At 47.9% G+C, this 69920-nt stretch overlaps 3 protein-coding genes across 5 annotated transcripts; 1 reads left to right on the forward strand and 2 right to left on the reverse strand.

Annotated features, from left to right (window-relative positions):
- Window positions 1-4285: 4285 nt before the first annotated feature.
- Window positions 4286-11782, reverse strand: NPB (neuropeptide B). Its single transcript, XM_040331773.1, has 2 exons — window positions 11388-11782; window positions 4286-4589 (listed from the first exon to the last, which is right to left on the reverse strand). The coding sequence occupies exons 1-2, from the start codon at window positions 11670-11672 to the stop codon at window positions 4461-4463; spliced, it is 414 nt and encodes a 137-aa protein (XP_040187707.1). The 5' UTR covers window positions 11673-11782; the 3' UTR covers window positions 4286-4460.
- An 18773-nt stretch (window positions 11783-30555) lies between these two features.
- On the reverse strand, window positions 30556-40014 carry ANAPC11 (anaphase promoting complex subunit 11). 3 transcript variants are annotated; one of them, XM_040330807.1, is made up of 3 exons: window positions 39876-40014; window positions 39666-39802; window positions 30556-30783 (listed from the first exon to the last, which is right to left on the reverse strand). In XM_040330807.1, exons 2-3 carry the CDS (start codon window positions 39772-39774, stop codon window positions 30638-30640), a joined length of 255 nt encoding a protein of 84 aa, XP_040186741.1. In that variant the 5' UTR covers window positions 39775-39802; window positions 39876-40014; the 3' UTR covers window positions 30556-30637. The 3 variants fall into 3 exon arrangements, with proteins under 3 accessions (XP_040186741.1, XP_040186742.1, XP_040186740.1); XM_040330808.1 differs by having other exon boundaries at window positions 39666-39781; window positions 39876-40012; XM_040330806.1 differs by having other exon boundaries at window positions 39666-39784; window positions 39876-40010.
- A 10629-nt stretch (window positions 40015-50643) lies between these two features.
- Window positions 50644-60041, forward strand: ALYREF (Aly/REF export factor). The gene is made up of 5 exons (XM_040330809.1): window positions 50644-51028; window positions 56487-56639; window positions 57889-58100; window positions 58191-58377; window positions 59595-60041. Exons 1-5 carry the CDS (start codon window positions 50756-50758, stop codon window positions 59607-59609), a joined length of 840 nt encoding a protein of 279 aa, XP_040186743.1. The 5' UTR covers window positions 50644-50755; the 3' UTR covers window positions 59610-60041.
- Window positions 60042-69920: the final 9879 nt, after the last annotated feature.

Below are 69920 nucleotides of genomic sequence, written 5' to 3' on the forward strand. Positions count from 1 at the left end.
ATGGGAAAATAGAGAACCTGGCTCTCTATTTTCTCGTCGGGATTCCCGGCAGTTGTTTCCTGCCGAGAAAACCAGTCGTCTGTATGCTTACCTGCCTTGTAACGTAAACCGCGCATGCTTGATGAGACTTCGACGCATGCGCGGTAGCATACAAGGTTAGTGTGGGGTGTGTAGCAAGATGCCAGTGACGGCATCGAATGTGACAAGCGCCGGCTCGTCGTAGTTGATGATGTCACCGCGTTCTCGCTATTCAAAAGAACGGAGGTTCTTTTGAATGGCCGTCTGTATACATGGCTTTGCAAGGCAAGCTTGCCAGGAATGCCGTCAGGAAAACCGATGTTTTTTTCCTGACGGGATTCCCGGCCGTGTGTACAGGGCCTGGGACATATTTACCACTTTTATTATTCCCTAAACTTTTTTGAGTTCATTTCCACTCAGAGGTTTCCTTATGTAGTTCAGAGAGCAGCATCTTATGTCTATTTTATTAAAGGAACCTATTGGCTGAAAAATTGCTAGGCACCCCTTATACCTGAAGGGAGCGCTGTTGGATAGCTGCACCTAAATACCGTATTTATCGCGGAATAACGCGCTCCCGCGTATACCGCGCACCCCTAAAGTGGCCCCCAATCCTGTGGAAAAAACGTTTTTTTGTACTTACAGTTTTGGTGTCTTGCGCGGCGTCCATCGGCGGCCTCGTCGGGTCCGGCGTCCTTCTGCGGCTTCGGGTGTCCTCTTCTGCGGCTTCGGGTGTCCTCTTCTGCGGCTTCGGGTGTCCTCTTCTGCGGCTTCGGGTGTCCTCTTCTGCGGCTTCGGGTGTCCTCTTCTGCGGCTTCGGGTGTCCTCTTCGGCGGGTCGGGTGTCCTCTTTGTCGGGTGTCCGTCTTCGGCGGGTCGGGTGTACGTCTTCGGCGGGTCGGGTGTCCGTCTTCGGCGGGTCGGGTGTCCGTCTTCGGCGGGTCGGGTGTCCGTCTTCGGCGGGTCGGGTGTCCTCTTTGGCGGGTCGGGTGTCCTCTTCGGCGGGTCCAGCGTCCTTCTGCGGCTTCCTTGCGTCCTCCCCGCTCGTTTCCCGCCACGAGTATGTATACTGCGCCAGCATATACCGAGCGCAGTACACTCGTGAATCTTCGGGCAGGCTCTGCAACTGTCGCGCTGACGTCCTGTACGCTCAGGACGTCAGTGCGAGAGGCGCCGAGACTGCCCGAAGATTCACGAGTGTACTGCGCTCGGTATATGCCGGCGCAGTATTTAAACTCGTGGCGGGAAAGCGGGTATCGGCGTATATCGCGCACCCACGATTTTGCCCTGATTTTCAGGGAAAAACAGTGCGCGGTATATGCTGATAAATACGGTATACTCTGATTAGGTGTCCGTTATCAGAAGATTTTTTTTGCCTTCTGCCGCGTACTCACGGTCGGAATTTCCAACAAGAAAAGTTCGATGTGTGTAGGCTCCATCTGACTTTTTCTGTCGGAATTTCCAACAGCAAAAATTTGAGTGCTGGTTCTCAAATTTTCCGACGGGAAAGTTCTTGTCGGAAATTCCGGAATCATTGAACTTAATTTTTCTCGACTCATTGTGGTGTTCTACGTCTCCGCGTTCTTGACGGTCGGAATTTTGTGTGACCGTGTGTATGCAACACAAGTTTGAGCCAACATTCCGTCCGCAAAAAAAATCCACGTTTTTCTTGTTGGAATTTCCGATCGTGTGTATGCGGCATTCCTCTGGATCAACTGTATCGGGTTCTGTATATTGGAGTTTATCTATTATCAATGTATTCATCTATTTCTATTGGTTCAACTAGATCTACTTGTGTCTTTTTTCGACCTAAATATTTAACTGTCTTAAAGGGCCATTACTCTCAAAACACGTCCCATCCCTACTGCCATGACCACAATGCAGTGGCGTCACTAGGGTTGGTGTCACCCGGTGCGGTAAAACATGGTGTCACCCCCCCTCTGTCTAAGCTGCCCAGCACCAAGCAGGCAGCGCACGGGCTTGGGGCGCACCCGAAACCAGCCCCTGTAAATGATAGTATAGGGCAGTATAGTGGCAGGTTAGGGTAGTATAGAGTGGTATAGTGGCAGGTTGGTGTAGTGGGGTGGTATAGGACAGGTTAAGGTGGTATAGGCATGTTGGGGTGATATAGGGTAGTTTGGGGTGGTATAGGGCAAGTTAGGGTTGCATAGGGCAGGTTGGGGTGGTATCGTGCAAGTTAGGGTGGCATAAGGCAAGTTGGGGTGGCATGGGAAAGTTTTGGGTGGTACAGGGCAAGTTGGGGTGGCATTGGGCAGGTTGGGGTGGTACAGGGCAAGTTATGGTGGCATAGGGCAGATTGGGGTGGTACAGGGCAAGTTAGGGTGGCACAGGGCAAGTTGGGGTGGCATGGGAAAGTTTGGGGTGGTACAGGGCAGGCTGTGGTGGCACAGGGCAGGCTGGGTGGTACAGGGCAGGCTGGGGTAGTACAGGGCTGTTTGGGGGGTACAGGGCAGGCTGGGTGATACAGGGCAGGCTGGGGTGGTACAGGGCAGGCTGGGGTGGCACAGAGCAGGCTGGGGTGGTACAGGGCAGGCTGGGGTGGCACAGAGCAGGCTGGGGTGGTACAGGGCATGCTGGGGTGGCACAGAGCAGGCTGGGGTGGTACAGGGCAGGCTGGGGTGGCACAGAGCAGGCTGGGGTGGCACAGGGCAGGCTGGGATTGCACAGGGCAGGCTGGGCATGTCAGCTAAAAAAAAACAAAAAACAAAAAAAACGGGATGGTGTCACCCCTCTAGCGGGTGTCACCCGGTGCGGACCGCAGCCCCCTAGCAACGCCTCTGCCACAATGCAGTCTTTGGCGCACCTCTAACATTGGTGCCTTTACTTTTTGATGGCTCCATGTGTAAAAGGAGCAGTGTTAAGAGGCTCGTTACTCCTGTCCGTACAGTAAATCCCCATTCACACCTCCGCGACAAAACGCCCGACGCTCGTGCCGCTGGAGGGGAGAATTCCCATTGCTGTCTATGAGATGGTTCACATCTCATAGACGCCGTACGCCTGCCGCCTGAAAAAAAGTCCCGGACCCTTTTTTTCAGGCGGCATTGGCGTTCGGCCATACAAAGCAATGGGAAGGATTTGTAAAAAAGAAAAAAAAAAAAAGTTACACACTCGCGGCAAAATAATATAGGTGTGAATGCAGTGTAAGGGGGAAACCCTGCAGACTGTGATGTAAGGGGGAACTCTGTGGACTCTTGTGTAAAGAATGGAAGAGGCCCCCTTAATTCAGAGTTTCTGTCAGGGAAGGCAGGTTCTCAATTTAAGCGCCCGACGCATCAGCGCACTAGCGCTTCTAGGCGCACGCCTGCCACTAATGCTGTTCCTTTTTACATCAGGGTCCACATATTTCCCCCTTACATCAAGGTCCACATAGATCCCCCTTATATCATGGTCCACAGGGTCCCACCTTACATCAGAGTTCCCCCTTACATCAGGGTCCACAGAGTTCCCCCTTACATCAGGGTCCACTGATTCCCCCTTACATTAGGGTCCACAGGGTCCCCTCTCACATCCAAGCTCCCCCTTACATCAGAGTCCACAGAGATCCCCCTTACATCAGGATCCACCCTTACATCAGGGTCCACAGGATCCCCCCCTTACATCAGAGTCCCCTCTTACATCAGAGTCCCCCCTTACATCAGGGTCCACAGGGTCCCCCTTACATCAGGGTCCACAGGATCCCCCCTTACATCAGAGTCCCCCTTACATCAAGGTCCACGAGATTCCCCTTATATCAGGGTCCACAGGGTCCCCCCTTACATCAGGGTCCCCCCTTACATCAGAGTTCCCCCTTACATCAGGGTCCACAGAGTTCCCCCTTACATTCGGGTCCACAGAGTTCCCCCTTACATTAGGGTCCACTGATTCCCCTTTACATCAGGGTCCACAGTGTCCCCCCTTACATCCGAGTTCCCCCTTACATCAGAGTCCACAGAGTTCCCCCTTACATCAGGGTCCACAGGGTCCCCCTCTTGCACTGCAAAAGGAAAAATATTTGTGTCCCCCCTTTGTTGTATCTTAAGCACGTTGCTAATCACACCAGTTACCTGTTTGTAGTGTAAATATTGATATCACACCGACAATTCTCATTTTGGCCAATTTGTGAACTGTCAGTAAATTTTCTGTGTAGCGTCAGTAAATTTGATTTCAGGCGGTTGGCAGCCCTGATTGTATGGGGTGTGGCCAGTTTCAGTTTTAGTACCCCCCTCCCCTCCCCCCTCCTCCTGCACATTGAAGCACACAAACACAGAAAAGCAAGTCAATCGGTTGTTTAGTTTTATTAAACGAACAAATATGAGTTCTAAAGCAGCAGATACAGGATGGAGTACAAATCTACACACGTGTCTGGAGGAAACGTTGGTGGATCTGTGTTTTTTGGGGTGACGTGGGGGGAGGGGAGGGGGGGGGCAGTGTCTCTGGGTCGGGGGGTTACGGGGTGAGACAGTCCGTGCTGTCCAGTGATAGGTAGATCTGAGCTTTGCACTGGAAGGTGCTGGATGTGTCCGGGATGAGCTCACAGCTGTGCAGGTTCGGAGAGACGTCTTTCACACACAGCGCCTGCAGGGGGAGACAAAGAGACGATGAGAAGTCATACAAAGATGGATGGAAACATCAGCCCCACCCCAGCCCCTCCCCTTCCTTTATCCTTTGGGGGACCCCCCTTACATCAGGGTCTGCAGAGTTCCCCCCTTACATCAGGGTCCGCAGAGTTCTCCCCCTTACATCAGGGTCCGCAGAGTTCTCCCCCTTACATCAGGGTCCGCAGAGTTCTCCCCCTTACATCAGGGTCTGCAGAGTTCTCCCCCTTACATCAGGGTCCACAGAGTTCCCCCCCCCCCTTACATCAGGGTCTGCAGAGTTCCCTCCTTACATCAGGGTCCGCAGAGATCCCCCCTTACATCAGGGTCCACAGAGTTCCCCCCCCTTACATCAGGGTCCGCAGAGTTCTCCCCCTTACATCAGGGTCCGCAGAGTTCCCCCCCCCCTTACATCAGGGTCTGCAGAGTTCCCTCCTTACATCAGGGTCCGCAGAGATCCCCCCTTACATCAGGGTCCACAGAGTTCCCCCCCTTACATCAGGGTCCGCAGAGTTCTCCCCCTTACATCAGGGTCCGCAGAGTTCCCCCCCTTACATCAGGGTCCGCAGAGTTCCCCCCTTACATCAGGGTCCGCAGAGTTCTTCCCCTTACATCAGGGTCCACAGAGATCCCCCCCCTTACATCAGGGTCCGCAGAGTTCCCCCCCTTACATCAGGGTCCGCAGAGTTCCCCCCCCCTTACATCAGGGTCTGCAGAGTTCCCTCCTTACATCAGGGTCCGCAGAGATCCCCCCTTACATCAGGGTCCACAGAGTTCCCCCCCTTACATCAGGGTCCGCAGAGTTCTCCCCCTTACATCAGGGTCCGCAGAGTTCCCCCCCTTACATCAGGGTCCGCAGAGTTCCCCCCTTACATCAGGGTCCGCAGAGTTCTCCCCCTTACATCAGGGTCCACAGAGATCCCCCCCCTTACATCAGGGTCCGCAGAGTTCCCCCCCTTACATCAGGGTCCGCAGAGTTCTCCCCCTTACATCAGGGTCCGCAGAGTTCCCCCCCTTACATCAGGGTCCGCAGAGATCCCCCTTACATCAGGGTCCGCAGAGTTCCCCCCCTTACATCAGGGTCCACAGAGTTCCCCCCCCAAAGCACTTATCAGCCATCTGTCATCACATATCAAAGTTCCCATCAGAGTCTCCATCAAAGTCCTCCTCATATCAGAGTCCCCCATTACATCAGAATCCCTATCAAAGTTTCCATTTCATCAGCATTTATAAAAGAGTCCCCTTAAATTAGAATCCACATCAAAGTCCCTATCAGAGCCCCCCTTATATCAAAGTTCCCCTTACATTGGAGTTCCTTTTACATCAGAGTCCCCCTCACACATCAGAGTCCCCATCAAAGTCTTCCTTAGATCAGAATCCCCATCAAAGTCTTCCTTAGATCAGAGTCCCCATCAGAGTCCTCCTTAGATCAGAGTCCTTATGAAAGTCTTTCTTAGATCAGAATCCCCATCAAAGTCTCCCTTACTTCATCAGAGTCCCCTAATATCACAGTAGCCATCAAAGCCCCCTTACATGAGAGTTCCCCTTACATGAGAGTCCCCATCCGAGCCCCCCTATATATCAGAGTCCCCATGAAAAAGCCTCTCCTAAATTGGAGTCCCTATCAGAGCCCCCCTTATATCGCAGTTCCCCTTACATTGAAGTTCCTTTTACATAAAAGTCCCCTTTACACATCAGAGTCCCCAGCAAAGTTCCACTTACACACGAGTCCCTATCAGTGTCCCCCTTATATCAGGTTCCCCATTAGTATCCCCCTTACATCAGGGTCCTCTTATATTAGATTCCCCCTTAATTGGAGTCCCCCTTACCCAAGAGTCCCCTTTAGAGTCCCTCCTGACTTAAGAGTCCTTCCTCACATCAGGGTCCCTAACAAATTCCCCTCTTACATCGAACGACCAGATGAAATCTCGCAGCAGACCAGATCTGGCCCACGGGCCGTAGTCTGGACACCCCCTGCTCTCCTCTATGGAGGAGGTCACACACGTAGTGATTTGCGATCGATCTGGACTGTGGGGGTGATCACAACAAAATGTAAACGTTGAATGACGTAAAACAATCTAAAATATGATCTATTAGAAAGAAACTATTGAAAACGATCATTTATTCGATCTGTAATACGATCAAATGCCTGACACAAACGTGGATTATTATTTTTTTTTTTAAATCGATCAGAAACAAAAGCGATCAAATTCCGCCTCTGGCCGATCGACCGCCAATGTAAAAACCATTCTAAAGCGCACTAAACTCTACAAATGATTTACGATCCTTGTCTAATGTAATCGTTTTATGGCGGCTGTACACTCATTCGTTAAATGATCGATTTGTTTTCCAATCAATCTCCTCCGATAATCGATCTGTGACCGACAACTGATTCGATCGATATGTCACACATAGAGGGGGGGGGAGTAGTTTTTATAACTTATGTTCCTGCAAGTTATCGATCTCTGTTTCTACCATGCAATATCACAATCAAAATACGATCGTATTTAGGAACAAAAGTATTTCAGTGCAAGAAAGGATCGATCACCGGAAAGGAAAGCCTCGATCGCACAGGTACGTGAAAGTACAGCGGCAGGTCAGCAAGCGGCGTTTCCCTTTCCGATCGATTTTGACTCAATTTCAATCAAATACGAACAAAAAAAGGATCGATCATTTTCTGCCCTGGACGATGGACGCAAGTCCATCGCCCCGGGGGCAGAAAATGATCGATCCTTTAATTGTTCATAAATATGATCGTGTTTTTCGATTGTTTTCACCATTGTAATCTCATAATCTGATCAATCGGAAAACACAATTATATTCATGAACAAAGTGTCTCGGCGCTGCCAATCGATTGGATCGGTGGTTTAAATACGATCACCACTATTAATATTATTACTATTATGCAGGATTTAATAGTTGTGATCGTATTTAAACCACCGATCGAACCGATTGGCAGCGCTGAGATACTTTGTTCATAAATATGATCGTGTTTTTTTTTTCGATTGTTTTCACCATTGTAATTTCATAATCTGATCAATCAAAAAACACGATCATATTTGTGAACAAAGTATGTGAGTCGATCGGCCACGGTGGAATATTATCAATCATTACGCATCGATTGGCAGCGCTGAGATACTTTGTTCATGAATATGATTGTGTTTTTTTTCTGATTGATCAGAGGTACGATCGATAATATTATTACTATTATGCAGGATTTTATCGATCGCACCTCTGTTTTCACCATTGTAATCTCATAATCCGATCAATCAAAAAAAAAGAAAAAATCATATTTATGAACAAAGTATCTCGGCGCTGCCAATCGATCTGATCGGTGGTTTAAATACGATCACAACTATTAATATTATTACTATAAAATTATGCAGGATTGAATAGTTGTGATCGTATTTAAACCACCAATCAAATCGATTGGCAGCGCTGAGATACTTTGTTCATAAATGTGATTGTTTTTTTATTTATTTTTTGATTGATCAGATAATATTATTACTATTATGCAGGATTTATCGATCGCACCTCTGTTTTCACCATTGTAATCTCATAATCTGATCAATCAAAAAAAAAAAAAACAATCATATTTATGAACAAAGTATGAATAATAGTAATAATATTAACAGTTGTGATCGTATTTATACCACCAATCCAATCGATTAGAAGAAACAAAGCTGGCGCAGCTTTATTTCTTCTAATTTTTGTCTGTGTATCGCACGCTTGCTGCAGCCTTTTGTTTTTGGTTTTATTTTGTATTATTGTGGATTAGCGCAGTTTTTTTTGCTTTCAATCCAATTAATTGGCAGCGCTGCCAATCGATGCATAACGATTGATAATATTCCACTGTGTCTGATCGATTTAGATACTTTGTTCATAAATATGATCGTGTTTTTCGATTGTTTTTCCCATTGTAATCTCATAATCCGATCAATCGAAACACACAATCATATTTATGAAGAAAGTATCTCGGCGCTTCCAATCGATTCGATCGGTGGTTTAAATACGATCACAACTATGAAATCCTGCATAATATTAATAGTTGTGATCGTATTTAAACCACCGATCGAATCGATTGGAAGCTCCGAGATACTTTGTTCATAAATATAATTGTGTTTTTTTTTTGATTGATCAGATTATTAGATTACAATGGTAAAAACAGAGGTACGATCGATAAAATCCTGCATAATAGTAATAATATTATCGATCGTACCTCGGATCAATCAGAAAAAAATAAAAAATTATATTCATGAACAAAGTATCTCGGCGCTTCCAATCGATTGGATCGGTGGTTTAAATACGATGACAGCTATTAATATTATTACTATTATTCAGGATTTAATAGTTGTGATCGTATTTAAACCACCGATCGAATCGATTGGCAGCACTGAGATACTTTGTTCATAAATATGATCGTGTTTTTTCCCCGATTGATTGGATTATGAAATTACAATGGTGAAAACAATCGAAAAAAACGATCACATTTATGAACAAAGTATCTCAGCGCTTCCAATCGATTGGATCGGTGGTTTAAATACGATCACAGCTATTATCGATCGCACCTCTGTGTTCACCATTGTAATCTCATAATCTGATCAATCGGAAAAAAACACAATCATATTCATGAACAAAGTATCTCAGCGCTGCCAATCGATGCGTAACGATTGATAATATTCTAACGTGGCCGATCGACTCCATAAATCCTGAATAATAGTAATAATATTAATACTTGTGATCGTATTTAAACCACCGATCGAATCGATTGGCAGCGCCGAGACACTTTGTTCATAAATATGATTGTGTTTTTCGATTGTTTTCACCATTGTAATCTCATAATCCGATCAATCGAAAAAAAAAAAAAAAAAAACACAATCATATTTATGAACAAAGTATCTCAGCGCTTCCAATCGATTCGATCGGTGGTTTAAATACGATCACAGCTATTGAATCCTGAATAATAGTATTAATATTAATAGCTGTGATCGTATTTAAACCACCGATCCAATCGATTGGCAGCGCTGAGATACTTTGTTCATAAATATGATTGTGTTTTTATTTTTTATTTTTTTCGATTGATCGGATTATGAGATTACAATGGTGAAAACAATCGAAAAACACGATCACATTTATGAACAAAGTATCTCAGCGCTGCCAATCCATTCGATCGGTGGTTTAAATACGATCACAACTATTAATATTATTACTATTATTCAGGCGTTAATCGATCGTACCTTATTGTAATCTCATAATCTGATCAATCGGAAAAAAAATATACAATCATATTTATGAACAAAGTATGAATAATAGTAATAATATTAATAGTTGTGATCGTATTTAAACCACCAATCAAATCGATTGGAAGCGCTGAGATACTTTCTTCATAAATATGATTGTGTTTTTTTTCCGATTGATCAGATGATTAGATTACAATGGTGAAAACAGAGGTACGATCGATAAAATCCTGCGTAATAGTAATAACATTAATACTTGTGATCGTATTTAAACCACCGATCGTATTGATTGGCAGCGCTGAGATACTTTGTTTATAAATGTGATCGTGTTTTTCGATTGTTTTCACCATTGTAATCTCATAATCCGATCAATCGGAAAAAAAAACGATCATATTTATGAACAAAGTATCTCAGCGCTTCCAATCGATTTGATCGGTGGTTTAAATACGATCACAACTATTAATATTATTACTATTATTCAGGATTTTATCGATCGCACCTCTGTGTTCACCATTGTAATCTCATATAATCTGATCAATCAAAAAACACAATCATATTTATGAACAAAGTATCTGAGTCCATTGGCCAGGGTGGAATATTATCAATCATTACGCATCGATTGGAAGCGCTGAGATACTTTGTTCATAAATATGATTGTGTTTTTTTCCGATTGATCGGATTATGAGATTACAATGGTGAACACAGAGGTGCGATCGATAAAATCCTGCGTAATAGTAATAATATTAATAGTTGTGATCGTATTTTAACAACCAATCAAATCGATTGGCAGCGCCGAGATACTTTGTTCATGAATATAATTGTGTTTTTTTTCTGATTGATCAGAGGTACGATCGATAATATTATTACTATTATGCAGGATTTATCGATCGCACCTCTGTTTTCATCATCTCATAATCTGATCAATCAAAAAAAAAACACAATCATATTTATGAACAAAGTATCTCAGCGCTGCCAATCGATGCGTAACGATTGATAATATTCCACCGTGGCCGATCGACTCAGATACTATGATATGATACTTTGTTCATAAATGTGATCGTGTTTTTCGATTGTTTTCCTCATTGTAATCTCATAATCCGATCAATCGGGAAAAAAAACACAATCACACAAAAAAAACACGATCATATTTATAAACAAAGTATCTCAGCGCTGCCAATCGATTTGATCGGTGGTTTAAATACGATCACAACTATTAATATTATTACTATTATTTAGGATTTTATCAATCGCACCTCTTGTTTTCACCATTGTAATCTCATAATCTGATCAGGGGTGCGATCGATAAATCCTGCATAATAGTAATAGTCGTGATCGTATTTAAACCACCAATCGAAATCCACTTGTGTGGCATATCGATCAAACAGGTTGTCGATAATAAATCGATTATTCCTATTGGAAGAGATCGATCGGTAAAAAGGAAAACAAATACATCAAAGCATGTATGAGCAGAGCAGTAAAAACCTGACGGGGGCTCTAACCCTCCCACACATAACAGAACACACACACACGTGGATACTCACCATGTTCTTGAGCACGGCTCCCTGCCGCTGGCTCCCGAAGGCGCTCAGGAAACTGTCGTCCGCGGCGGCGTCGGCGCCCTCCACGGCGTTCTCGGGCTCGGAGCGGCGTATGTCGGGCGACCGCCGGATGCCGGACAGCAGCCCGGACGCCCTGCCCACGGAGTAGTAGCTGGGGCCGGTGGACTGCTTGTACCAGGCGGCGGTGCGCTGGCAGGAGAGCAGCAGAGCCAGGGCGCTGCACAGCAGGGTGAGTCGTAGGGAGGGACGGGGGCTCACACACGCCATGGCGATGTACAGTGCTAATGAGATCTGGAGGAGAGAACTGGCAGGCTGGCTTATAAAGAGAAGAGAGAGAGGAGGGGGAGGATCAGGAGGGGAAGACGGAGAGGGGCTGTAGGTGGGTGGTGATGGTGGGGGGGGGGGAATCATAGTGGGGGGGGGAGGTGATGATGGTCGGGGGGGGGGGGTGATGATGGTGGGGGGGGGGGGGGGGTGTTATGATGTTATATCTCCTATTAAACCGGTGACAGCTCCGGAATCACTAGCTCAGCGCCGAGCCCCCCGGAGCGAAGTCTATGGAGAGATCCAAGCGAGTGACAGAGGAATTGTCTGCTTAGCCAGAGATAAAGAATTCTGATTACACGGTGACAACTCACCCCACCCCCCCGCACGGGGCTCCGGGGCCACCGACCGCCCGACACCAATCTGAGACTTTGATTTCTGAATCTGTGAAATGTTCTAAAAACTGGAGGGGAGAAAATAAAATAAAATAAATCAGAGTCGCCTTAAAGGGGGAGTCCACCCGCAGCTGAAGTTTATTCTGCTTATATTTTGCCTTCCCTGGTTCCTCTCCCCCAATTGTTAAATAAAAAGATTACCTTGGTACTTACCTTATTTTAAAGCCAGAGGTGCCATCGCCGGGTCTCTGTGATTCTCTATGCAGTGCAGGCAGATCGTGGCTGGTGGGAGGTGAGGTCTTGTGGCTGGTGGGAGGGGCCAGATCGTGGCTGGTGGGAGGGGTCAGATCATGGCTGGTGGGAGGTGCTGTCTCGTGGCTGGTGGAAGGTGCTGTCTCATGACTGGTAGGAGGGGCCAGAACATGGCTGGTGGGAGGTGCTGTCTCATGACTGGTAGGAGGGACCAGATCATGGCTGGTTGGAGGTGCTGTCTCATGGCTGGTGGGAGGGGCCAGAACATGGCTGGTGGGAGAGGCCAGATCATGGCTGGTGGGAGGGGCCAGATTGTGGGAAGTGCGTTCTCATGGCTGGTGGGAGGGGCCAGATCATGGCTGGTGGGAGGTGCTGTCTCATGGCTGGTGGGAGGGGCCAGATCGTGGCTGGTGGGAGGTGCTGTCTCATGGCTGGTGGGAGGGGCCAGATCGTGGCTGGTGGGAGGTGCTGTCTCATGGCTGGTGGGAGGGGCCAGATCATGGCTGGTGGGAGGGGCCAGATCATGGCTGGTGGGAGGGGTCAGATCATGGCTGGTGGGAGGTGCTGTCTCGTGGCTGGTGGAAGGTGCTGTCTCATGACTGGTAGGAGGGGCCAGAACATGGCTGGTGGGAGGTGCTGTCTCATGGCTGGTGGGAGGGACCAGATTGTGGCTGGTGGGAGGGACCAGATCATGGCTGGTTGGAGGTGCTGTCTCATGGCTGGTGGGAGGGGCCAGAACATGGTTGGTGGGAGGGACCAGATCGTGGCTGGTGGGGGGGGCCAGATCGTGGCTGGTGGGAGGGGCCAGAACATGGTTGGTTGGAGGTGCTGTCTCATGACTGGTGGGAGGGGCCAGAACATGGCTAGTGGGAGGTGCTGTCTCATGGCTGGTGGGAGGGGTCAGATCATGGCTGGTGGGAGGGGCCAGATCATGGCTGGTGGGAGGTGCTGTCTCATGGCTGGTGGGAGGGGTCAGATCATGGCTGGTGTGAGGGGCCAGATCATGGCTGGTGGGAGGTGCTGTCTCGTGGCTGGTGGAAGGTGCTGTCTCATGACTGGTGGGAGGGGCCAGAACATGGCTGGTGGGAGGTGCTGTCTCGTGGCTGGTGGAAGGTGCTGTCTCATGACTGGTGGGAGGGGCCAGAACATGGCTGGTGGGAGGTGCTGTCTCATGGCTAGTGGGAGGGGCCAGATCATGGCTGGTGGGAGAGGCCAGATCATGGCTGGTGGGAGGGGCCAGATCGTGGATGGTGGGAAGTGCGTTCTCATGGCTGGTGGGAGGGGCCAGATCATGGCTGGTGGGAGGTGCTGTCTCATGGCTGGTGGGAGGGGCCAGATCGTGGCTGGTGGGAGGTGCTGTCTCATGGCTGGTGGGAGGGGCCAGATCATGGCTGGTGGGAGGGGCCAGATCATGGCTGGTGGGAGGGGCCAGATCGTGGATGGTGGGAGGGGCCAGATCGTGGAGTTCTAACTTCATATAATTGAGAGGTGTGGTTGTCATTAAATGTTAATTTTTTTATTCACCTTCATTCCAGATCACAGAGCTGTCCATGGTAAGAGCACATCGTCCGGAGTTCTAGACCCACTTTTACGTGACCTTTTTTTTCCTGTCTCAACGCCCTATACAAATAAGCAAAATCTAGAGCAGGTGTGCCCAACCAGTGGCCCGGGGGACTGATGTAGCCCGCGACCTCCTGCTCTGGGATGGAATAAAATAAAATAGAATACCTTATCAATGGAATACCTGAGGACAATGCACACAACTGTCTCAGGGAAATTGACTTAGCCAAAAGCCCCTTTTCACATCAGAGGTTCTCCCATCTCATCAGAGGTCCCCCCATCACATCAGAGCTCCTCCCATCACATCAGAGCTCCTCCCATCACATCAGAGGTCTCCCATCTAATCAGAGGTCTCCCCATCTAATCAGAGGTCTCCCCATCTAATCAGAGGTCCCCCATCACATCAGAGGTCCCCCCATCTAATCAGAGGTCCCCCCATCTAATCAGAGGTCCCCCCATCTAATCAGAGGTCCCCCCATCTAATCAGAGGTCCCCCCATCTAATCAGAGCTCCTCCCATCACATCAGAGCTCCTCCCATCACATCAGAGGTCTCCCCATCTAATCGGAGGTCCCCCATCACATCAGAGGTCCCCCATCACATCAGAGGTCCCCCATCACATCAGAGGTCCCCCCATCTAATCAGAGATCCCCCCATCACATCAGAGGTCCCCCATCACATCAGAGGTCCCCCCTCACATTAGAGGTCCCCCCATCACATTAGAGGTCCCCCCATCACATCAGAGGTCCCCCCATCACATCAGAGGTCCCCCCTCACATCAGAGGTCCCCCCATCTAATCAGAGCTCCTCCCATCACATCAGAGGTCTCCCCATCTAATCAGAGCTCCTCCCATCACATCAGAGCTCCTCCCATCACATCAGAGCTCCTCCCATCACATCAGAGCTCCTCCCATCACATCAGAGGTCTCCCCATCTAATCAGAGCTCCTCCCATCACATCAGAGCTCCTCCCATCACATCAGAGCTCCTCCCATCACATCAGAGGTCTCCCCATCACATCAGAGGTCCCCCCATCTAATCAGAGGTCCCCCATCACATCAGAGGTCTCACCATCTAATCAGAGGTCCCCCATCACATCAGAGGTCCCCCCATCTAATCAGAGGTCCCCCATCACATCAGAGGTCCCCCCATCTAATCAGAGCTCCTCCCATCACATCAGAGGTCCCCCCATCTAATCAGAGGTCCCCCATCACATCAGAGGTCTTCCATCTCATCAGAGGTCTTCCATCTCATCAGAGGTCTTCCATCTCATCAGAGGTCTTCCATCTCATCAGAGGTCTTCCATCTCATCAGAGGTCTTCCATCTCATCAGAGGTCTTCCATCTCATCAGAGGTCTTCCATCTCATCAGAGGTCCCCCATCACATCAGAGGTCCCCCATCACATCAGAGGTCCCCCATCACATCAGAGGTCCCCCATCACATCAGAGGTCTCCCCATCTAATCAGAGGTCCCCCCATCTAATCAGAGGTCCCCCCATCTAATCAGAGGTCCCCCATCAGAGGTCTCCCCATCTAATCAGAGGTCCCCCATCACATCAGAGGTCCCCCCATCTAATCAGAGGTCCCCCCCATCTAATCAGAGGTCTCCCCCATCACATCAGAGGTCCCCCATCACATCAGAGGTCCCCCATCACATCAGAGGTCCCCCATCACATCAGAGGTCCCCCATCACATCAGAGGTCCCCCCATCACATCAGAGCTCCTCCCGTCACATCAGAGGTCTCCCCATCTAATCAGAGGTCCTCCCATTACATCAGAGGTCTCCCCATCTAATCAGAGGTCCCCCATCACATCAGAGGTCCCCCCCATCTAATCAGAGGTCTCCCCATCTAATCAGAGGTCTCCCCATCACATCAGAGGTCCCCCATCACATCAGAGGTCCCCCCTCACATCAGAGGTCCCCCCATCACATCAGAGGTCCCCCATCACATCAGAGGTCCCCCATCTAATCAGAGGTCCCCCCATCTAATCAGAGTTCCTCCCATCACATCAGAGGTCTCCCCATCTAATCAGAGGTCCCCCATCACATCAGAGGTCCCCCATCACATCAGAGGTCCCCCCATCTAATCAGAGGTCCCCCATCACATCAGAGGTCTCCCCATCTAATCAGAGGTCCCCCATCACATCAGAGGTCCCCCATCACATCAGAGGTCCCCCATCACATCAGAGGTCCCCCATCACATCAGAGGTCCCCCCATCTAATCAGAGCTCCTCCCATCACATCAGAGGTCCCCCCATCTAATCAGAGGTCCCCCATCACATCAGAGGTCCCCCATCACATCAGAGGTCCCCCCATCTAATCAGAGGTCCCCCATCACATCAGAGGTCTCCCCATCTAATCAGAGGTCCCCCATCACATCAGAGGTCCCCCATCACATCAGAGGTCCCCCCATCTAATCAGAGCTCCTCCCATCACATCAGAGGTCCCCCCATCTAATCAGAGGTCCCCCATCACATCAGAGGTCTTCCATCTCATCAGAGGTCTTCCATCTCATCAGAGGTCCCCCATCACATCAGAGGTCTCCCCATCTAATCAGAGGTCCCCCCATCTAATCAGAGGTCCCCCCATCTAATCAGAGGTCCCCCATCACACCAGAGGTCTCCCCATCTAATCAGAGGTCCCCCATCACATCAGAGGTCCCCCCATCTAATCAGAGGTCCCCCCATCTAATCAGAGGTCCCCCCATCTAATCAGAGGTCTCCCCATCTAATCAGAGGTCCCCCCATCACATCAGAGGTCCCCCATCACATCAGAGGTCCCCCATCACATCAGAGGTCCCCCATCACATCAGAGGTCCCCCATCACATCAGAGGTCCCCCCATCACATCAGAGCTCCTCCCGTCACATCAGAGGTCTCCCCATCTAATCAGAGGTCCTCCCATTACATCAGAGGTCCCCCCCATCTAATCAGAGGTCCCCCATCACATCAGAGGTCTTCCATCACATCAGAGGTCTTCCATCTCATCAGAGGTCTTCCATCTCATCAGAGGTCTTCCATCTCATCAGAGGTCCCCCATCACATCAGAGGTCTCCCCATCTAATCAGAGGTCCCCCCATCTAATCAGAGGTCCCCCCATCTAATCAGAGGTCCCCCATCACATCAGAGGTCTCCCCATCTAATCAGAGGTCCCCCATCACATCAGAGGTCCCCCCATCTAATCAGAGGTCCCCCCCATCTAATCAGAGGTCTCCCCATCTAATCAGAGGTCCCCCATCACATCAGAGGTCCCCCATCACATCAGAGGTCCCCCATCACATCAGAGGTCCCCCCCATCACATCAGAGCTCCTCCCGTCACATCAGAGGTCTCCCCATCTAATCAGAGGTCCTCCCATTACATCAGAGGTCCCCCCCATCTAATCAGAGGTCCCCCATCACATCAGAGGTCTTCCATCTCATCAGAGGTCCCCCCCATCTAATCAGAGGTCCCCCCCATCTAATCAGAGGTCCCCCCCATCTAATCAGAGGTCCCCCCCATCTAATCAGAGGTCCCCCCCATCTAATCAGAGGTCTCCCCATCTAATCAGAGGTCCCCCCATCTAATCAGAGGTCTCCCCATCTAATCAGAGGTCTCCCCATCTAATCAGAGGTCTCCCCATCTAATCAGAGGTCTCCCCATCACATCAGAGGTCCCCCCATCACATCAGAGGTCCCCCATCACATCAGAGGTCCCCCATCACATCAGAGGTCCCCCCTCACATCAGAGGTCCCCCCATCACATCAGAGGTCCCCCATCACATCAGAGGTCCCCCCATCTAATCAGAGGTCCCCCATCTAATCAGAGGTCCCCCATCTAATCAGAGGTCCCCCCATCTAATCAGAGCTCCTCCCATCACATCAGAGGTCTCCCCATCTAATCAGAGCTCCTCCCATCACATCAGAGGTCTCCCCATCTAATCAGAGGTCCCCCATCACATCAGAGGTCCCCCCATCTAATCAGAGGTCCCCCATCACATCAGAGGTCTCCCCATCACATCAGAGGTCCCCCATCACATCAGAGGTCCCCCATCACATCAGAGGTCCCCCATCACATCAGAGGTCCCCCATCACATCAGAGGTCCCCCATCACATCAGAGGTCCCCCATCACATCAGAGGTCCCCCCATCTAATCAGAGCTCCTCCCATCACATCAGAGGTCCCCCCATCTAATCAGAGCTCCTCCCATCACATCAGAGGTCCCCCCATCTAATCAGAGGTCCCCCATCACATCAGAGGTCTTCCATCTCATCAGAGGTCTTCCATCTCATCAGAGGTCCCCCATCACATCAGAGGTCTCCCCATCTAATCAGAGGTCCCCCCATCTAATCAGAGGTCCCCCCATCTAATCAGAGGTCCCCCATCACACCAGAGGTCTCCCCATCTAATCAGAGGTCCCCCATCACATCAGAGGTCCCCCCATCTAATCAGAGGTCCCCCCATCTAATCAGAGGTCTCCCCATCTAATCAGAGGTCCCCCATCACATCAGAGGTCCCCCATCACATCAGAGGTCCCCCATCACATCAGAGGTCCCCCATCACATCAGAGGTCCCCCATCACATCAGAGGTCCCCCATCACATCAGAGGTCCCCCATCACATCAGAGGTCCCCCCATCACATCAGAGGTCCCCCCATCACATCAGAGCTCCTCCCGTCACATCAGAGGTCTCCCCATCTAATCAGAGGTCCTCCCATTACATCAGAGGTCCCCCCCATCTAATCAGAGGTCCCCCATCACATCAGAGGTCTTCCATCTCATCAGAGGTCCCCCATCACATCAGAGGTCTTCCATCTCATCAGAGGTCTTCCATCTCATCAGAGGTCCCCCATCACATCAGAGGTCCCCCCATCTAATCAGAGGTCCCCCCATCTAATCAGAGGTCCCCCCATCTAATCAGAGGTCCCCCATCACATCAGAGGTCTCCCCATCTAATCAGAGGTCCCCCCATCTAATCAGAGGTCCCCCCATCTAATCAGAGGTCTCCCCATCTAATCAGAGGTCCCCCATCACATCAGAGGTCCCCCCCATCTAATCAGAGGTCCCCCCCCATCTAATCAGAGGTCCCCCATCACATCAGAGGTCCCCCCATCACATCAGAGGTCCCCCCATCACATCAGAGGTCCCCCATCACATCAGAGGTCCCCCATCACATCAGAGGTCCCCCATCACATCAGAGGTCCCCCCATCACATCAGAGCTCCTCCCGTCACATCAGAGGTCCTCCCATTACATCAGAGGTCCCCCCATCTAATCAGAGGTCCTCCCATCACATCAGAGGTCCCCCATCACATCAGAGGTCCCCCCATCTAATCAGAGGTCCCCCCATCTAATCAGAGGTCCCCCCATCACATCAGAGGTCCCCCCATCACATCAGAGGTCCCCCCATCTAATCAGAGGTCCCCCATCACATCAGAGGTCCCCCATCACATCAGAGGTCCCCCCATCACATCAGAGGTCCCCCCATCTAATCAGAGGTCCCCCCATCTAATCAGAGGTCCCCCATCACATCAGAGGTCCCCCATCACATCAGAGGTCCCCCCATCTAGTGAGTGTAACCATTGTCACCAAAAGAGAGGGGGATGGGAAATTCAGAATATATTTGAACTCATCCGCACGCTGTTGCCATTAAAGTGTAAATAAATCCCAGATGGTTTCATTAAAGCAGGAAGGGGTTAGAACTCCCACCAGGCTTCTTCTTTTTTTTCCATCCCAAAGACACAACAAGAGGAGATCTCTCTATTGCAAGATCAAGTGTCCCCATTAGAAGATCTCCCCTCTCTTCCTGTCCCAGTGACAACAAATATATTCTGAATTTCCCATCCCCCTCTCTTTTGGTGACAATGGTTACACTCACTTTTCTCAGCTACAAGAGTCACTTTCAGGACTTCTAAATATTCATGCCCGGGGGGGGAGGGGGGTCCGGTGTTGTCAGTCACAGGGACTGTCATGCGTGGGAACATCCCACCTCTTATCATTTCCAATATCTGGTGACCAAGCTGTGACACTTCCAGTTAAGCCGACATCTAATTCATCGATCGCCTCTTATCTCAGGGAGCGCGCTGCGGTGGGCTGTCAGCATCAGGGGGGTGACTCACAAGTCTTTGTGCCACCGACATACACAGGGAGCCTAGGGCTCATCTGATACGGGGAACTACAAGGCTCAGAGTACAAGGAGCCAGGGAGCCATTGCCCGCTGGAAGGGACTCTGATTGGAGGACAGCTCAGGGGTCGCAGTGATGGGGAACCTTGGCACCTCAGATGTTTTGGAACTACATTTCCCATGATGCTTTTGCACTCTGCAGTGTAGCTGAGCATCATGGGAAATGTAGTTCCAAAACATCTGGGGTGCCAAGGTTCACCATTTCGGAGGTGTACGGCAAAATAGTGGGTTAGCTTTAAAGGGGAACTCCAGTTTCAACTATTGTAAAAAATTAAATACAAATATGGGAATGGACAGGCCCTCCGCACAACACATACCTACCTGTCCGTCACTCCTCTATGGCCACCTTTACCTGCCAGCAGCAAAAAGATCTACCTGGATCATGTGACCCACTCCCCTTTCTGCCATGGCACAGTGCTTGGTGATGGTGGGTGTCACATTGGGGTGGGAAGAGTCTTCAAACTGTGGCCCCTTGCCTTCATCTGGCTCTTAGGGGACTATTACTCTCAATGATACAATACACTATCCCCCCACTGAGAGCAAGGATGGGGGCACCATGCCTTCTACTGACACTGGGGCATAATACCTCCCACTGACACCAATAATGGGGCACTATTCCCCCACTGAGAGCAAGGATGGGGGCACCATGCCTTCTACTGACACTGGGGCATAATACCTCCCATCTGACACCAATAATAGGGCACTATTCCCCCACTGAGAGCAAGGATGGGGGCACCATGCCGTCTACTGACACTGGGGCATAATACCTCCCACTGACACCAATAATGGGGCACTATTCCTCCACTGAGAGCAAGGATGGTGGCACCATGCCTTCTACTGACACTGGGCATAATACCTCCCACTGACACCAATAATGGGGCACTATTCCCCCACTGAGAGCTAGGATGGGGGCACCATGCCTTCTACTGACACTGGGGCATAATACCTCCCACTGACACCAATAATGGGGCACTATTCCTTTCATTAACAACCAACAATGGGCAACTATTCCTCCCACTGACACCAACAATGGTGCACTCACTATTCCTCATATACATACCAATAACGGGGCACTATTCTTTCCACTGACACCCATGATGGGGCACACTATTCCCCCTACTGACACTATTGATGAGGTACTATTCCTCCAAGTAACACCAACAATGGGGCACTATCCCTCCTATTCATACCAACGATGGGGCCACTATTCCTCCCACTGACACCAACAATGGAGCGCTATTCTTCCCACTGACACCAACAATGGTCCACTATTCGTCCCGCTGACACCAACAATGGTCCACTATTCGTCCCGCTGACACCAACAATGGAGCGCTATTCCTCCCGCTGACACCAACAATGGAGCGCTATTCCTCCCACTGATACCAATGATGAGAGGCACTATTCCTGCAGCTGACACCTCTGGTGTCTCATTTGGCACCTTTGATGGGGGGCAGATACCTGTGTAATACAGGTATTTGCTCCCACTTCCGGGCATAGATCACTGTGGTGATCACGGTGACTTACGCCAAGTCCAGCGCCTACTCTGCCCTCCCCCCCTGCTGTCTTCTGGGAGACACACAGGTCCCAGAACACAGCAGGGAGCAGTGGGAACGCGCATGCCCATATATTAAAAGTCAGCAGCTGCTGACTTTTAATATTGTTTTTTTTTTTTCAGCGGAACTCTGCTTTTAAGAAATGTAGTCTCTGATTGTGTAACAGACGGGGGAGGAGGAGGAAAAGGATGCAAAGTAGCTAAAAAGGGTGAAGATCCGCTGTGATGCGAGTGCCTGAAAAACACACACATAACACGTGTTTTTGTTGCTGACAACTATCTCCTCCTCCTCCTCCTAGTAACCTGCTTTTAATTGGCCTTCATTTATCGCCCATCAGTGCAGCCTCACCAGCGCCCACCAGTGCAGCCTCACCAGCGCCCACCAACGCAGCCTCACCAGCACCCACCAGTGCAGCCTCACCAGCGCAGCCTCACCAGCGCCCACCAACGCAAGCCTCACCAGCACCCACCAGTGCAGCCTCACCAGCACCCACCAGCGCAGCCTCACCAGCGCCCATCAATAAATGTTAGCTTGCTTCCAGTAGTGTAGAGCAGCCCTCAAAATTTGCACTCGCCTGCTCGCATTTTGCGAGTAAATTTTGAGGGCTGGCGAGTGTGGACTGCCTGGAAGCAGGGGGGGGCGAGCAAGGAGAGGAGCCGCCGCCTGGTTGTTCAAAGCACGGGGAACATGACGGCTTTCAATTCAATAGCTGTGTTCCCCGCGGCGAGCCGCCATATACAGCCCCTCCCCCTTGTCCGGGCACTTTGATAGACAGATCACCTATCCCAGGATTGGACGGGTGATCTGTCTATCAAAGTTTCCCGGACAAGGGGGAGGGGCTGTATATGGCGGCTCGTGGCGGGGAACACAGCTATTGAATTGAAAGCTGTCATGTTCCCCGCGCTTTAAACAACCAGGCTGCGGCGGCTCTGGCTCCTCTCACTCAGCACAGGTAGGCTGCTATGGGGACACTGGCTGCTTTGGGGACAGGTGGCTGCAATGGGGACACTGGCTGCATTGGTAGACATGGGCAGGCTGCATTTTTGGGCACGGATAAAGGTGTTGTTAATGTTTATTTTTATAACTTAATTCTGCATAAAACATTTAAGTGTCATTTTATGAGATAATTTATAAGGGCGTGTCTGGGGGCGGGACATGGTAGGGGTTGGGCGGGGCAACTGGTGGAGAGTACACCTTGAGGCCTGGCTAGTAGCTCAGGACTTGAAATTTTGAGCCCTGGTGTAGAGTAGGAACACCAGTGTCCGGGGCTCCCTAGGCAGCAGCCTAGTGGTAGCATTGTCCCTGCATATGCACCTTACATACTGAGCCAGCACCCTTTGGCAGGGAAGGTGATATTCAGGTATAGGCGCCTGGAGCGGGTTCTCCCTCCTCCATAGGTGCCCCCATTTTCTGGAGAGCTGCCGAAGCACCGCTATTGTTTCCAGTAATCATACAACCGATATACAGAAGGTTTATACCCAGGCGCCTGGTATTCACCACTAAACCCAGCGCCAAATATCTGCACATCTACACCTAAAATATTAATGAGTTCCCCGCATACAGATGGCACGGCGCCCCCCTCCCTCCTCAGGGAAAGCCGGGGGGGGGGGGGGCCACAGCTGTGTCTCATCAACATTTAAAGTAATGAGTAGCGCCGATCTCATATGCGCTGCTCGGAAAACGCGCCCCTTTAGGACACCGCCAGGAACGCTTCAATCAGCATGTGTTTATAATCGATCCTTACACATAACGATCATATGACCGGCACAGAACTGCCTGTCTGATGCCGAGGGACACATACTCACACAAAGACGGCGAGCAGAGGTTTGATCACCGATCAACGTAATGGAAACGCCAGGTGCCAAGAGAGGCGCTAAAGGCTGATAAAGTTCCCGTGTGCTATGACATCATAATATACAGAACTATGGAAAAGTGCGTCTACATTCGCGGTGCACCGAAAAGGAAAATTCGGGAGGCACCGAAATGGACAGTTAAAAAAAAAAAAACGTTAACCCTTATAATGTGTATAATGTGACAGATGATGTTACGCCGAATAAATAGATACCCAACATGTTACGATTTAAAGCCGCGGCCTTTCCTAATGTTATGGCCGCGGCTCCGGAGCTAGGCCAGAGCCGCGGGCATAACATTAAGGAAAGGCAGCGGCTTCGGCCTAGCTCCGGAGCCGCGGCCATCTTGGTACACCCGGCGGCAGCCCTCCTCCTCTATTTACACCCACAGAGGAGGAGGAGGAGGAGCCCGCACTCGTGGGACACACTGCTGGAAGTGTCTGTACTACCTGAGGGGGGTCTTACCTGAGGGGGGGGGGTGTCGGTACTACGAGGAGGGGGGGTGTCGGTACTGATGCGGGTGTCTGCACCAAGGGGGTTCTTTACTGAGGGGGGACTATAGTTGGTAGGAGGGGGTGAAACCATTTTTTTCTGCCCTGGATGACACCAACCCTAGTTAAGCCACTGCAGTGGGGGAGATGTGGATATTACAGTGGGGGGGGTTATTTTTTTTTGCGATTTGAAAATGATCCGATCCGTGACTCCTGATCCGAGGAACGATCCGAACCGTGAGTTTTTTTGATCCGTTGCACCCCTAGCCTGCAGGAGGATGCATGAAACACCCGTGTGCCCCCGATGTGGGTAAACACAGCCCTCACATGGGGGTACCCTGTAGTACGCCTGTAGGAACGAGGCCCACACATGGTTGCCAAGAGGTTAATAACAGACTACGGGTTCCATTGAGCGGTTGACTTTAGGAACAGCTCTTTGCGGATCAATGGGAACAAGGTAATCTTGACACATTTGGTCTCCCGGTCAATAAGCAGCTCCCCGTCCACGTGAGCGGAATATGCCGGCGTGATTTATTGAATTTACCCCTGAGAATTGTTCTTCTGTTCTGCAAGAAAAAAAATTTAAAATTGTAATTTAAAAACAAATCTGGTGAAAGAAGGGATAGAAGGAGAATCGAGTGGAGATGCCTCAGGAAGATGGGAAATGAAATGAGAGGAACACCAGGGATCATTTCTAGAAAATCAGAGCTTTGGGAGACAATATTGTCCATCGCAAGAAAAATACATTCATCTGGAAGCCTCCGCTTTACATAAATCTGGACACCGGGGTTTATTTTTGCAAATACAGAGAAGTAAAGTGTAAGCTCAGCCTTACATAAAAAGCACAACGCTGTCCCATATGGGTATAGTAGTAGAGTGGGCTAAACCTACCTACCAGCCCAGGCTCCCTAACCACTTGCCATCCAGGGCACAGTTTACATTTTTCACATACATATTAAAATTACTTGGTATAGATTTCCAGAAGTTTACAGTACAGATTTTCTGAGAACAGAGGCCCAGTAGAATAAAATGATGGTGGTTGCATTTTTGCAATTGCCGGCAACGTTCAATGGGCGAGCAACGGCCAGCAATGATCAATGGCCGGCGACAATCAATGGGCGAGCAATGGCCGGCGACAATCAATGGTCGGCAACAATCAATAGCCAGGAACAAATCAATGGGCGAGCAACGGCAAGCATCAATCAATGGGCAAGCAACAATCAATGGGCAAGCCACGGCCAGCATCAATCAATGGGCAAGCAACAATCAATGGGCGAGCAACGGCCGGCGACAACCAATGGGCGAGCAAAGGCCGGCGACAATCAATGGTCGGCAACAATCAATAGCCAGGAACAAATCAATGGGCGAGCAACGGCCAGCATCAATCAATGGGCGAGCAACAATCAATGGGCAAGCCACGGCCAGCATCAATCAATGGGCAAGCAACAATCAATGGGCGAGCAACGGCCAGCATCAATCAATGGGCAAGCAACAATCAATGGGCAAGCAACAATCAATGGGCGAGCAACAATCAATGGGCGAGCAACGGCCAGCATCAATCAATGGGCAAGCAACAATCAATGGGCGAGCAACGGCCAGTAACAATCAATGGGCAAGCAACAATCAATGGGCAAGCAACGGCCAGCATCAATCAATGGGCAAGCAACAATCAATGGGCGAGCAACGGCCAGCATCAATCAATGGGCAAGCAACAATCAATGGGCGAGCAACGGCCAGCATCAATCAATGGGCAAGCAACAATCAATGGGCGAGCAACGGCCAGCATCAATCAATGGGCAAGCATCAATCAATGGGCAAGCAACGGCCAGCATCAATCAATGGGCAAGCAACGGCCAGCATCAATCAATGGGCAAGCAACAATCAATGGGCAACGGCCAGCATCAATCAATGGGCAAGCAACAATCAATGGGCGAGCAACGGCCAGCATCAATCAATGGGCAAGCATCAATCAATGGGCAAGCAACGGCCAGCATCAATCAATGGGCAAGCAACGGCCAGCATCAATCAATGGGCAAGCAACAATCAATGGGCGAGCAACGGCCGGCGACAACCAATGGGCGAGCAAAGGCCGGTGACAATCAATGGTCGGCAACAATCAATAGCCAGGAACAAATCAATGGGCGAGCAACGGCCAGCATCAATCAATAAGCAAGCAACGATCAATGGGCGAGCAACGGCCGGCGACAATCAATGGGCGAGCAACGGCCGGTGACAATCAATGGGCGAGCAACGGCCGGTGACAATCAATGGGCGAGCAACAATCAATAGCCAGGAACAAATCAATGGGCGAGCAACGGCCAGCATCAATCAATGGGCAAGCAACGATCAATGGCCGAGCAACGGCCAGAAACAATCAATGGTCGGCAACAATCAATAGCCGGGAACAAATCAATGGGCAAGCAATGGCCGCCAATGATCAATGGGCGAGCTCCTGCATTACTCAGAGTGGGGAAGACAGCTTGGGGCGGGCCATGGAAGCGCCGAGCAGGGCTCAGCTGATCTCTTCTCTTGGGTGTCAGCTGGGGATCTCGGCCCCCTTCCTTCTGAACTAATCGTAGCCGTGGAAGAAGGCTCAGGCGGGCCATTGAAGCGTGTGTCAGCGGAGGGTCTTGCCTCCCCCTCCCTCTGCAGTGCTTGGAGCTGTGAAAAGACAGCTCAGGCAGGCCATGGAAGAAGGTATTTGCACTGTTGCATTGCAGAAACGCACACCTTGGGAAGATAGCACCTTGCACGGCAAGCCCTACCCCAAAAATAAGCCCTAGTGTGTTTTTGGCTGACAAAATTAATATAAGACCCCAGCTTATTTTCAGAGAAACACGGTACTAATGGGCAAGCAATGGCTAACAACGATGCAGCGAGTGGCTAAGGGGTTAGCACTTCCACCTAGCACCACTAGGGTCGTTGGTTCAAATCCCAACCCTGACATTACCTGTCTAGAGTTTGCATGTTCTCCCTGTGCTTGCATGGGTTTCCTCCTACACTCTGAGATGCTAGTAAGTTAATTGGCTCCTGTCTAGTATGTGAATGAATGCCATCATATAAAGTGCCTCCGATTAACCCCAAATAAAGTTCAGCTGTTCTAGTAGGTCTTTCCTGACATTTTCATAGTCGCATCCTACAGCAAAAGCCATGGTCCGCAGAGAGCTTCCAAAGCATCAGAGGGATCTCATTGTTAAAAGGTATTAGTCAGGAGAAGGGTACAAAATAATTTCCAAGGCATTAGATATACCATGGAACACAGTGAAGACCGTCATCATCAAGTGGAGAAAATATGGCACAGCAGTGACCTCACCAAGAACTGGACGTCCCTCCAAAATTGAAGAAAAGACGAGAAGAAAACTGGTCAGGGAGGCGGCCAAGAGATCTACAGCAACATAAAAGGAGCTGCAGGAATATCTGGCAAGTACTGGCTGTGTGGTACATGTGACAACAATCTCTCGTATTCTTCATATGTCTGGGCTATGGGGTAGAGTGACAAGTCGGAAGCCTTTTCTTACCAAGAAAAACATCCAAACCCGGCTAAATTTTACAAAAAGTCTCCCAAAATCATGTGGGAAAATGTGTTCTGGTCTGATGAAAACAAGGTTGAACTTTTTTGGCCATAATTCCAAAAGATATGTTTGGCGGAAAACACTGCACATCACAAAAAGAACACTATACCCACTGTGAAGCATGGTGGTGGCAGCATCATGCTTTGGGGCCATTTTTACTTCAGCTGGAACAGTGGCCTTCGTCAAGGTAGGAATTATTAAAAGTTCCAAATACCAGTCAATATCGGTACAAAAAAACCTTCAGGCTTCTGCTAGAAAGCTGAACATGAAGAGGAAACTTCACTTTTCAGCATGACAACGATCCAAAGTACTGGAGCCAGGATATCAGCATAACAGCCAGGCAACTAGTATTCTCAGACCTCATCAGTGGCAGTCTCCAGTAGGTAGATTCAGGTAGAGAGGAGCAAAGTTACGGCGGCGTAGCTTAGCGTGTTTAGGCCACGCCGCCGTAAATGAGCTAGGCTAGTAATGATTCTCAATGTACTTGCCTGCTAATCTATGGCGGCGTAGCCTAAAGCGGGCGGGCGTAAGGGCGCCGAATTCAAATGTGTTGGATGGGGGCGTGTTTGATGGTAATGAGGCTTGACCTCACGTTTTTTCTTTAACTGCGCATGCGCCGGGCGCCTACATTTCCCAGTGTGCATTGCGGCTACATACGCTGCACGGGCCTATTGATTTCGACGTGGACATAAACGACGTGAATCCCGATTCGCGGACGACTTACGCAAACGACATAAAAATTTCGAACCTTGCGGCGGGAACGGCGGCCATACTTTAACATTGTTATTCCAGCTCATAGGTGGAATAACTTTAGGCCTTATAATGGCTTACGGAAACGGTGTAAATCGACTGCGGCGGCCGGGCGTACGTTCGTGAATCGGCGTACAAACTAATTTACATATTCTACGCCGACCGCAATGGAAGCGCCACCTAGCGGCCATCCAAAATATTGCAATCTAAGATAGGACGGCGCAAGCCGTCGTATCTTAGATATGTTTAAGCGTATCTCTGTTTGAGCATACACTTAAACATAAGCCGGCGTCGATTCTGAGTTAGGCCGGCTTATCTACTGATAAGCCGGCCTAACTCTTACTGAATCTACCTACAGGTTTCTTCATTTAACTCCAATTACTGAAGGTGTAAATCAAATCTTCATATACCTGAGGCAGTTAAAATGCAGGGGATACGGGCCAAATAAAAAGGTGTGGTATCCGACATGTACATGCAGCTCCCCTGATTGGCCCCTAGGACTGCCTCTGCGGCTGTACTGAAGATAAAAAGGAAAAACACACAAGCAGAATACAAAATTTATTTAATACATTACTACATTTATTCAAATCTGCCAGGAGCTCACACAACCAAAATGACATGCCACTTAAAGTGAAGCCAAAGTGGGGGAGGAGTTAGAAACCCCTGCCAGGCTTTTGTTGCCGTCTGTGCCAAACAAGGAAGATCCGCCCACCTTTTGCGTCACCGGAACAGAAAGCGAGGGGAGAGCTGAAGGTTTAGAGTTGTCCCAGGAGCAAGGTTGTGAGGGCAAATCTTCCACAAGCAAGGCCTTATTTACACCTGCTGCCCTCTGAAGAGCGATCTTCATTGCGATCGCTCTTCAGAAGTCATTTGACAGGCAGTCTATCACCTCCTAACCACCCGTTTGAACCCTGCACTACCATGTGCATTGCAGACGTGAGAAGGGCGTCCCTCGTTCAGGTGAACGGGTCATGTTTGGCGGGCGAGGCCGTTTACAGAACGCAATAGCGGGGGTTCGTTTTTTTCACACCACATTGCATAGTGGCTGTAAAATATGTACACCCCCCCCCCCCCCTCTGCTGCCTTTGCAGCTTACAGGGGAGCAGTACAAACACATCTCAACCACATGTTTTACCTGCCACCCAACCAGGAGGGTAAAACGAGGCCCAAGAGGGGAATTTCCCTCACTTTGTTATGCTTTCCTTTCACTTCCTGTTGTGTCTCTGGGACAGGAAGTGCATAGAAAGAAACCAGCAAAAGCTTGGCAGGGTTTTACCCCATCCTGGCTCTTTCCAAAGAAAAAAAAAGAAAGCAATTGGGAGTTGTCACCAAGACATGGGAATAGAGAAATCTTCCAATGGGGACACTAGTTCTGGTGACAACTGTCCACTAGGGGATGCCCCTCACTTTGGAGACAACTCTCCGTTGTGCCGTGAGACAGGAAGGAAAGGGAAATTGCAGCAGATAATTCCAAAACTCAACTGCAAGTTCAGCTTCTGATGGCTGAAGACGGGTGCTCTGGCTATAGCGCCCCCGCACTACGACAATCCGACCCGTAGTATATTTAAGCCGACAACTCTGTGTAGTCTGCAAAATCCAAATCTTTATTGACTACATGCTGAAAGACACCGGTAACAAGTTAACGTGTTTTGGCTGCAATAGACGAAACGCGTTAGCTTGTTACCAGTGTGTTTCAGCATATAGCCAATAAAGTTTTGGATTTTACAGACTACACCGGGGATATGCAATTAGCGGACCTCCAGCTGTTGCAGAACTACAAGTCCCATGAGGCATAGCAAGACTCTGACAGCCACGAGCATGACACCCAGAGGCAGAGGCATGATGGGAGTTGTAGTTTTGCAACAGCTGGAGGTTCGCTAATTGCATATCCCTGGACTACACTGAGCTGCCTGCCTATGCAAGTAAGTGGAAATCTCTTGGAAGGGACACATATGGCAAAGCCGACAGGAGTTTTAACTCTCCCCAACTCGAAATAAAAATACATTTTGGAGAGAAGTAATTCCAATTCCTTAAGAACTTCCACGTGGCTTTATTGTCACGTGTCTGGAGCTTTCCTGTCATTAAACAAAGAGAAGACCACATGTCCAGACTATTGTAATGTGTTATCTAAGTGGTCACATGACAATACTAACACTCACCTGCAGATGGCACTGCAGGAACCACACTTTACAGTCCCAGTGAGTCCAGGTTTATACTGGAAAATAATTGTAAATTGGTCAACATGGATCCCAAAACCACAAACATTGCAGATGCTGGAACTCTTTAGAAATGTGAAGGTCTCCGGGAACTTTGTAGGTCCACAGATCACCCATCTCTGAATCCAAGAAGCGTCCTATGACATCATCTACACGGGCCAAGAAGGGAAAGTCTACTCCTTGAACTTCCACTCCTGGCGGCACATCGGGCAGTGCTGCTGTACTTGCTGGGAGTTCAGCCACTTGAGGATGCAGTGCATGTGGAAGCAGTGTGAGCAGTGACCCCACACCAAGGGGCAGTCGTCTCCTGGAACCTTACCTGCAGAGGGTAAAGAAAATCAATTAAACATAAAAAAGCCGGTAATATACAACGCATGGATTGTTAGCAAATGCCAATTCTTACCTGCTTTTATACTGCCGATACAGAGATATATAATCTATCTATCTAATCTATCTATCACACACATTTTTATATACACACACACACACACAAACGATCTCCCCTTCCCCGCCCCCCTTACCCCCAACTCCATCCCTCCTCCACTTCTACCCCACCAACTCTCCACCACCCCTACCCCACTTCTATTCCTTCTCCACTTCACCCACCTCCACACCCCCCCCCCCCCCCAATATCTCTGATCCACACCATCTCCAACCCTCCTCTACCCCTACCCCACCTCCAACCCTCTATTCCTTCTCCACTTCTCCCACCTCCAACCCTCCTCCAACCCTCTATTCCTTCTCCACTTCTCCCACCTCCAACCCTCTATTCCTTCTCCACTTCACCCACCTCCACACCCCCCCCCCCCCCCCCCCAATATCTCTGATCCACACCATCTCCAACCCTCCTCTACCCCTACCCACCTCTATTCCTTCTCCACTTCTCCCACCTCCAACCCTCCTCTACCCCTACCCCACCTCCAACCCTCTATTCCTTCTCCACTTCTCCCACCTCCAACCCTCTATTCCTTCTCCACTTCTCCCACCTCCAACCCTCCTCCACCCCTACCCCACCTTAAACCCTCCTCCACCCCTCCCACCTCCAACCCTCTATTCCTTCTCCACTTCTCCCACCTCCAACCCTCTATTCCTTCTCCACTTCTCCCACCTCCAACCCTCCTCCACCCCTACCCCACCTTAAACCCTCCTCCACCCCTCCCACCTCCAACCCTCTATTCCTTCTCCACTTCTCCCACCTCCAACCCTCTATTCCTTCTCCCACCTCCAACCCTCTATTCCTTCTCCACTTCTCCCACCTCCAACCCTCCTCCACCCGTACCCCACCTCCAACTCCAACCCTCCTCCAACCCTCTATTCCTTCTCCACTTCTCCCACCTCCAACCCTCCTCCACCCCTCCAACCCTCTATTCCTTCTCCACTTCTCCCACCTCCAACCCTCCACCCCCTCCCACCTCCAACCCTCTATTCCTTCTCCATTTCTCCCACCTCCAACCCTCCTCCACCCCCTCCTCTTCCCCACCTCCACCCCTCTATTCCTTCTCCACTTCTCCCACCTCCACCCCTCCTCTTCCCCACCTCCACCCCTCTATTCCTTCTCCACTTCTCCCTCCTCCACCCCTCCCACCTCCAACCCTCTATTCCTTCTCCACTTCTCCCACCTCCACCCCTCCCACCCTCTATTCCTTCTCCATTTCTCCCACCTCCAACCCTCCTCCACCCCTCACCCCACCTTCACCCCTCTATTCCTTCTCCACTTCTCCCACCTCCACCCCTCTATTCCTTCTACCACCTCCAACCCTCCTCTTCCCCACCTCCAACCCTTTATTCCTTCTCCACTTCTACCACCTCCAACCCTCCTCTACCCCTACCCCACCTCCAACCCTCTATTCCTTCTCCACGTCTCCCACCTCCAACCCTCCTCTTCCCCACCTCCAACCCTCTATTCCTTCTCCACTTCTCCCACCTCCACCCCTCTATTCCTTCTCCACTTCTCCCACCTCCACCCCTCCCACCCTCTATTCCTTCTCCATTTCTCCCACCTCCAACCCTCCTCCACCCCTACCCCACCTCCACCCCTCACCCCACCTCCACCCCTCTATTCCTTCTCCACTTCTCCCACCTCCACCCCTCTATTCCTTCTACCACCTCCAACCCTCCTCTTCCCCACCTCCAACCCTCTATTCCTTCTCCACTTCTACCACCTCCAACCCTCCTCTACCCCTACCCCACCTCCAACCCTCTATTCCTTCTCCACGTCTCCCACCTCCAACCCTCCTCCACCCCTACCCGACCTCCAACCCTCCTCCACCCCTACCCCACCTCCAAACCTCACCCCACCTCCAACCCAACCCCTCTATTCCTTCTCCCACCTCCAACCCTCTATTCCTTCTCCCACCTCCAACCCTCACCCTACCTCCAACTCTCTATTCCTTCTCCACTTCTCCCACCTCCAACCCTACCCCACCTCCAACCCTCTATTCCTTCTCCCACCTCCAACCCTCCTCTACCCCTAGCCACCTCTATTCCTTCTCCACTTCTACCACCTCCAACCCTCCTCTACCCCACCTGCAACCCTCTATTCCTTCTCTACTTCTCCCACCTCCAACCCAACCCCTCCTCCACCCCTCTATTCCTTCTCTCACCTCCAACCCTCTATTCCTTCTCCACTTCTCCCACCTCCAACCCTCCTCCACCCCTACCCCACCTCCAACCCTCACCCCACCTCCAACCCTCTATTCCTTCTCCACTTCTCCCACCTCCAACCCTCCTCCACCCCTCTACTCCTTCTCCCACCTCCAACCCTCACCCCACCTCCATTCCTTCTCCACTTTATCCCACCTCCAACCCTTCTCTGTACATTTATTCCTTCTCCACTTCTACCCCACCTCCAACCCTCCTCCACCCCCACCTCAATCCCTCCTCCACCCATATCTCTACTCAACCCCACCTCTATCGTTTCTCCACTTTTACCCCACCTCCAACCCCCCCCCCCCTCCATCCCTAACCCACCATTACCTGATGTCTACCCCTTTTCTACCACTACACTCACCCAAAATCTACCTCACCTCTGTCCCGCTCTACTCTTTCCCTACCCCATCTCCACACCTTTATCCCTACTCTGCCTCTACCCCACCTTCAGTAGCTAATCTGCACATCTCTACATAGATATGTTATAAAATAAAAATATGGAAGAGAAAAAAAAAATAAAAAATTCACACAAAATATGGAAGATCAAGCATGTACCAATGTTGTCACATGAATAATTTATGGTAAAGCATGCAATAACTAAAATACATGTTCAATAAAAAAATACATGAATTACATCCATTTTGTTACAATTTGTTGTTGTTCCACCAGGCACAACTATAACCCGACAGAACGAATGAAACCTTATTAGGTGCGGGAGGAGAAATTCCCTTTATGGATGCAGAAGCCGAGAGATTATAAGTCAGAGGGGACGGGGAAGATAAAACAAATTATTTAACGCATATCACCATGTACCGGTCTTATAGGAGTGCGGAACAGCTGTGTGCGGAGATCATGGGATGTAAATCTACATCAATGGCGGCGGTGGCATGCATGGAATTCCCAGCGGTACTAATCATTTAACAGCATTGTGTAATAAGAAATGTCTTTACATGCGATTCGGCTGAATACGGCGCGCTGTACACAGAGGCACTTTGATACAGAGATCACCTATGGCAACCAGCGAAATGTGAAGCAGTCCCCGGGCCAAGTAAGAGACTAAGGGCCAGATTCACGTACAATTGCGCCTGGGAAACGTAAGCCATTTAAGTTACACCGCCGTAAGTTTTCAGGTTTAGTGCTCGATCCACAAAGCACTTACCTGGAAACTTGCGGCGGTGTATCGTAAATGCGTCCGGCGCAAGGCGGGCCAAATAGAATGGGGCGAGTACCATTTAAATTAGGCGTGCTCCCGCGCCGGACGTACTGCGCATGCTCCCGTCGCAAATTTCCCGACGTGCTTTGCGCAAAATTACGACGCGCCGACGCTTTGTGAATCGCGACGTGAAAAAAGATTTACGCCAGGAAAAAGAAAAGATTTTAAAAAAATTCAAAAGCGACGCGGGAAAGACAGGCATACTTTAACATGGTGGAGTACTTTTACACCATGTTAAAGGTGCCCTATCTTTGCAACGGAAATCTAACACTCGCGACGACGTAACGACGGGAAAAAGCTTTGTGGATCGCCGTAACTCCTAATTTGCATACCCGACGCTGGTTTACGACGCAAACTCCCCCCAACGGCGGCCGTGGTACTGCATCCTAAGATCCGACAGTGTAAAACAATTACACCTGTCGGATCTTAGGGATATCTATGCGTAACTGATTCTATGAATCAGTCGCATAGATAGAAACAGGGATACGACGGCGTATCAGGAGAAACGCCGTTGTATCCCTAAGGGCTCGTTCACAACAGTGCATAGCGGTAAAACGTATACGGTACTGCAATGCAGCATTCACGCGGCGCGTTGAGGTGCTGTTCATTTTGAATGCCACATCAACGCACCTCGGCAACCCACCACTTATGTGCGCTACAAAATACAACGCATGCAATACATTTTTCATGTAATAAAGAGGAACTTCACCCTTTCAACTTGTTCTTATACTGTAATATATTATAAAGCCCAGTGGATCCATTGTGATGGAGCCAGTGGAAGGCGGGTGAGACTTTAGGGGTATACAAACACACGCGTTTGGGGCGGCTTCATATGTGGATTGCACTACAAGTTCTATGACCATTATTCAGTTAACTGATGATCTGTAGGGGCTTTTAAAGTGTTAGTAACCCAAAAAAAAAAAAAATAGATCCTGTATAAAGCAGGGGTCTCCAAACATTGTAAACAAAGGGCCAGTTTATTGCCCTTCAGACTCTTGGAGGGCCGGACTTTGGCCAGTGGGAGTGAAAATTTTCCTGGCATCAGTGGGAGTAAACATCTGGTATTAGGGAGAGGAATAGTGCCCCATTGCTGGTATCATAGGGAGGAATAGTGCCCCATTGCTGGTATCATAGGGAGGAATAGTGCCCCATTGCTGGTATCATAGGGGGGAATAGTGCCCCATTAGTGGTTTCAGAGGGAGGAATAGTGCCCCATTGCTGGTATCATAGGGAGGAATAGTGCCCCATTAGTGGTGTCAGTGGGAGAAATGGTGCTCCATTGCTGATCCTACCCTCCCCTCTGTAAACTGACCACGGTTTATCACGGCTGCTGAGCCCTGACACTGTGGTCTGTTTATGTGCCTCCGTCATCCGCAGTTCTCCAACCCTCCTCCCCCTCTACCCCACTTCCACCTCCAACCCCATCTCTCCTCCACACCTACCCTATCCCTCCTCCACCCCAACCTACATACCTATTCCACCTCTACCCCACCGCCACCCTTATCTCCATCTCTCCTCTACCCCATAAATCATTGGCCTTTAGACTACCTCTCGGATGCCCCTGTCCAGTACAGAGCAACTACATCGAGACATTTCTACTAATGGTAACTAATAAACTCAACCATCCTCTCATATTGTATACGTATAGCACTGTGTTTCTTTTCCCCCTTCTCCAAAACCCCCCCCCTTTCCCTCATTAAATAGGTTTTTCATATGAATGTAATGATGGGGGGTTCCAAGGGGTGACTCTTTTAATTGATTAAATATTATGAGAGGTTTAATCCCTGTTTTGTTCCCTCCCAGACACAACATAAAATCCTCTGAAGAAGACCAGTAGGGTCGAAACGCGTTAGGAACAGTTTATACTGCAACATTTATTACTAGCCGTATAAATACCAAGTTGTGTACTGTTCATATTTTACATGTAAACCATGTCTCTTTGTCATGCCGCAACTCATTTTCTATCATGCAATATCTTTTGCCCCATTTTTTGATATAGAACTTTTTTTTTATACATGTGAATAAATAAACAATATATTTTACTACATTGGTATCACCTTTGTCTACTTGAGCTGCCAAAAAACCCCAATGGGAAAATTCCTCTATTACCCCATAAATCATTGGCCGGGAACCGGTGACGAGCCCCGACACTGTGGTCAGTTTATGTGCCTCCGTCATCCACAGTTCTCCTCTTTGCTCCACCCCCCTTCCCCCCCCAGCTCTGACTGCTGCTAAAACATTTGAGAGTGTTCTTTCTACAATCCCCTGTGTTGCAATAAATAACGTGTCCCAGTGTATGTGGTTTTGTAAAAAATAAGTCGTTCTATACTTTTTTTGTAGCTCTCAGACTGGGAGAAGAGAGAGGCAGCCGGTCACGTCGTGAACGCCATGCGGCGGTAAAAACCAAGGTAGTGGTTCCCAACAAGAATGAGCTCCGGCGTGTTCCCATAGAACACGTGTGGAGCCCGCCACCCGCGTTGCGCTTATTTTACAGCCAGGGAGACATTTCCCGATGCTCGGCTGCAGAAATCGGGAAATGTCCGCCTGGCTGTGATTAGCGCAGCGCGGGTGCCGTCTTCCTGGCGGGCTCTGCACGTGTTGTATGCGAACACGCCGGAGCTCATCCTTAGTTCCCAACCTCAGTCCTCAAGAACCCCCCCCGACTTATAGTGCAGTGGCGGCCAACCTGACACTGACACTTTTTTGTGCACTGACATCTCCTGTGGCACTAATACAGTGATAATATACACTGTCACTGTACTAATGAAACCGGCAGGGAAGGGGTTAACATTAGGGGCAATCCAAAGGGTTAAATATGTGCCTAACAAGTGTTGCTGCGTGCTGCTTTTACTAAGGGATGTGCCAGCTTTTATTACCTGCTTTGCAGGGAAACAAAAACACGGCATATCGCTGCTGTCATAAGAGAGCTCTGTTGTTTACATACACAAAGCTTTCTCTCGTCACTCGCTCCGATGATTGGCGGGTCCCGGCCATAAGATTTATGGGTGGGAACCGGTGATCGGCGTGTGCTGGGGCCAGTGACTGCACAGCTGGGCGGGCCCCCTACCTTTAAATGCAGACACACACAAATATATATATATATATATATATATATATATATATATATATATATATATATATATATATATATATATATATATATATATATATATATATATATATATATACACACACACACACACACACCCTGTTTCCCCAAAAATAAGACCTACCCTGAAAATAAGACCTAGTGTTTTTTCCAGGAGGGTTGCAATATAAGCCCTACCCCGAAAATAAGCCCTAGTTAAAAATACTTGTACAATCCTAAAATCCACTCTATTACAGTCTATATAATGTACAATGTGTGTGTTTCTGTAATATAATTGCAGGGAAGAGAGCTCCGGTGGGTCACAGAAGCACCGAGCGGCTCTATAACAAAGGTATTTGGCACAATTATATTACAGAAACGCACACATTGTACATTATATAATACCGTAATAAAGTGGATTATAGGATTTTACAAGCATTTTAACTCAGTTCACACTGGGGATTCCTGACAGGCAGGGAGGGAGAGGGGGAGAGAAGACCGCACATTACATGGTAAGACCTACCCCGAAAATAAGCCCTACTGTGTCTTTTGTTGGCATAATTAATATAAGACCCAGGCTTATTTTCAGGAAAACACGGTATATATATATATATCAGCAAGTGGATAATACGGCAACTAGAGTTAAAGAGAACCTGCCAACTGGCCCTTTAGGCCGAAATGAGAGGCACTCTTGTCAGAAGGAACCCCCTTCCCCTAGGGAGTCACGAGAGCGGCACGATTCTGGATAAAATGAGAATCACAATTTTTTGGTTAATTTTTGCTCAGAAGATGACGATTCTTATTAGATCGGATCGAATGACAACAGACAAGCTGATCCGATTTCATCCGATCTCTCCACAGAGGAGAGCTGGGCTCCGACAGGTCCATATCAGCACGGTGAGCGGACACGGACCTGTCATCCGCCTGCTCAGCGGGGGTGGGGGGGGGATCAATGGATCGATTTAAGTGTTTAAACTGACCTCATTTACAGACTGAAGTTCATTCCTTTGACATAAAAGAACTGAGAGATACATTGGGCCAGATTCACGTAGATCAGCGGATCTTTAGATCCGCCTGATCTACCCGATTTAAGATCCGCTCCCGCAAGTTTGGGAGGCAAGTGGGTAATTCACAAACCACTTACCTCCAAACTTGCGGCGGCGGATCGCAAATCCCCCGGCGGAATTCATATTCCGCGGCTAGGGGGAGTGTACTATTTAAATCAGGCGCGTTCCCGCGCAGATTTAAATGCGCATGCGCCGTCCGCGAAATTTCCCGGCGTGCATTGCTCCCACTGACGTCGCTAGGACGTCAGTGGTTTCGACGCTTACGTGAACGACGTCCGTCCGTATTCGAGAACGACTTACGCAAACGACATAAAAAAAAAACAAATTTGACGCGGGAACGCCGGCTATACTTAACATTGGCTGCGCCTCATAGAAGCAGGGGTAAGTATACAACGGGAAAACCGCTACGGAAACGACGTAAGAACACTGCGTCGGGTCCGCGTACGTTCGTGAATTTGCGTATCTCGCTGATTTACATATTATTTATCGTAAATCAGCGGGAACGCCCCCGGCGCCATTTTCAAATTGAAAATAAGATCCGACAGTGTAACGCAGTGTAACACTGTCGGATCTTAGCCATATCTATGCGCCTGATTCGATGAATCAGGCGCATAGATAGGACCAGTTTAAGTCAGAGATACGATGGTGTATCAGGAGATACACCGTCGTATCTCTTTGTGAATCTGGCCCATTGTTTCTCTTTATCGCTGTTGATGAACATTTACTGGCTGGGTTTTTTCCCCCACCTTTAGACAGCTCTGCTCAGCTCGGCTCTGCACTTGTTTAACATAAATTGGGGAAATACTGAGAGGGGGTTGAATCACGATTTTTTTTTTAAACAATTAAATCGTGCAGCTCTAGTGTTCACCTTCCCCCAAGTACTCAGGGATCACCCGGTGCCCTTTGATACAGAGCGGCATGTGGCCTCCTCCTCCCAGGGATGCATGCAGTGCTCGGGCCTCAGCAGCCAATCACCAGGCCTATACACTGTACTGTGGGGGAGGAAGGAGAGGACATCATAAACCCTGTGTAAGCTCTGACACCGAGCTTACACAGGGACTAGTCAAGGAGGGATAGATAAATGATACAAATATTCATCCCCCCCAGAAATAAAACACAGAATAGTGAGTCCGGCCCACACACAGCAGTGACCCCCCCCACCCCCCCCACCCCTCTGTACTCACAGTCTGGGCAGCAGCCATTGAAGGCCATCCGACAGATGCCACAGTTGTCATCATTGGCCACCCACAGCCAGGAGGCCACCCCATTCCAGGACTTGATATGAACCTTCATTGCTCCTCTGCTGGAAGGGGGAAAAAAACTATGAGAAACATTCATTATAAACACACTGCCAGGTCTGGTATCCCCCCCAACCCTGAGAACACAGCCATTACCTTCCTCCTCATACATCCACTATCGATTACCACCGCCTTCCATCCCCCCACTTCCTGGTTCAGCTCAGCACTCGGCTACTTGCGTCTAACTGGGCGTGGGGTAGCGGCGTAGTTCAATGGTGTAGGGTGTAGCAAGATGGCGGCGACGGAACGTCACTTCCGGAGCGTTCTGTGATGGGGCGAACGTAAGGGTGTAAGTTGAATAGCAGACGCTACGGCGGCCATATTTGTTATGGGCAGGGTGCGTAGACTACTGGCGTAAAAGCGGTCATGAGTGGCGTGTGTATGACTACTGGCGTAACAGAACCTGCAGCGGCCATGTTTGTTATGGGCAGAGTGCTTATGACCCAATTGGCGTTTTTCTACCAGAATACAGCAGCGATTTGTATTAATTTTGGCAATGTGTAAAACAACTGAGGCCATGTTTGTGATGGGTGTGTTGTCTGCATGGGCAATGTGTATGACTACTGGCATAACAGAACCTGCAGCGGCCATGTTTGTTATGGGCAGACCATTGGTGTTGTTCTATCAGAATGCAGCAGCAATTTTTGTTAATTTTGGCAATGTGTATGACTACTGGTGTAAAAGTACTGCTGAGGCCATGTTTGTTATGGGCAATGTGTATGACTACTGGTGTAAAAGTACTGCTGAGGCCATGTTTGTTATGGGCAATGTGTATGACTACTGGTGTAAAAGTACTGCTGAGGCCATGTTTGTTATCCAATCCCTTTCCAAAACTTGCCGCCTCAACCTCCGCAACATCTACAAAGTACATCCCTTCCTAACCAATCAAACTACAAAGCTCCTGATTCACTCCCTGGTTATCTCTCGCCTCGACTACTGCAACTCTCTCCTCATTGGCTTACCTTTAAATAGGCTATCCCCCCTTCAGTCCATCATAAATGCAGATGCCAACTCTACTGAACAGATGTCTGCTGTTTTGGGTATCCCGTACCCCCAACCCTCTATTCCGCTGGTCTAGACTAGCCTTTCTCAATCTTTTCAACACAGAGGAACCCTTAAAATAACTTTCTAGACTCAGGGAACCCCTACTAAAAATGACTCTATCTACAACTTATGGTACATTAGTGTCTGGTTCACTGGGACGAATGCTCCTTACACTTGTGATCATTGGGAAGAATTACCCCCCTTACAGAATGCTAAAAAGATCAATGGTGTCAGTGGGAATGTACCTGAGGGGAAAAAATTGCTCATTGCTCAAGGAACCCCTAGCAACTTCTGGAGGAACCCTAGGGTGCCACGAAACTTTGGTTGGGTAACCCTGCCCTAGACCATCTTTCCCCCAGGGAAACCATTGAAATCATTTTCAGGTGTCAAGGAACTCCTGTTAGGATTAGTCCATAAGGGTGGCCATTAGAAAAATGCCCTCTACATTGATGGTCAGTGGTCAGAATGCCACCCTTTCAGTCAGATGCCACCCTTTCATGTCATGCTACTGCCTCTACCAAATAGGGATAGACCTGGAACTATGAAGGTATCATCAGTTGGGAGGTCAATTAGCCACAGCCTAAGGAACCCCTAGCAACCTGTGGAGAGTTCCATAGAACCCTGGCTGAGAATGGCTGCCCCAGACACATGAGCCAATAAAGAAGCAAAAATATGATTACTGAAGCAGAAGTCTGTTGGTCACGGTTGGAGGGTAAATAAGTGTCTGGCTGCAGATACAGGGCAAATCTGGGTGGGTCCATCAAATCCCTCATCTCATAAGGGGCTATGTGCCAATTGGTATTTAGACTGGCTGCTCAATTCACACCTCTGGCCACCCTATTGTGTTGCAAAAACTGCTGGCTGTAAGTGTTGTTGTTTTTGCACAGCTTAGTACATACATTGTCTGCACAATTGCACCATTTGCAATTCAATGAAGGAATAACAATACAATTCTCTGCCTCTCACTCTCACTTTCGCCCTTGCACATAGCCCTTGACCTTGTCCTCAACCTCCAAACACTACATAATATACACTTACAATGACTGCTTACAAGGGGTACTGTACACATAGCACCTTGTTACAAGAAAGCATCAGGAAGTGGGGAAAAAGCCCCCCAACATTTTTTTTATCTGGGGGTCCAGTCTCAGTCATTGAGTTACATAGGCAATAATTTCCTGAAAAAAATCAACTTTTCTTTTTCTCTATTTAGAGGTTCTTTTTTCTTTTTTTTTTTGTATTTAGCGTAGTTTATTTTATTTAGTAAGTAATCTTTGATTTACAGAGGAAGAGGTCATCAGCCCCCATCTTTCCCACAATATACGTTTTGAGGGACTCGGTAAAAACATTTGGGCGTTGACATCTAGTTTACACAATACAGTGGCTGACAACGGCTCTGGCTGTATGGTTTTGTTATTTCTACATTTCTGATTGGTGTACAGTGTGTCTCGGAGGGGTGATCATTTCAATCTCTTTAGTCCCTGAGAGAGAATAATAACACTCAATATAACCTTCCGGAGTGATAGGATTATCCTGCAGTTTTATTGTACTGATTTATGCACAGTGTCCCAATGTTTGTCTTGGCATTCCAAGGGGAGGTATGGGGCCCCATCTTATCATTCCAAAGGGTGGTATAGTGACCCTCATCTTGTCATTCCAAAGGGTGGTATAGGATCCCCCATTATGTCATTCTAATGGGAGGTAAGGGGGCCCTATCTTGTAATTTCACCGGGAGGTAAGGGGATTCCCATCATGTCATTCCAAAGAAGATATACAGACCTACATCTTGTCCTTCTAAGGGGAGGTAACTGCACCTCATCTTGTCATTTCAAGAGGTAGTATGGGGACCTCCATATTGTCATTCCAAGGGAAGTTATGGGGACCGCTGTCTTTTAGGTCCTTATGGAGATAAGGGGACTCCCCTTTTGTCATTTCAAGGACAAGTAAGAGGACCCCCATCTTGACATTTCAACAGAAGGTATAGGAACCCTCATCTTGTCATTGCAAAGGATGGTATAGGATCCGCCATTTTGTCGCTCCAATAGGGGTATAGGATCCCCCATCTTGTCATTCTAGTGGGAGCTAAGGGGGCTCCATCTCAAGAGATGGTAGGGGGATCCCCATAATGTCATTGCAAATAAAGTACATGGACCCCTATATATTGTCCTTCTAAAGGGGAGTGAGGACACCCTCATCTTGTCATTTCAAGGGGAGGTATGGGGACCTCCATATTGTCATTCCAATGTGAGATATGGGAAACCTTATCTTTTCCTTTTAATGGGAGATAACGGGACTCCCCTCTGGACATTCCAATGAGAAGTAAGGGGACCCCCATCTTGTAATTTCAACAGACGGTATGGGCACCCTCATCTTGTCATTGCAAGGGGTGATAAAGGATCCGCCATCTTGTCACTCCAACAGGAGGTATAGGATCCCCCATATTTTCATTTTAGCGGGGGGTTATGGAACCCTCATCTTGTCATTTCAAGGGGAGGTATGGGGACCCCCATCTTTTCATCCCAATAGGAGATAAGGGGACTCCCCTCTTGTTATTGTAAGGGAAGGTAGTGGGATCCCATCTTGTCATGTCAAGCAGAGGTATAGAATCTGCTATCATATTACTCTAGCAGGAGGTATAGGATTCCCCACCTTGTCATTCTAATGGGAGGTAAAGGGACCTATTGCTGGTATCCCTTAATTGGGTCTTTCCAGTGCTGTCTCTGGCGGTTCCTCTCTGGCTCCTGCCTATTACCAGTTAGGTCCTAGGGCCCTTAAGCTTTTTGAATACTTTACAGAGTCAATACAGAGCCTCACCTTGCTGGGGGCACTTCCATTACCACCTTACACCCCGTGTGAGATCCCTCTCCACGTTGGGCCTAGGCTCCCCCAAGGAGTGAATCTGTGTTCACAGACCAATATCTCCTGACGAAGCTACCACGAGTAGCGAAACTAGTAGAGATCCTGATCTATATGATCCCCTCCGCCTCATCGCTGCCCGCAAACTAGGGCTTATATACCACCTCTATGATGTGTTGGCTGGTCGTATAATCCATCTGTTTTACACTACTATTGTTGTAATTTTAAAATACTGTGTATTCCTCAATTCCCTTATGCTATGTTTATTTTTTAATAAATTGAACTTTTTTACCTTTACCATACTCTTCTGATAACTGACTTACCTAGTACCGACATAGTCCACTAGCCCCCACCCATCCCCCTTGGTCTTTTTGGGTCTCTGGGGTCCCAAATGAACCTTATCTGTATTCAAATTGGTCAATGGCCAGTCCAAACCTAAAGGTTCGGCAAGACAAATAGCCAGTCTTGGCTTAAAGGTCCCCAACTAGCCCATTAGAGGGCTGGAAAGTCAACTGAAAGGTAGCTGTCCATCTGGCCTACCGTATCTGCACTAGCTTATGGTAGAGGTTAAATATACTCCAAGAATCTACTGAGCAGATGGAATGTTTAATGCTGTTTTGGGTATCCCGTACCCCCAACCCTCTATTCCCTAGACCAGCCTTTCTCAACATTTTCAATTTTCAAGTTCCATAGAACACTGGCTGAGAATGGCTGCCCCAGACATATGAGCCAATAAATATGATTACTGAAGCAGAAGTCTGTTGGTCACGTTTGGTGGGTAAATAAGTGTCTGGCTGCAGATACAGGGCAAATCTGGGTGGGTCCATCAAATCCCACAGATCATAAGGGGTCATTGCTATGTACCAATTGGTATTTAGACTGGCTGCTCAATTCACACCTCTGGCCACCCTACTGTGTGTTTGTTGTAAGTGTTGTTGTTTTTGCACAGCTTAGTACATACAGTGTCTGCACAATTGCAGCATTTGCAATTCAACGAAGGAATAACAACACAATTCTCTGCCTCTCACTCTCACTATTTGTCACTTTCGCCCTTGCACATAGCCCTTGACCTTGTCCTCAACCTCCAAACACTACATAATATACACTTACAATGACTGCTTACAAGGGGTACTGTACACATAGCACCCTGTTAAAAGAAAGCATCAGGAAGTGGGGAAAAAGCCCCAATTTTATTTATTTTTTAATCTGGGGCTTCACTTTATTCTCAGTCATTGAGTTACATAGGCAAAATTTTCTTGAAAAAATCGACTTCTTTTTCTCTATTTAGAGGGGTGTTTTTTTGTGTGAATTTAGCATAGTTTAGTTAATTTTATGGAAAAAAGGGGAGAAATAGCTCGCTGACAAAGGCTCTGGCTGTATGGTATTGTTATTTCTACATTTCTGATTGGTGTACCATGTGTCTCGTGGGGTGATCGTTTCATCTCTTTAGTCCCCCGGGAGAGAATAATAACACTCTATATAATAGAGTTGGGCGTTCTGTGTCCGCCCGAACCTTCCAGAGTGATAGGAATATCCTGCAGTTTTATTGTACTGATTTATGCACAGTGTCCCAATGTTTATCTTGTCATTCCAAGGGGAGGTATGGGGACCCCCATCTTGTCATCCCAATGGGAGATAAGGGGACTCCCCTCTTCTCATTTCAAGGGAAGGTAGGGGGATCCCATCTTGTCATGTCAAGCAGAGGAATAGAATCTGCCATCATATTACTCTAGCAGGAGGTATAGAATTCCCCATCTTTTCATTCTAATGGGAGGTAAAGGGACCCCATCTTTTCATTTCAGGGGGGGGGGGTAAGGGGATCCCATCTTGTCATGTCAAGGGGGTAAGGGGGGGGGGTAAGGGAATACCATCTTGTCATTTTAAGGGAATGTAAGGGGATCCCTATTATGTCATTACAAGTAATGTATATGGACTCCCATATGGTCCTTCCAATGGGAGTTAAGGGCATTCACAACTTGTCATTTCAAGGGGAGGTATGGGGACCTCCATATTGTCCATCCATATTGTCATCCCAAGGGAAGGTATAGGGACCCCCATATTTTCATTCCAGTGGAAGATAAGTGGATCCCTCTCTTGTCTTTCCAAGAGGAAGTAATTAAACCCCCATTTTGTCATTTTAACGGAAGGTAATGGGACCCCATCTTGTCATTCCAAGGGGAGTGAGGGGGACTCTCATCTTGTCATTCCAAGGGGTGGCATAAGGACCACCATCTTGTCATTTTGGGGGGGGGGGGGGTAAGGGAATGCCATCTTGTCATATTAAGGGAATGTAAGGGGATCTCTATTATGTCATTACAAGTAAGGTATATGGACTCCCATATGGTCCTTCCAATGGGAGTTAAGGGCATCAACAACTTGTCATTTCAAGGGGAGGTATAGGGACCTCCATATTGTCATCCCAAGGGGGAGGTATAGGGACCCCCATATTTTCATTCCAGTGGGAGATAAGTGGATCCCTCTCTTGTCTTTCCAATGGGAAGTAATTGGACCCCCATTTTGTCATTTTAACGGAAGGTAATGGGATCCCATCTTGTCATTCCAAGGGGAGTGAAGGGGACTCTCTTCTTGTCATTCCAAGGGGTGGCATAAGGACCACCATCTTGTCATTCCAATGGGAGATAAGCTTTATAAAAACTGACATTTCAGTGTCAGTGCCTGCTAGATGCTAGGTTCTTGGTGATTTCTGCACTGATTTGGCTCAAGGTACTCTTTTAGCACTAGTGGATGTGACGTGCATGGCTGACGTAAAGCAAATCCATGTTTTGGCCATGCAAGGAATGCCTTTTCTCTCCAACAACATAAACATTTCTTGAATTCCCCCACCACACCATTCAGCCAGCTGAGAGTAAAGAGGGAAAGGCCTGCAGAAGCTCTGGGTCGCTCCAGTTAGAGCTTACACGGGGAAAAGGATTCTTTCCACCCCCCCCCCATGTGACAGTTATGGGCCAATCACCAAGCACCAGTTCTGTTACATGGAGTGAGTCACGTGCTGCTTTTCCCCGAAATGATGACATTTCCCTAAAATTTGATTTTTGCTTCAGCTGTTCTAAACGTATTGCAGTCTGATAGTTAGCATTTTCAGAAGATGGAGTCATGAGCCCCCATATTTCCGATTTTGGGTGGACTGAGACATTAACAACTCGTTTACACAAAACAGTGACTGACAAAGGCTCTGTCTGCATGGTATTGTTATCTCTACATTTCTACATTAGCGTATGATGTGTCTTGTTGGGGAGACCATTTCCATCTCTTTAGAACAATAACACTCTATACAATACAGTTGGGCTTTCTGGGTCCGCCCGAACCTTCCAGAGTGATAGGGTGACCCTGCAGTTTTATTGTACTGATTTAGGGACAGACGTTGTGTCCCAATTTTTTGTTTTGTCATTCTAGGGGGAGTTATAGGGACCTTCAACTTGTCATTACGGGGGTGGGGGGTGTAAGGGGACCCCACTTTGTCATTCCAATGTGAAGTATAGGGACCCCTAACTTGCCCTTCCAATGGGGTATTGGGACCTTTTGTCATTCTAAGGAGAGGTATGGGGACCCCACTTTGTCACTCCAAAGGGAACTAAGGAGGCCCCCATTTAGTCATTACAAGGGAAGATAAAGATGCCCCATATTGTCATTCTAAGGGAACATAAGGGGACTCCCCCATCTTTTCATTACAAGATGGGTTTAGGGGACCCCATCTTGTCATTTTAAGGGGAGGTAAGTAGACCCTCCCATTCTTGTAATTCCGAGGGGAGGTTAGGGGACACCATCTTGTCATTCCAAGGGGAGGTTAGGGGGCCCCATCTTGTCATTCCAAGGGGAGGTTAAGGGGCCCCATCTTGCCATTCCAATGGGAGATAAGGGGGCCCCATTTTGTCATTTTAAGGGGAGGTATAGGGACCCCCCATCTTTTCATTCCAAGGAAGGGTAAGGGCACTCCAATCTTGTCTTTTTAAGCGTAGGTATAGAGACCACTATCTTAAGAGGTAAGGGGAACCCACACTTGTCATTCCAAGATGAGGTATTTCAGAGGGAGGGTAGGGGGGCCCCATCTTTTTATTTCAAGTGGATGTAAGGTGACCCAATGTTATTTTTCCAAGGGGGATGTATAATGACCCCCATCTTGTCATTTTCAGGGGATGGTATGGGAACCCTCATTATGAAATTTCAAGGGGAGGTAGGGGACCCCATCTTGTCATTTCAAGGGGAGGTAAGGAGACCCCCATTGCGTTATGTCAGGGTGAAGTTTGGGGACCCCCATCTTATTATTTCAAGGAGAGGTAATGGACCCCCCATCGTGTAATTCAAAGGGAGTTAAGGGGACCCCCATTTTGTTCTTCCAATGGAATGTAAGAGGATTCAATTTTGTCTTTACGGGGGGGGGGGGGGGGTAAGGGATGTTGTGATGCTCCCAAGTAGTTAATCTAAACGTGTTTGTGCCGTTATATCCAGGAAACGATCTGCTGAGGGATGTTTTCCTGAATGAATAAATGTCATTCATGTACTAAAATGGTAGCATGTAATACTAATAAACTGGTCTCATACTGGCCTGTACTGCAACCAACTGCCTCTTGCTTGAGGTGTCACTTGTCAGTTGTGCTATTCTTTCATCATCAGAACACCTCCTTGCTGGAAACTCCATCTAAACAAGTAAAAATATAAGAAAAAATAACTAAAAAGGAATTGGTATGCTGCAATGTAAGAAGTGTTTACTTTTGGGTTTAATACTACAGTACTTTAAAGTAGATATATATATATATATATATATATATATATATATATATATATATATATATATATATATATATATATATAATGGTAATAGAGGGTTATATCCTCCACCAGTAATTGTTTTTGTCATCTGGGGAGATTTCCCTTCACTTCCTGTCCCATAACCAAAACAGGAAGTGAGAGGAAATCTCTGCAAATTAGGGAAATTCTCTGGGGACCCCCAGGTCACCACAACTAGTGTCCCCATTGGAAGATTCCCCCTTTATTACTTTTCTGGGGACTTTGACTTTCAATGATAATAGTAAACAGCACAATTAGAGAGAATGCATCTCCTTAACAGGGGGGGGGGGGGGGGGGGGGGGGGGACAGATGGTAATAAAAATTGACATGTGTTCAAAACTATCCCTACTCTATCCTACCCGCCGTATAGCAAAATGATGGAGGCAGAGTGGTTGTGTTATCCTGATCGCACGTCATATGACGTGATTAGGATAACAGAGCCATGGGGATCGGAGGCTCTCCCTGTCGGGGGGGGGGGGGGGGGAGGTCTGTGCTGATAATCAGCACATTTATTATCAGCACAGCCCCCATCAAAAGGTTCCCATCAGCTGCCAATCAGTGCCCATCACCTGCCAGACTGTCCCCCTCTATAAAAGCCTGTCAGTGCCCATAAAACTGCCGATCAGTGCCCACAACAGTGCCAATCAGTGCCCAAAAAAGTGCCAATCAGTGCCCAAAAAAGTGCCAATCAGTGTACCATTAGTAATGCCTGTTAGTACCCCATCAAAGTGCCAATCGGTGCCACTCAGTAATGCCTGTCAGTAGCTCCTCATCAGTGCTGCCTATTCAGTGCCACCTATCAGTGTCCATCAGTGCTGCCTATCAGTGCCCATCAGGGCTGCCCATCAGTGCCCATAAAACTGCCGATCAGTGCCCACAACAGTGCCAATCAGTGCCCAAAAAAGTGCCAATCAGTGTACCATTAGTAATGCCTGTTCATCAAAGTGCCCCATCAAAGTGCCAATCAGTAATGCCTGTCAGTAGCTCCTCATCAGTGCTGCCTAATCAGTGCCACCTATCAGTGTTCATTGGTGCCGCCTATCAGGGCTGCCTATCAGTGCCCATCAGTGCCACCTATCAGTGCCCATAAAACTGACGATCAGTGCCCACAACAGTGCCAATCAGTTCCCAAAAAATGCCAATCAGTGCCCCATTAGTAATGCCTGTTAGTACTCCATCAAAGTGCCAATCAGTGCCACTTAGTAATGCCTGTCAGTAGCTCCTCATCAGTGCCACCTATCAGTGTCAATCAGTGCCGCCTATCAGTGACCATCAGTGCTGCCTAGTAATGCCCATCAGTGCTGCCTATCAGTGACCATCAGTGCTGCCTAGAAGTGCCCACCAGTGCCACCTATCAGTGCCCAACAGTGCTGCCTATTAGTGCCCATCAGGTTTTTATTTTTATTTTATTGTTGGTCTTTTTTCGTTTATAGCACTAAAATAAAACCCCAGAGGTGATTAAATACCACCAAAGGAAAGCTCTATTTGTGGGAAGAAAATTATAAAAATGTAATTTGGGTACAGTGTAGCATGACCGCGCAATTGTCATTCAAAGTGCGACAAAAATATATTTTTAAGTATTTAAGTGAGTTTTGAATTATAGATCTGTTTGTCCCAAGCATACTGTGGGTGTTCTACCTAGGCTTGGGACAAACATAGATCTATACTTAAAAATATATTTACTTTATATTCAAAAAATGTACTTAAAAATGTAACCGCTTCAATACGGGTCACTTTCCCCCCTTCCTGCCCAGGACAATTGCATTGTTTAGCTTTCAGCGCTGTCACACTTTGAATGACAATTGCGCGGTCACGCAACACTGTACACAAACTAAATGTTTATCATTTTTTATAATTTTTTCCCCACAAATAGAGCTTTCTTTTGGTGGTTTTTGATCACCTCCACTCCAAAACTAAAAAGAAAATAAAAGTTTTGCACTTAGTTATACTTTTGATAACAAAGCTAATGGGCTGGCGCTGTCTCCAGTGGTGATTACTGTTTCTTCCCAGCAGATGGCGCTGTGGACAACTGTCAACCTTGACGCGTACTGTCTTCACCAGCAGGCGGCGATCGCGCCCCGGAGGCCTTGTTCCCTGGCGCGCGCGAAGCGTGTAACGCCCCCCTCCCCTCTCTCTTCCCACCGCCGGAAGTGACGTCGTGCCCGCGGCTTGTTCTGAGGGCGGGGCTATATAAGCGCGCCTGTGTCTGGTCGTTGTATTGTTAGAACGGAAGCCGCACCCGGACACGTGATTACCGGACTCCCGAAGCCGTCATGGGGGACAAAATGGACATGTCCCTGGATGATATCATCAAGATGAACCGGACCCAGAGGCCGGCGGGCCGAGGGGGCCGGGGAGGAAGAGGCGCCCGAGGGGGAGCCGGAGTAGGCCGCGTGCTCGGAGGCGGACGAGGTGGTGGTGGAGGCGGCGGCGGAGGAGCGGGTGGCGGAGGAGCGGGTGGCGGAGGAGGAGGACAACAAGGCCCGCTAAGGACGAGGCCTATGCTGAGCCGAGGAGCGAGGAACCGGCCGACACCATACAATAGGGTAAGACGGGTGAGAGGGCCGAGGTGAGGCCTTCGTGGGGTTGCCATGGGGAACGGCTGGTCACGTGGTGTGGCGGACTGTGATTGGTTGGATGTGGTAGAAGGGTGCTGATCACTGGAGGGGGGGATGGGATGGATTGCTGCTTTATTTTTGTTGTATCTTATGTCTATGGAGGATTCCAGGGCTGGGGCCCTCATTACCTTTTTAAAGATGGGGCCCCAGGACTGTTTGTGGGATCTGAGCTTCAACTGCCATCTCTGGCCTATGGAGCCCATTATCCTGGAGGTGGCGCTGTAATCAGCAATATCCTCCATGGCGCTACATGGACAGCCAATCAGCACAGGGGGATCTATAGCCCCTTGGAAGCCATGACTCTGACCATTGGACCTTTTGTGCCTTAATTATATTGTATCTGATCTCCTAGGGCAGTGATGGGGAACCTTGGCACCCCAGATGTTTTGGAACTACATTTCCCATGATGCGCATGAACGCGGCAGATCATGGGACATGTAGTTCTAAAATATCTGGGGTGCCAAGGTTCCCCATCACTATCCCAAGGTGGTCTAGGCTGGAGGACCCCATTAGTGTGGATGATGGAGACCCCTTCCCCCAACCCAGAAGCCGTTGGTGACATCTGATGCCATCTCTGGCCTATGGAGCTCATTATCCTGGTGGTGGCGCTATAATCAGTGATGTGCTACATGGACAACCAATCAGCACAGGGCTTCTATAGCCTCTTGTAAGCCACGACTCTGACCATTTGTGGACCTATGTATCGTATCTGATCTCCTTAGGACAGTGACGGGGATCCTTGGTGCTCCAGATGTTTTGAAAACTACATTTCCCATGACGCTCATGTACTCTGCTATGTATTTGAGCATCGTTGGAAATGTAGTTCTAAAAATGTCTGGGGTGCCAAGGTTCGCCGTCGCTGTCCTAAGCTGGTACGGGGTCCCCCAGCCCAGTAGTGTGGATGATAGACCCCCCTCCCCCAACCCAGGACTGTTCAGGAGCCGTTGGTGACATGAGTTCCAACTGCCATTCTTGGCCTATGGAGCTCATTATCGTGGTGGTGCCATCAATGATTTCCTCCATGGTGCTACATGGACAACAATCAACACGGGGGCTCTATAGCCCCTTTGAAGCCATGACTCCGATCATTGGTGGACTTTTGCATCTTCATTTTATTGTATCTGATCTCCTTAGGACAGTGATGGGGAACTTTGGTGCTCCAGATGTTTTGAAAACGTCATTTCCCATGACGCTCATGTACTCTGCCATGTATTTGAGCATTGTTGGAAATATATTTCTAAAAAATGTCTGGGGTGCCAAGGTTCCCCCGTCGCTGTCCTAAGGTGCTACGGGGTCCCCCAGCCCAGTAGTGTGGATAATAGACCCCCCTCCACCAACCCAGGACTGTTCAGGTGACATGAGTTCCAACTGCCATTCTTGGCCTATGGAGCTCATTATCCTGGTGGTGGTGCTATAATCAGTGATTTCCTCCCTGGTGCTACATGGACAACCAATCAACACAGGGGGCTCTATAGCCCCTTGGAAGCCATGACTCCAATCATTGGACTTTTGCATCTTCATTTTATTGTATCTGATATCCTTAGGACAGTGATGGGGGATTTTGGCTCTCCAGATTTTTTGGAACTACATTTCCCACGAGGCCTCATAGTTCTAAAACGTCTGGGGTGCCAAGGTTTGCCATCACTGAGCTGGGGGTCCCCATTAGTACGGATGAATGAGACCCCCCAACTCGGGACTGTTCAGGAGCCGTTGGTGACATCGGAATTCCAACTGCCATCCCTAGCCAAGGAGCCCAATATCCTGGTGGTGGCGTTGTAGTGACATGGCAGGGGTAGGCACAAAACTGCAAGACCCTGACAATCGTGGGATGACTCCTAGAGTCATGTTGGGATTTGTAGTTGCTCCACAGCTGGAGGGCCGAGGCTGCTACCCCTGGCTTATTACATGGACAGCCAATCGGTGTATAGTGCTGGATAAACCCTATACAACTTGTGTTCGCTTTCCTTCAGCCTGGTTCACTGGGTACGATTTGAGATGCGATTTGACATGTCAAATCGCATCTCAAATCGGCGGCAATGGCACTGTCCTAATCAGTGCGGCGCCGCATCTGCGATTTCAAAAAGTAGTTCCTGTACTACTTTTTGCGATTTCGGGCCGCGATTTACATTAAATTGCGGCCAAAATCGCGGTAAAATCGTGCATTTTACCGCGATTTTGAATTCGCAGCAGTGTGAACCTAGGCTCAACTATGTAGTGCGAGACTCTGATTGCAACCAATTGGAAAGTGTTTGGGTTTGACTTTTTTTTTCTCTCAAATTCTTAGTTTTCAATTCGTTACAAAAACATTAATTTTACATACAAATATTATACACCTTTGAAAATATACATTTTATCCCTTCCCCCAAAAAAGGTTTGACCTCCACTGTATATGATTTTGCTAAATTTAAAGAAAATTGTGTAGTATCTATCCAGCATTGGCCAATGTTTCTCACGTACCCGCCAAGAGATTGTGCTTTCAGGCTTGCCGTGATTTGCTCAGTTTCACCGCCTTAGTAATTAGCACAGCTGTGTCATCTGAGGGATATCCTAAAAAAAACACATGGCCTGTTGGGTAACTTGAGGACATGAGTTGATAAACTTTGGTGTAGGTCCTGACTCTGGCCCCAGTGGATCTGTTCTCTACCTGGAGTTCAGCTTCCCAATGTGGCACAGCATCTGTGGTGGGATCAGGGGGTAGGGAGGAGATGGTTGGCTGTGCCAGCTTAGGACTGATGGGAGATGAACTTCTCCAATCAGCTTGAGTCTTTCAACAAAGTCTGTTTGGGCCTCATTCACACTGTTCATGTTTAGGAACTTTTCAGATTTTTATTTGCCAATTTTTTTCATGTGCAATTTATTATGCCTTCTGCATTTTTGGTAATGGTCTGTTGTCATGCCCCCCCTCTCTCCAGGCACTGCTGTATTTCGGGGTCCATGCCCACCGAGCTGGACCAGGAATTCTGAAATCCCTGCTAATCTCCTTCTCTTCGCCACACTTTAGGAAGGATCAGAGTAATGCTGTGATCAAGGCAACCAATCGGCATTACTCTGATCCTCGTTTTTTTTTTTTTTTTTTTTTTTTTTTCAAAAGTCCCCAAATCCAATAGAGGGGTTACTTTACTCAGCAGGGACATAGGGAGGTGAGAAGGGATTTCAAAATTCCTGGACTGTTGGACCAGCTCAGTGGGCATTGACGGCACAACAATCCAGGAATTTTGAAAGCCCCTCACCTCCCTATGTCCCTGCTGGGTAAAGCAACCCCTCTATTTGATTTGGTGACTTTTGTAAAAACCCCTAAAACGATCAGAGTAATCCTGATTGGGTGGCTTGATCACAGCATTGCTCTGATCCATCACAGATGTGTTGCACAGAGAAGAGTGAGGATTTCACCCCCCCCCCCCCCCCCCAACCATTGGACCAACTTGGTGGGCACTGAGCTCAGGGATCGGGCCGGGTGTACAATGTTCACCTTTACTATCTTCTGTAAAGGTGACAAGTTTACCTCTTCCTTATTTTGTTCCCTGTCCCAGCAGGGAGATTTTCTTGTGTTGGCGGGAAGTTGCTGGGACAGGACTCCCCCTTGTATTCTTAGTTTGGTTTGTGCCAGCTGTAAAACTTTTGTAAGTCACCAGGTCCAATAGAGGGGGTTGCTTTACCCAGCAGGGACATGGATAGCGAGGATTACTATTGGTGGTGAGAAGTAGACGGCATACACTGTTGTTGATACACAGGGACAGGTATTAGAAGCTGAACCTCTTGCTAACTATGCAGCAGCAAGGTGGGTAGGCCTTAATATCCAAATGCTGGACATGTGTCCATGGTGACGAGCGGTCATTGTATATAGATGGCAAAGTCTTTTTTTTTTTTTTTTCCCATTTGCAGTCTTCTACGTGTGTATCTGATTGTTCCTTTTCCGTGTTGTGGGGGGCACCAAACCCTACTGTGTCTACCAGTAACGGAGTACCATGTGATTGTTGTTGGTCATAGTGATCACATAATCACATAACTAGTGATCACAGTGATCACATAACTGTCAACAACCCGGCATGAATGGTTTTCTATTCATGAATGGCTTGCCTATTGTGATCTGTGATTGACCCAAGGAAATCACATGGTACCTGGCTACCTATACCATGTGATTGGCTGTAGTCAATCACACAGCTTAAGCAAGTTTTTCATGAATAGGAAACCCAATTGTCACTATATAAGCAATAGCTGTGTAACAAGTATGGATACCTAGGTTAGATGGCAGCTTGGTCTCCTCTTATTGACTGCTATACAGTACAGCTTCTGTGATTACTGGAATGGACCCATCAGACCCAAACTGCCTACATGTGTGTTCTCCCATATCATTCCCTCGTTTACTGTAGAAGCATGAAGGTGGTTGCTGAACACCACAGGCCCTCGGCATCTGTTGGGTTGCATTGTGGGTAATCCAGGCCACATGCCCATGGCATCTGTTGGGTTGTATTGTGGGTAATCCAGCACAGATTGGGTGAAATGAGGAGCTTTTGACACTACTGGGTCTGTAGTGACCCACATACTGCAAAAATGTCACGATTAACCTCCTGTGCCTGAGGTCTGCAGAAGACCTGCTTGCCAAGCGTGCAGCACAGCCAGGTATGGGTCTGTAGTGCAGTGTATACACATCCATAGCTATAGTCGGATATTGACTGACTTCTATAGAAATGGGGCATTGGGGTGTGGAAAGGCCGTATACTGATCAGGTTTTATCTACTCCAGAGAATGTGATTGTAGCTTTTTTGCCGGAAGATCAAACATCTGCCTGTTCTCACCAAAATGGCAAAACTCAACCTTTTGATTTGTCTGAATAATGGGTAGTGTGGGGGGGGTTTGTCCTGTGCCAGTTTCCCTGTTATTGTAAGTAAAGCGGGCAGAGTTTAGCTACAATTGCATCCCATGAGGATTTGCAGTACCCGGCTGGCCTTGCTATGTGTCTGATTCTTTTTAATGGTATCACAGGAGAAAAGCTGGCATATGGATCTTTTTTGCAGAAGAATCCTCAATAGACTGGCTTTCTTGTAAACGGCTCTTTGTATTTCTATAGCAACAAGTCAACATTTGGGAGAGGAGTTTTACCCATGTGCAGAACATACTGACAGACTTGGCTGGTCCTCCTCTCAGTAATGTGGTATGGTGTATGTGGTTCCTTGCACAAGGAATTAAGTTTTGACAAACTGAGGGGCCAAATATGACTTGTGCCAGTACCATGTTGGTACCAGCTGGCACACTCCTGGGTTGTTGTACACAGTATTGAAGGATTGGTGGTCAGACATGAACAGTCCTTGTGTGGACACCATTTACAAGTGTTCTTTGTCTTCAGTGTATAGAATCCATCCTAATAATTTGCTTTCTTGTTTTTCAGCCCAAGCAGCTTCCAGACAAGTGGCAGCATGACCTGTTTGACAGTGGTTTCGGTGGTGGTGGTGGTGGTGGTGGCGGCGGCGCTGGAATGGAGACCGGAGGAAAACTACTTGTGTCCAATCTGGACTTTGGGGTTTCAGATGCAGATATCCAGGTAAATACAATTTCTTGTTCAATGTGACAAATGCAAGCAGTAACCCATAGCACCAGGCAGCACATGTGTGTACTTGGAACAGACACTTAACGCTGAGGTTTACAAAGTTCCTTTTAGGGGGTGCTGAGTTTCTAGGTCGGGTACCCCACTATAGGCAGTGAGCTTGTCTCGGGTGTGCTTTCATATGGGGGGGGGGGCGCATAATAAACATTCAGTGTAATGTGTTTCCTCTTGCATTAGTTTGTCTGGAATCCCTTTCCTGACCAACGCAGATGCATGGTTCATTCTGTAGGTGTCGTATTCCTCTAACAGGGGTAGGCAAACTTCAGCCCTCCAGCTGTTGCAGAACTACAAGTCTCATGAGGTATTGCAGACTAATGGTCACAAGCCTGACTCCCAGAGGTGCATGATGGTACTTGTAGTTTGGCAACAGCTGGCAGGCCAGCTACCCCTGCAAGGAACTAGTCCTTTCTTTACAGGTTTGGCACAGTTTGATCCCTCGTGTCCTTTCTCTGCCCAGGTAGTCATACATGTGAAAATTCTGTGCTGTGCCGCCTTTTACCAATTGATGTATTCGGCCACTGCCACCCTGGAAGTGCATTGATTCATCTGTAGGCACCCTTAGTATAAACGTTAGTCTTTTTGTATGACTTTTATGTAGCAAGTTTCTTGCATTTTTTAAAAAGGAGCTCCTGTTGCCCCCCCCCCCCCCCCCAAAAAAGTCAGCAGCTACAAATACTGTAGCGGCTTACTTAAAATAAGGACACTTTCTAAATAAAAGGACACTTGGCTCTCCAGGGATCCAGCGCTGTCCTCACCAGAGCCAATCCTTACATTTCCTTTGGGTGCATGTGCCAGTGTTTTTAACTAAGGGCTACTGTCGGCGCAGCCAGTAACCCCACCCCCCCCCCTCCCCGTTTCTATTTTCTATGAGCTGAAGATACCATGTTGTGTATCGGTCTACTACCTACCAGTCTTGTCTATCATAATATAATGGAATTGAACAAAAACCTGTGCAAAGTCCAGCCTATGACTTATGGCACCCTTCATAGATGCAGTTAAGTGTGATTCCGACTGATGGGAAGTGTTCACATGTGAAATTAAAAAGGTCCCGAGAATAGTCTAGCTGCAATATTTGTGTTTTTGGGTAAATGAGCTTTAGGCTGTTGGCACAGCTGATGGCATCTGTCTTTTGTTGGGTTTCTCTCTAGCTCGTATAGTAAAGGTGTTCTCATTTCTTGTCTTCCAGGAACTGTTTGCAGAATTCGGTACACTAAAGAAAGCAGCTGTACACTACGACAGGTCCGGCAGGAGCTTGGGAACAGCTGATGTGCACTTTGAAAGAAAAGCCGATGCACTAAAGGCAATGAAGCAGTATAATGGGGTACCACTTGACGGGCGTTCCATGAACATCCAGTTGGTCACATCACAGATCGAATCACAGAGGAGACCTATACAAACGTAAGTAGGATCTGGTGATCTGTTTATAAGCTGTTTCTCCTTTATTCATAACCACAATTAACGTGCTGGTCTTCATATTGATCTTTACAGGTCTGCCAGGGGTGCATTGACGAGGCCACGAGGTGCTATTAGCTTTAGTGCTGGTGGTGGAAACAACAGGAGAGGAGGAGGTGGTGGCAGAGGAAACCGGGGTCGTGGACGGGGTTCAGGAAGAAACACAAAGCAGCAGTTATCGGCAGAGGAGCTGGATGCACAGCTTGATGCCTACAATGCCCGTGTAAGTACCAGTTGGCTCATGTAAAGTAATCTGTGCAGTGTTCATTGCCTTGGGAGCTGCCTTTCAAAGTGAGACTTTTATCCTTATTCGACGTGATTGTAGTGAGTACTGCTTGGATCATGAAGGGGACATGCCACGAAAGCTTGTCCTGAAATTGTATGTTGGTGCAAATAAAAAAAAGTATCGGAGTACCCAGTTCTCCCTATCCCTATTTGAGCAACTTTAAAAAGTTTGCATATGAAGCAATTGGTATAACTTGGTTATGCAGTCAAGACTATAGCAATGAGTGGAGTAGCGGTGACTTGACACTTGTGTCCAGTAAAACATGAGATCCGTGTGTATCTCTATCCATCTCGATGTATATCCTTTTTAGAACTTGCTGTACAGGACCTCTGATGTTTGCTCCTACTGTTGTCTTAGTACTGTATGCCTCGAGGTGTTGACTAACATTCTGACTGTTTTGGCAAATGCAATTGCTTAAAATGCCAGCCTGCTTCTCTACTACATAACAAATGTACAATGCCTGTGAATATAAAGAATAGTACACATGGGGTGCAGTTTAAAAAATGCAACTGATGGCTGTACAGTGCCAGCAGAACCCTAGTTTTGGCCTTTCTGGTTCTGCAATGCCAAGAAGCATGCCGACAGAAGCTCATCGGTTCCTTTTTTTTTCACTGTCCAATCACAGGCTGGGACAAGACCTGTAAGTGTTAAAGCAGTACTAAAGTTTAGGAAAGTGTGACCCAGGCAGGCTTTATTGCAGTAGTGACACTTGCATGGCAATAATGCTGATCTGTGTAGACCTTATAGAATGTTTACATTGTGCCAGGATGACTGCACTGGCCACCCTGCCCCCCCACGGGTCCAGATTTACTAAAAACTGAAGCTCCTGATTGCACCAGTTTTAGTAAACCTGTCAGAAAGGGCACTTGTTTAAAGCGCCCACCGCCTTCCCTTGTGGAATCTGACATGATTGACTAGAATACTTTGCCTAACTTCAGAAACATTTGAAAGAGTCGGTGTGACTACTCGGTACTCGCTGGTATAAGACGCCCCCCCCCCTGCCCAACCCCCCCCCCCAGCTGTGTAAGTTGACAATTGTGTGGCTGCAGCTGTTCTATTGCCTGTTGGCATGTGGTGTATGTATATAACAGCTGTGTAAAGTGATTGCGGCCTTTCCTGCCTCTAATGTGGATTTTTGTTTTTCCTTTTTACAGATGGATACAAGTTAATCCAGTCCATTTTTCCCCCTGTGATGTTACGGCTCCGGAAGTCCTTTCTATACATTGTTTTTTGCTTTTATTTCTAATAAATTTTAAACTCATGTAAAGTCGCTTTTTTTTTTATTGCGCAGACCAATTTTTTTTTTTTCCTTTTGTACTGGGTTTTTTTTTTTTTTTCTGGGGTAGATTTTACTGGTTGAGTGTCATGGGATGGGTGAAGTTAAAACATGCGCCTAATAATAAAAAAAAAAAATACAAGTGTTTGTTATATTCCTGTTCTTTGGACATTGCACACCATGTGCTTTCAGTTGGACAGGTGGGAGATTTCTCCTGGGTTTCTTTCTATGCCAATGTAAAATGCTCTTTTTATGGACTATGTCCGCTACAAGGCGGGCACAACAAGTATTGTAACTATTCTATTAAACACCCGTTCGGTCTGCATATTCTGATCTCTGTACTCATTATTTATGGTGATGGAATAGAGGCCACCAAGTCAAAACTTCACACCTGTATTTTATGGGGAGAGAGATTGTATATCATGCTTGCTGAATCTTTGTGGTTTCATCTAAATGCACCCTAGCAGGGATAAGCAATTAGCGGACCTCCAGCTGTTGCCAAACTACAAGTCCCATGAGGCATAGCGAGACTCACAGCATCAAGCATGACACCCAGAGGCAGAGGCATTATGGGACTTGTAGTTTGGCAACAGCTGGAGGTCCACTAATTGCTTATCCCCGCCCTATAGGGTTTAATGGTAACTCTAAAACAGTGTAAAACTGGGCTGAAGAGTCACAAACCTTTCCAGAGTCAAAGGTCTCGTGCAAACAGGATGCTTTAGTGGGAAATTCCAGCACTTTCCCAATGTGCTGCTTGCAGTGTTTCCCAACTCCAGTCCTCAAGGCACACCAACAGGTCATGTTTTCAGGATTTCCCATAGATGAAACGGCTGTGGTAATTACTAAGGCAGTGAAACTGATCAAATCACCTGTGCAAAATAATGGAAAGCCTGAAAACATGACCTGTTGGTGTGCCTTGAGGACTGGAGTTGGGAAAAAACTGGCTCACAGCCATCAAGTGCCAGTAAGTTTTTACTGCTGTATGTGTAACACTGATGTAGAAGCATCTGCATTAGGATTGTGGCTGCATGCAGTTCACTTGGAAGTTATTAGAGCTCCACAATTCTAAATAAAGCTGGCTTCCGGGTTTGTAGGCCAACCTGTGCTTGGACACAGCACAAGTTTGGCAGCAGATTTTGGCTGAAACCTGCTGATTAGCTGTGTCCAAACACAACTGTGCTGCACAATCTGGCTGTTTCTTCTCCCTGAAACGGCCAGATTAGGACATGTAAGCGGCACACAATAACCCAGAGAATAGATGCAAACTCCTTCCCAGCCAGTGTTGGTGCCAAATTTCCTGCCAGTATAGCGTCTATAGCTGTGCAAATTCCAGTATAGCATGGTTCATAGATGCTATGACTTTCACACATACCAATTAATTGACTTATTTGGATTTTTTTTTTTTTTTAACTAAGACTTGTAACAGAAGACATTTGGGCAGTAAATTCCCCCCCCCCCCCCGTTTGTATGTGTATGTAGTGGTGTGCAGAAAACCACACCAAGGAATATGGCGTGAGCTCTTCCTTCTGTGCACCAATTGGTGCTACTAGGGAGGAGGCATAAGCGAGTACTGGATTGTAAGCTCTGATGAGCAGGGCCCTCTAAATTCCTCCTCTAATGTAACTGTACTGTCTGCCCTCATGTTGCAAGGTGCCACGCAAACTGTTGGCGCTATATATCTTGTATAGTAACAATGCTGCCATTCAACTCTCCAGTGTGCTGTAGGCAATTCTAAGCACAAGTATTCATACCCCTGAAAATTTTCCACATTTTTGTCACAACCAAAAATTTATTTTATGTGATGGACCAACACAAAGTGGCACATACCATATATATATATATATATATATATATATATATATATATATATATATTTGAGTATAAACCGAGGAATTTTACCCAAAAAAATTGGGAAAACTTATTTACTCAAGTATAAGCCTAGGACAGGGGTGCCCAACTTTTTTTTTTGAAAACTTAAATTTTATTGAATTTTCAACATTTTCCAGGTAAAGGATAAACAAAAGAATGGACCAGGAAAGAAAACAAATAAAAATAGAAAAAGACCTAAAAGGACACATGGCATCATAAAGGGGCAGCACTAGGAGGAACAAGCAAAGTTGCCAGTGCAGCAACTGCATAATAAGACGGGTCAGTGCAAAATCCAAACTAGTTAACCTAGGACCTAGTGTCTATATCATCACAGAATCTAGCCTGCCACAGTGTGTCTTAGCGACCAAGGGAACATAAAGTATAGTGGGGAAGTAAAGGACAGTCAGTGAAAGCGGAGAGAAGTATAGAAAGAGAGGTGAAGAGTGCGGGGAAAAAGAGGAGAAAGGTCCGCCCTGAACCCCCCCAGCCCGGGATACTCAACCAGGTTGCCCCCCCCCAAGACAGGGGTTGGTGCCCAACCTTTTGAAGCGCGAGGGCCACTTAAGCGACTTGGTAACTGGTTGCGGGCCACAATTGGAGGGAGTGGATGGCAGGTCCGTGTCCACTCTGCATATGCAGAGCAGACACAGCCTGATCGGATTGGAGGTAGGACACAAGTCTACCACTCAAAGGAGGAGCCGCCTCCAAAGCCGACACCATTTGAGGACCCCACTTGAGTCAGTAACCCAGAACAAGCATGCAGCAAATGGTAAGAGCTCCTGGTTTTGCATACTTGTTCCTAATCAGTGATGCAAAAAAGCACAGGAGCCGAGGAACTAACATTTTTAGAAGTCAAGAATAGCTTCCAACATTTCCTTAGTACCTCCTTTTTTTCTTGCATCCTATTCAGTTACCAACCTTTTTTAGGCTAAAGTACAGAGACAGTTGGCCGTTAATCCTCTGAGGGATTAGTGGTTAGGAAATCTGCTGTATTAGAACATCTCTCCCCCCAAAATAAACCCCTCCCTTCGCTCCTATATACAATGCTGTGAAAGTAATTGTTATGTATCAGTCTGGAAAGGGTTACAAAGGCTTTGGGACTCCGGGGGGCCGTTATCCACAAATGGAGAAAACTTGGAAAGATGGTGAACCTTCCCAGGAGTGGTAGGCTGACCAAAATGACTCCAAGAGCACAACGATGACTTATCCAGGTCATAAAGGAGCTCGGAACAATATCTAAAGAACTGCAGGCCTCAGGTAAGGTGTTCATGATTCAACAATACGATAGAGACTGGGCAAAAATGGCATCCATGGGAGAGCGCCAAAGCCACTGCTGACCAAAAAACACAAATGGTTCTCACATTAGCCAAAAAACACCCCTTTTGGGCAAATATTCTGTGGACTGATGAGAGAAAAGCTGAGCTTTTTTTTGAAGGTATGCGTCCCGTTACATCTGGTCTAAAACTTATGCCGTGTACACACGATCTGATTTCTGATGGAATAGAATCCGATGGATTTTTTCGTCGGAAATCTGACTTTCATCAGTCTTGCCTACACACCATCAGACTAAATTCTGACCGTGCCAAAACGCGGTGACGTAAAACACTATGAGGAGCCGGGAAAAAAACGAAGTTCAATGCTTCGACTTGATTCTGAGCATGTGTGGATTTTTCTCCCATGTAGTTCCACACAGACGATCTGAATTTACTATCGTTTTTTTTATTCAACGGAAAAATATAAAACATGTTCTATTTTTTGGGAAAAAAGACCAATGGGGCTCCCAAATTGGACTGTTTTCATTGGATAAACCGATCGTGTGTACCCGGAATAACAGCATTTCATAAAAAGACTATCATAGCGCCAGTCACGCATGGTGGTGGTAGTGCGATGGTCTGGGGTTGCTTTGCAGCTTCAGGACTTGGATGGCTTGCCATAATTGATGGAACTATGAATTCTGGGCTCTACCAGAAAATCTTGAAGGAGAATGTCCGGCCATCAGTTGGTGACCTCAAGCGCACCTGGGTTATGCAGCAGGACGATGATCCTAAACACACCAGCAAGTCCACCTCTGAATGGCTCAACAAAATGAAGGTTTTGGAGAGGCCTATCAAAGTCTAGACTTAAATCCAATGGAGGTGCTGTGGCATGACCTTACAGACCACTCGTGCTGGAAAACCCTCCAATGTGGCTGAATTAAAACAATTCTGTAAAGAAGAGAAGGCCAAATGTCCTCCACACCGATGTGAAAGACTCAGTGCCAGGTATCGCAATTGCTTGACTGCAGTTGTGGCCCAACCAGTTATTAGGTTCAGAGGGCAAACAATTTTTCTCATGACTGCTTCATTAAGTTCTTTTTAACTTTTTCTATGTTTGAAATGAATACAAACAACTTAAAGGTGTTGTAAAGGTACAATTTTTTCCCCTTAATAGCTTCCTTTACCTTAGTGCAGTCCTCCTTCACTTACCTCATCCTTCCATTTTGCTTTTAAATGTCTTTATTTCTTCTGAGAAATCCTCACTTCCTGTTCTTCTGTCTGTAACTCCACACCGTAATGCGAGGCTTTCTCCCTGGTGTGGAGTGTCGTGCTCGCCCCCTCCCTTGGACTACAGGAGAGTCAGGACGCTCTCTACGTTGCAGATAGAGAAAGGAGCTGTGTGTTAGTGGGTGTCCTGACTGCTGTCAATCAAATACAGTGAGAAAGAAGTGGGGGGCAGGGTAGAGCCACACTGTGTGTGTCAATAGATGCAAATAACCCAGCTTGGGATCGAACCTGCACAAGTGCCTCCATAGCAAAACAGCTTACTATGAGGGCACTCAGAGGGGGGAGAAACCAGGAGCGCTGGTGGAGTACCCTATAAGAGGAGATTAGGTAGGTATAACGTGTTTATTATTTAAAGAAAACAAATTAAGCTTTAGAATCACTTTAACCACTACCCGACGGCCGCAGGGTGGTTCTAATTCTCTGACTGGCCATGTTTTTACGGCCTGCGTGCCCGCCGCATCGCTGAGATGCCGATGCGAGTGCCTGGCGGCCGTGATGTCCGCCAGGCACTCGGGATCGGCGGCTACAGGGACAAGACGTGGAGCTCTGAGAGATCCATGTCCTGTCAGGGGAGAGAGGAGACGGATCTGTGTCTCTTGTACATAGGGACATAGATCGGTCACCCCCTCCCCCCACACAGTTAGAACACAATTCAGGGTACACATTTAACCCCTTCCTCACCCCCTAGTGTTAACCCCTTCAATGCCAGTCACATTTATACAGTAATTAGTGCATATTTATAGCACTGATCGCTGTATAAATGTGAATGGCGCCAAAAATGTGTCAAAAGTGTCCGATGTCTCCGCCATAATGTCGCAGTCAGGAAAAAAATGCTGATCGCCGCCATTAGTAGTAAAAAAAAATAATAAAAAATAATAATAATTCTGTCCCCTATTTTGTAAGCGCAATAACTTTTGCGCAAACCAGACGCTTCTTACGATTTTTTTAATTTTTTTACCAAAAATATGTAGAAGAATACGTATCGCCTAGACTGAGAAAAAAAAAGTTTTTTTAAAAAAATTGGGCTATTTATTATAGCAACAAGTAAAAAATATTGTTTTTTTTTTCAAAATTGTCGCTCTATTTTTGTTTATAGCGCAAAAAATAAAAACCGCAGAGGCGATCAAATACCACCAAAAGAAAGCTCTATTTGTGGGGAAAAAAGGACGTCAATTTTGTTTGGGAGCCACGCCGCACGACCGCGCAATTGTCTGTTAAAGTGACGCAGTGCCACAAGCTAAAGTTTCACCATGGTCAGGAAGGGGTATATGTGCCCAGTAAGGAAGTGTTTAAAGGGCCAGCTGTCTTTGCATTGTCCGGTCTCCCTTCATACCTGCCTCTGATGGTGCATGCTGGGAAGAAGAGACAAATGACACACGAGACATCTAATATTCGCAGCTGTTAGTGGACAGTCAGAGGCAGCTGCCAAGTCTTGTCAATTCATGAAAGGCTCGGGATCTGCCTCATCCTGATACCTCGGGGTGGCTGTGCCAAGCTGCATCGTGTAACAACCGCAAAGAAAGTTCCTGATCACTTCTGCACTTTTATATTATATCTGAAGTCAGAGGGCCAGATTCTCAGTGGAGATACGACGGCGTATCTCCAGATACGCCGTCGTATCTATGCGCTGCGCCGTCGTATCTATGCGCCCGATTCTTAGAATCAGTTACGCATAGATATATGTTAGATCCGACAGGCGTAAGTCTCTTACGCCGTCGGATCGTAACTGCATATTTACGCTGGCGGCTAGGTGGCGCTTCCGTCGAATTCCGCGTCGCGTATGCAAATTAGCTAGATACGCAAATTCCCGAACGTACGCCCGGTCGACGCAGTAAAGTTACGCCGTTTGCGTTAGGCTTTTCCCGGCGTATAGTTACCCCTGCTATATGGTGGCGTAACAATGTTAAGTATGGCCGTCGATCCCGCGTCGAAATTTGAAAAAGTTACGTCGTTTGCGTAAGTCGTCCGTGAATCGGGCTGGACGTACTTTGGAGCAATGCACACTGGGAAATTCCACGGACGGCGCATGCGCCGTTCGGGAAAAAACGTCAATCGCGTCGGGTCACAGTGCATTTACATAAAACACGCCCCCCTGATCCAAATTTGAATTAGGAGGGCTTACGCCGGCCGATTTACGCTACGCCGCCGCAACGTACGGAGCAAGTGCTTTGAGAATACAGCACTTGCCCGTCTAAGTTGCGGAGGCGCAACGTAAATCGGATACGTTACGCCGCCGCAAAGATACGCAGTTCTATGTGAATCTAGCCCAAAGTTTTTCAAATTGGATCAAGTAAGGTAAAAATTAGGGATGCACAGATAGCATTTTTTTGGGGCGAGTACGAGCTCCGATACTTTCAGTCAAGTACTCGCTGATACCGAGTTCCGAAACTTTGCGGTGCGATTTGCTCCAATACACAAAAATGGTCGCAAATCGCACCACACACTCACAATTGAGCTCAGGTGCCTCCTGTTTCCACTGATCATCCTTGAGATGTTTCTACAACTTGATTGGAGACCACCTGTGGTAAATTCAGTTGATTGGACATGATTTGGAAAGGCGCACACCTGTCTATACAGTGCCATGAAAAAGTATTCATACCCCTTGAAATTTTCCAAGGGGTATGGTCTCTTTCTAAAGTGGGCCGCCCAGCCAAACTGAGCGATCGGGGGAGAAAGGCCTTAGTCAGGGAGGTGACCAAGAACCCGATGGTCACTCTGACAGAGCTCCAGTGTTTCTCTGTGGAGGGAGGAGAACCTTCCAGAAGAACCACCACCTCTGCAGCTCTCCACCAATCAGGCCTGTATGGGGGAGTGGTCAGACGGAAGCCACTCCTCAGTAAAAGGCACATGACGGCCCGTCTGGGCCTGGAGGACCTTCTCCCCTGATCGCTCTGTTTGGCCGGGCGGCCCGCTCTAGGAAGAGTCCTGGTGGTTCCAAACTTCTTCCATTTACAGGTGATGGAGGCCACTGTGCTCATTTTCTGTACCCTTCCCCCAGATCTGTGCCGCCACACCTTGACACCCCAGGTTTGTAGGCGGTTTTCTGCCATGACAGGACAACTTCACTGCATAGAAGGGACAATGAACGGGCCGTGTACTGTCCAATCTCGGATGAGAACCTCCTTCCCCCAGTGAGGCCAGGGCATTGAAAATGGGTCGTAGATGGATATTCCAACAGGACAATGACGCAAAACACACGGCCAAGGCAGCAAAGGAGTGGCTCAAGAAGAAGCACATTAAGGTCCTGGAGTGGCCTAGCCAGACCTTAATCCCAAAGAAAATATGTGGAGGGAGCTGAGGTTTGGGATACCAAACGTCAGCCTCAAAAACCTTAATGACTTGGAGAGGATCTGCAAAGAGGACAAAATCCCTCCTGAGATGTGTAAACCTGGAGGCCAACTACAAGAAACATCTGACCTCTGCGATTACCAACAAGGGTTTCCCCACCAAGTACTAAGTCATGTTTTGTGAAGGGGTCAAATACTTATTTCACTCATTAAAATGCAAATCAATTCATAACTTTTTTCAAATGTGTTTTTCTGGACATTTTCGTTGTTATTCTGTCTCTCACTGGTAAAATAAACCGACCAATAAAATTATAGACGGATCATTTCTTTGTCAGTGGGGCAAACATACAAAATCAGCAGGGGGTCAAATACTCCCCCCCCCCCCTCTGTACATGTGATTTTTTTTCATTTTTTATTTTTAATACATTTTCAACGTTTTCAAACAAACTTCTTTCACGTTGTCATTATGGGGAATTGTTTGTAGAATTTTGAGGAAAATAATGAATTTACTCCATTTTAGAATAAGGCTGTAACATAAGAAAATGTGGAAAAAGTGAAGCCCTGTGAATACTTTCTGGATGTACTGTAGAGGGCATTAGGTGTCATTCACAAAAAAAATGCATTGCACTGTACATAGAACCGTGCACTGGGATAATGTGTGTGGTTTACTGTCTGAATGGGCTCTGAATTCTGCAGTCTCCTGGCAGATCTGCAGGTTCAGCAGCGGGTGGTTGGCTCCCCCCATACCCAATACAAAATAAAGGTGGAGTTTTTATTTACTTAACCACTTGACCACCGCCCCATGTCAAAAAGACGTCCTGTTTTTAAAGTTGAATATCTCGATAACGGCAGCAGCTGCTGCCACAACCGAGATATTCATCTTTTCAGGGGGCGGTGGTGTACACGATAATGGCGGTCTCCGCGGCGGATTCGCCGCGAGATCGCCGTTATCGGTGGCGGGAGAGGGCCCCCCTTCCCGCGCCCTCCGCCGCTTACCGGAGCCGTCGGTAGCGGCGGAGGGGATCGGATGTGTCCGGCAGCTGAGCGGGGACGGGACTGAAGGAGAAATCTCCTTCACCCGTCCTCATAGCTCTGCTGGGCGGAAGTGACGTCAAAACGTCAGTCCCGCCCAGCCTCTTAAAGAAACATTTTTTTTTTTGTCATTTGAAAAAATGACATTTTTATTTTTTTTGCATTTAAGTCTAAATATGAGATCTGAGGTCTTTTTGACCCCAGATCTCATATTTAAGAGGACCTGTCATGCTTTTTTCTATTACAAGGGATGTTTACATTCCTTGTAATAGGAATAAAAGTGATCAATGTGTCCATCGCACAAGCAGTGCATTACCCAGAGGCACACTGCCACCTTCAGGCCGCAGACGGTTATTCGTAAATTCACATGATTGGCTTTTAGGTGATCATGACTGGGAGCAAAATACGGGGCGGGGGACAGAAGTCTATGATGGGTAATGCACAGGACACCCCCAACGTTTACTTTATATTATTTCATCTGTAAAGTACTTCGCAATGTTTTGTACCAAAATCTTTATTTTAAATGGGAAAAATATTGAATAAAATGTATATGTAATAAATAAATTTAAAAAATATATACTTTTTATCTACAGTAACAAACACAACAAATATCAATTTTTACTTACCTTTTCCTTATATATATATATATATATATATATATATATATATATATAATTAACCTTTTTTTTTAATTGGTTGGGGCACCTGATGTAAGGGGACATTCAGATGGGGACACCTGATGTAAGGGGACACCTGATGTAAGGGGGAACTCTGATGGGGACACCTGATGTAAGGGGACACCTGATGTAAGGGGGAACTCTGATGGGGACACCTGATGTAAGGGGGCACTCTGATGGGGACACCTGGTGTAAGGGGACACTCTGATGGGGGACACCTGGTGTAAGGGGACACTCTGATGGGGGATACCTGATGTAAGGGGACATTCTGATGGGGGACACCTGATGTAAGGGGACATTCTGATGTAAGGGGACACTCTGATGGGCACGCCTGATGCAAGGGGACACTCTGATGGGGACACCTGATGTAAGGGGACATTCTGATGTAAGGGGACACTCTGATGGGCACGCCTGATGTAAGGGGACACTCTGATGGGCACGCCTGATGTAAGAGGACATTCTGATGGGGGACACCTGATGTAAGGGGACATTCTGATGGGGGACACCTGATGTAAGGGGACACTCTGATGGGGGATACCTGATGTAAGGGGACATTCTGATGGGGGACACCTGATGTAAGGGGACATTCTGATGTAAGGGGACACTCTGATGGGCACGCCTGATGTAAGGGGACACTCTGATGGGCACGCCTGATGTAAGGGGACACTCTGATGGGCACGCCTGATGTAAGGGGACACTCTGATGGGGGACACCTGATGCAAGGGGACACTCTGATGGGGACACCTGATGTAAGGGGACATTCTGATGGGGGACACCTGATGTAAGGGGACATTCT

This window comes from Rana temporaria, chromosome 12, assembly GCF_905171775.1.
Source record: "Rana temporaria chromosome 12, aRanTem1.1, whole genome shotgun sequence".
In the NCBI taxonomy this organism is placed as follows: Eukaryota; Metazoa; Chordata; class Amphibia; order Anura; family Ranidae; genus Rana; species Rana temporaria.

Excerpts from the sequence above, each read along its gene's own strand:
- NPB (XM_040331773.1), bottom strand. The coding sequence starts at position 11,672 with ATGGCGTGTGTGAGCCCCCGTCCCTCCCTACGACTCACCCTGCTGTGC. Across the intron at positions 4,590-11,387 it reads GAGCCGTGCTCAAGAACATG|GCGCTGTGTGTGAAAGACGT; the intron begins GTGAGTATCCAC and ends CTCCCCCTGCAG.
- ANAPC11 (XM_040330807.1), bottom strand. The coding sequence starts at position 39,774 with ATGAAGGTTCATATCAAGTCCTGGAATGGGGTGGCCTCCTGGCTGTGG. Across the intron at positions 30,784-39,665 it reads CAATGGCTGCTGCCCAGACT|GTAAGGTTCCAGGAGACGAC; the intron begins GTGAGTACAGAG and ends TACCCTCTGCAG.
- ALYREF (XM_040330809.1), top strand. The coding sequence starts at position 50,756 with ATGGGGGACAAAATGGACATGTCCCTGGATGATATCATCAAGATGAAC. Across the intron at positions 56,640-57,888 it reads TTTCAGATGCAGATATCCAG|GAACTGTTTGCAGAATTCGG; the intron begins GTAAATACAATT and ends CTTGTCTTCCAG. Across the intron at positions 58,101-58,190 it reads CAGAGGAGACCTATACAAAC|GTCTGCCAGGGGTGCATTGA; the intron begins GTAAGTAGGATC and ends TGATCTTTACAG.